Here is a 72,089-nt window from a genome sequence, read left to right on the forward strand (position 1 = left end):
AAGCATGACCCCTATCGATTTCAGCGTTCTCGGACTTTTCGTTCCGTAGTTATCTTCCCTTTGCAGAAAACCTGGCTACAAATTGGCTTATGAATGCGATAAAGGCTAAAGTTTTTGACAAATTGTTTTCAAATTTGGTGTGAATCATGGTGGTGAAGAGGTGACGAACCCTATCGATATTCAACGTTCTGCGACCTTTCGTACCAGAGTATTAATGCTCTATTTATAGGGGGATTGGATGACCGAATGGGCAGCGCATCTGCGTTGTATCATAAAGTCTGTCATTGAGTCAACTGGCGTGGTTTCGATTCCCCGGCTGTACGTGATAAGGAGTAGGGTCGCCTGTCCAATCTACTGTTTTTTTCCGGGTCCTCCGGTTTCCTCCCACTGCTAAAGACCTCTACGCGCTTGCGAATTATTGACATAAAATTAAACCATATGTTAGTCCCGAAATGACCTAGTTTGTGTCCAGTGGAAGTTAAAACCCATCTCTCTCTCCCTCTCTCTCTCTCTCTTTTAACAGACTTGGTTGGAAGCATTGGGCTCATTATGAATGTGTTTCCGTTCCGGAATAACCCCCCCCCCATCCCACCCTTTGTTTTAGAAAACATTGTGAACGCGATAAATTCTATAGTTTCTAATGGATCTTTTTCATGTTTGGCTTGAAGCATTGTGGCGACCGATCCCAGTCGGTAATCATAATCCGCGACCTTCCGTTCTTGAGTTATCCACCTTTACCAAAAACCGTGTGAACACAAAAAAGATGCTATATGTTTTAATAGATTTTTTCTTCAAAATTGGTAGAAAGCAATGAGGTCATAAAAGGATGAACCATAGAGATTAGATTTCTTCGTGGATTCATATCAAATTTGCTCAACATCCAAGATTTCCTCTCGGATAAGCTGTAGTGGAGACTTAAACATACATTATGACGTCACATTAATAATGACGTCATTGTATTAATCATATTAAACATACAATATGCCAGAGCTAAATCTGTCTATTGCATGTATTTCTTTAGGCCTGAAATGTTATCTAAATTATTAATTAGACATTTATTAACATATCCAGACCATAATCAACTCTAGATGGCATCGCTAACCTGCGATCTTTAGTGGATTATGAGCCGATTTACTGCATAACTTTCCTTCACGATTTAACGATTAAATGGATAATCGAGACTATGCTGTTTATCGTACTGACTTTAGTAATGAAATTTCAACCGCTTAGTTCTGGGTTCATAGTGGATCAATTTGAATGAAATTTTCAGCAAATTGCCTTTATATTATCTAGTTTTTAACTATTATAGTGAGAACTGTCAACTCGTTATCGAATCTCCCATAATGTATCTTTAAGCTGCTCAGCTGTATTGGCGTATTCCACACATTCAATAGAATAGACAACTATAGGACAGAGAGAGGTAGGAAACGTCACGAGACCTTGAGTCCGAGCAGAGTCCCAAAGTCACCGCACCTCTACAGTCTGAGTCGAGTCCCAAGTCATTGACGTTAGTACGGTGCCAAGATGAGTCTCAAGCCGCTAAACTTTGTACCCAGTTGACCTAAGTGCGGTAGTGAGTTCCAAGTCATCACATAGTCCAAATCTCACCTCTGCCATAAGACAATAATAATGGCCTATTATGTAAAGTTCTGGCAAGATTTCGGGAAAAGGGGGCACAACTCTGACGGTGATTATGAAAGATCGACATGAAGGAGACACATATCGTAACAATGGGTTCAGCTAATAGTGAAGTCACTGAAAATCAGAATGGCCCCTTCTGAATAAGATAAACTCATAAATATTTCAGAAAGACCTGATGATAATAAAAACCTTTAGTGATGTATTCACTGGTAATGTGATACCGTTGACTTATGAATCTAGGCCTCTTAGGAAGTAAAGACAATTTTTGTTATTAGCCCAACTGACATAAGTGATCATTATTCTAAACTAATGTTTAGTAATGTATAGAAAGAGCTTAGAAACTATACAGTAGTCATTAATTAGCAGGTGTGTAACTAGCTGTAAAAGATGTCTCATGCATTAGTCACAGTTTTAACACCTTAGTGACATAACACCTACTTTTATTATTATTATTATTATTATTACAGCATATTTATAGTGCACCCTTTCATATAACATGTTCAGGGGCACTTTAAAAAGTGACAATGCTTACTTAACGACTTCTGCCTGATTGCTAGCAATTTTAATGAACTTATAAACATTATGTATATAAACTGACGTCTTTGATCTGCTAGTGTCGTATTGATTCATTCATAAAAGTGTTATAGTACATATTTTGATATACATGTATTTACTTATCTTAATTGATTAATTGCTTTAAAGTGGATAAGTTAATCTTTACTCCGAACCCTGATCGTTCTAATCTGGACGCACTGTCTTATCTATTTACCTTTTCTACACAACAATCTTAAAATAATTTAATATTACTTAACATGCATCCTAGTCATTGATTTAGTATGTACCTATATTCGAGTTACGTCTCAGTAATGTAAATATGTTAATTTATATCACATTTGTATTATATGGTATTCTAGTGTAATTATTATTAAGATATTAAGTTGGCGATACCGACTGGGTATAAATATAAGAGACGAAATACGAACAATTATGTTCATTCGTTAATAAACCCAGATCGACGTCAAATAATTAGTACTTATGTTTCTTATAGGTGAGTTAGTTTATAATTGTGTCGCCTAATAATTCATTTAGTATATATGTTTATATTATTCATAATATTATAATGTGTAATAGTTTACTATACTTATTCACATAATATGATAATACTTTATATTTGCTATTGATAAATGTATGTTTCTTTTATGCATAATATGATAATGTGAAATAGCTTACAATTGCACTTGATCACATAATATATGCTTACTTTATATATTCAACTATTCATTACTAGATAATTTGTAAATGATGTTTTAATTATGATTTCATATATCTTTATTTGTGTTATTCATGTTCATTCGTTAATAAACCCAGATCGACGTCAAATAATTAGTACTTATGTTTCTTATAGATTAAAGCTTCTTGAATAACAATTATTGTGAGAGCGCTGTGTGCTTCGACGTATTAGAGCTAGGCACCCCCCAACATAAGAAATCTTAAAATACGTCAAGCTAACACAAAAGAAGCACGCTCGCAAAAGTTATTTGGTGCTTAATTTTTTCGATAATCTCCAGAGTTATGCCCCTTTATTGGGAAAACCTTTTTAGCACCTTAAAGCTACATTAAAGGAACTAAATCTCTATTCTTTGGCACATAGAAATGGACACACATGGGTCGCAACACATATGATAATGTAATACAAATGTTTATAAACTGATTTACATTCAATCGTTTCTGTTTTTACAGTAATTTCTAATCAGTTATGTTCGGCGAAATACGTGAAAGAGTGCTATTGAATGGCAGTCTTTGGTGTCTGGTTATTCCAGTCTACTGTGGTAGTCCTGCCTTGTAGGATAATATATGTTTAGCCCCCTTCATCCAGTCACTTCATTACAAATGGCGCCCCTATAAAGCATTCTGGCACCTTATTCGTGTGCCAAGTTTAAAATTTTCATTGTGTCTTAAATATTGGATAGCAAAAGCCCATCTTTTCACGATAAGATAACACCAATGTTGATTTAAATTGACCAATAAGTCGTGTTAGCAATGTCGAAGACTGTGGAGATACTGAGTTAAAGACTTTATCATTTCCGTTTACCTTGTGTTTCCGTGCTTGAAAACGACGAGAACCATTGTAGAAACGTAGCTCCGATTAAATGTAGGCGTAGATAAGTTTATTGGATTATGAAAGGTTCAGTAAAGGTTACACGAAAACCTACGACAGAACATTTCCTGAAAGATTTGCCAAATACAAATTTATTGAGAATATGAAATAATATGAAATAAAATGAAATGGGGTTTAACGTCTTACCGTTTTGCTTCATGTGGGCTAATGAAGACGGCCATACAGCATACAGTGTGCTATGAGGGAAATTTTTCACGGGCAGTGGCAGTATGACATACTCTTATATTGAATTCTAACTACCAAGGGATCTTTTATGTGCATGCCAATGTATACACGGGATCTCAAGTTTTTCGTACCATCCGAACGACTAGACAGCTGTCCCTGTCAGGCTCTCAGTCCTACACCACTGACAAGGGCTAACCACACCGGAAAATCCCTATGAACTTTCCCGGCCAACTGAGGGAGGTTGGATGGCCGAATGGTTAGCGCGTGCGGGTTGTATCATAAGGTCACCTGACCAACCTCATGGGTTTTCTCCGGGTCCGCCGACTGCTAAAGACCCCTATATATATGCGCATGCAAATTATTAAAATAAAATTTTACCATGTTAGTCCCAAAATGACCTAGTTTGTTTCGAGTGGACGCCCCCTCTCCCCCCCCCCCCTCTCTCTCTCTCTCTTCTGCATTGAAATTAATTAAAACCCTTGGTAAAATGTAGGCCTATCATAATTATAGGAGCATTTATTAACTGATCGTTAAGGCGCCTGCACCTTTTGAAATTTTTAGTCTGGATCATGAAGTACGAATAGAAAATTAAAGGGAAGTAACTCTCAAAATATGAAATTGAAGGGAAGTAACTCTAAGACCAGGAACTAAAGTAAAAGTAGACAGGTAGTGTTTTCATTTATAGAAAAGTCAAACGTGACAAAAAAATCCGAAATATTACATTGTGTATTATATTGTTACGTTTCGGTTTTTATTTGTTCCATCCTGTAGGTTGGTTTTTGTTAACGGGTAATCATGAGTGTGTAGAATGACGGGAAATGAAATTTTTAGTCATGATCATGCATCATCATGATCAGATTTGATCATTCCATTGTCATTGAATCATCGATGTCTTCATTAGCCCTGTCGGAGCAGAACAGTAGGACATTAAACCCCATTTTATTTCATTTTATGGCACTGTTCCCACATGATGCTTTTAATGCACTCTTCCAAACTATCTGCGGCGACCATGTTTGATCCAACTCCCTTTTCTATTTTCATCACATTTACACCAAAAAACTAAGGCGCCGAGGCCCGTAGTCCGTACTGTGTCTACATGGAACTTCCTACTTTCTATTAGGGTTAGGATTAGGTTCAGGTATTTAAGATTAAAACCTATAACACAAAAACTGGAGTCACATCAAACACGAATGCCCTCGTGCTAGTTACTTTAGTAACGTAAATTGTTTCGGCTCTGCTCTCTACTACGTTACTGTCAGCTCCTAATGACAACTAGTATGAAAATAAGGCTTTTCCCCATCTCGGTTCTAGGGCTATTTTGGAATCCCTACCGTCTATTTTCACTGTGATTCTTCTTTGGTCGCCAAAAGGAATCTTTTCTTGTCACATCCAACACAAATTTATAAAAATCCAACACTATTTTCATGTAGAATTACGCGATACAAAAACATAAACAACTTTCATTTGAATTGGGCTGCCATTTTCAAACTAACGCCCAGCCAATAATCCAAACTAAAGTTTTTTTTATTCAACATACATGAATAATTATTACATAAAATCTATAAAATAAACAACACATTATATTGACCTTTATAAAATATTTTAAATATTCTATGTGTTATTCTCAGTACAGTGAGAATTTTCGTTTACGGTAAAATTCCATTCCTAAATTTTGAATATTGGCTGAGCGTTAGTTTGAACATGGCGGCCCAATTGAAATGAAAGTTGTTTATGTTTTTGTATCGCGTAATTCTACATGAAAATAGTGTTGGATTTTTATAAATTTGTGTTGGATGTGACAAGAAATGATTCCTTTTGGCGACCAAAGAAGAATCACAGTGAAAATAGACGGTAGGGATTCCAAAATAGCCTTAGAACCGAGATGGGGGAAAAGCCTTATTTTCATACTAGTTGTCATTAGGAGCTGACAGTAACGTAGTAGAGAGCAGAGCTGATGCAATTTATGTTACTAAAGTAACTACACTCGTGCAAACTATCTGCTCATGAAGTTTATTTAAAGGAGCTAAATCGCTAACATTTGGGACCTAGAAATTCACAAAAGTGGGTCGCAACACATATAATACTGTAATATGAATGTATATAAACTGATTTACATTTAATGGTTTCCGTTTTTACTCCAATTTCGAATCAGTTATGTTCGGCGAAATAAGTCAGCGATCTCAATCGAGTGCAAATTTCTAGCGTCTAGTTATTCTAGTCTACATAACTCCATTTGATTTGGTGCAATGTGTCTAGCTTCGTTCCTCGAGTCTCTCAATACAACTGGGGCTGAAGCGCATTATGGTACACGATTCGTGTACCAATGTTAAAAAAATTATTTTATCTTAAATATCGGATATCAGAAGCTCATCTTTTCCCGGTAAGTTTACATCATCAATGTTGATTTAAATTGACCAATAATTCGTGTTTTCGATGTCGAAGATTTTGGAGGATTTTGAGTTACGGACTTAGGTCCTTTAATATGTCTATATTTTATGGTTTCACATTGTCGTTCAACTCATCCAGCTTTTCAACCTCTTCATTTGATTCTTAATGTGCTCTTCCTAACCATTTATACCCTTTCCAACCTCATGTTTTTCTATGGGTCCTCTCACAGCTAAAGACCATGAAAGCGAATTATTGTAATAAAAAAAATGAACTATATGTCAGTCCTGAGATTTACCTAGTTTGTGTCGAGTGGACATTAACCTGTTAAGCGTGACGTTTTTAAAACGTTAACTACCCCCTATTGTGTAATTAATTTGACGAAGTGACAAATAACTATGTACTATGTTCTAAGAATAGGTTGGTGAAAATACCTCAAAGGCGTTATATTACGCCCTACACACAGTAAGTGGCAGTTGTCCAGGACGTAATATAACGTCCTACACATGCTGCGATCGTGGGGGAATTCCCCCAAGTGACGAACTATGTTCTAAGAATAGGTTGGGGAAAATACCTCCAAGGCGTTATATTACGCCCCACACACAGTGAGTGGCAGTTGTCCAGGATGTTATATAACGACCTACGAACTTAATGGGTTAAAAACCATCTCTCTCTCTCCCAACGATCTATTGTCTACAGTGTTGTAATGGTGCTATTCATGAAGTCTAATGTGTCTATATTTTATGTTTTCAGATTATGTTTTTAAATGAAGCTGTTATGTTTTAATCGTGGGAGTATATTTGGTTGCCTAGCAACTGTACCGATATCTGTGTGTTTTGAGTAAGAATTAAAGATGGCTACAACTCCAAACTCATCATCTTCTGCATCAAGTCCTGGACGCCAAACCCGAGAGGAATCGGTTCTGGAATCATTCTTTATATTGATCAGCCAGTTCTCATTTGATAAGGCTAAAGATCTGATGGTGAATAATTTATTTAATTAGGGTGGGGGTGTGGAGTATTCCTTTTGATAAGAGAGGAGTTGGATGGTCGAATTGCTAGCAAGTGCACGTTGTATCATAAGGTCTGTCATTGAGTCAACTGGTATGGTTTCGATTCCCCGGTTGTACGTGAATTATTGAAATAAAATTGAATCATATGTTAGTCCCGAAATAACTTAATTTGTGTCGAGTGAATGTTAAACCCCATGAAACATACTGTCTAGTCGTTCGGATGGGATGGTAAACCGAGGTTCTGTGTAAACATTGATGTGGATGTAAAAGATCCCTTGTCAGTTGGAATTTTTTTTAAGAGTAGACCATAGTGCCTCACAGGTCTTTCTTTATGTCTGAAATGTTATATAGATTATTAAGTAGACATTTATTCACTTATCAAGACCATAATCAACTCTTGGTGCCATCGTTAGCCTGTGATAATTAGTGGATTGAAAAATAGTGTTGGACATGTCTGGAATATACGGGTGAAATCACATCTCTGATTGGATTATTTAACATACAAATGGATAATCGAAACTTTTTTTATAATACCAACGTTAGTAATATTGATCGAGGCTAGCCTAAAATTGAACCGCTAATATCTTGGCTTAGAGTGAAGCAATTTGACTGAAATTTTCAGCATATTCTGTTTTCATTATCTATTATAGCAAGAACTGTCAGCTCTGTGTCTAATCTTATGTAATGCCCAGCTCTTTATCTAATCTATAACCTAATTCCCCTTTAAATATTGGGGGGGTTGGATGGCTGAATGGTTAGCATGTGCACGCTGTATCATAAGGTCTGTCATTGCGTGGGTTTGATTCCCTGGTTGTATGTGACAAGGAGTAGAGTTGCCTATCCAGCCTCTTGGGTTTTCTCCGGGTCCTTCGGTTTCCTTTGACTGCTAAAGACCACTAAATGCAAGCGAATTATTGAAATAAAATTGAACCATATGTTAGTCCCAATATGACCTAGTTTGTGTTGAGTGGACATTAAAAACCTCTCTCCCCTTAAATTTATGGTGTTTTATTTCAGGACAAAGAAAAAGAGATGCATAAAATATCTGGAAGTACGTCATGGGGTACAGTATTACAATGTCTGTCACAGTTCACTATAGCTGAGAAAGTCTACATGTCACTTTCATCTCTCGGACAAAAGACATCCACCATACGATTTACTCCTATAGTTAGACCTAAAGAAGTAAGTTGCCTTTCCACTGTGTAACATAGTATAAAGGATCTAATGATAACGATGACTGTGATGTAGGACGGAGGGCATGATGGGGTGGGGTGGGGTGGAAAACAATGGTCCTGTGTACACTTTGGCGTGCACTTAAAAGATCCTGGGAGTTTGTGTCAGAGGTCATACAAGCGGCTTTTGACCCTACGACGTCAGCAGAGCAGGCCAAGAAATCGACGTAACAGACCGTTTCATTGGCTAATCTCTCACTTCAACCAGAGCGCCTCCAGATCCTAGTGTAATAAAGAAAAGTAAATTGAAATTTTGAACTATAAAAAACGGAACGAAATAGGATTTGTGTTTTAACCAGATTGGAAAGAAGTAGATTGTCAGCGAATAGTTGGATCTTATTACCCTTTCCATCGTACATCGTACATTGTCAATTGCATTAGGTTTTCTTTTTCTTCAGAATCTGCGAACATTGTATCATTTTTTGACCCAAGAGTTTCATCGCTTAGAGGAAGCTAGTCACCAGGATAGTACAAATATTGTAAACAGTATCCAGTCATCAGATATAGAGATATTACTGTCACATATATCTGGTCAACTCTGTCAGTATATAGCCGCAAGACAAAACATGGCCGATCTGTATCCTTTCTTGAAGTATCAATAATGCACCATTTGCATTTTCGGGGGTGGGGTGGGGGGGTTAGGTGGCCGAATGGTTGACGCTTGTGCTTTGGATTACAATTCCTGTCATTGAGTCAACTGGCGTACTTTCGAATCCCCGCTTGTATGTGACAAGGAGTAGGGTAGCCCGTCCAACCTCGTGGGTTTTGTCTGGGACCTCTGGTTTCCTCCCACTGCTAAAGAACCCTACGCACAAGCAAATTATTGAAATAGAATTTCTAGTCCTGAAATGACCTAGTTTGTGTCAAGTGGATGTTAAACCCCATTTCTTTTAAAGTACCAATGCATCGTCCTAGAGAGGTAAATGCAGCTAGAAAAAGAACGATGGTTGGTCCATCAATCTAGAATGACCTATGGCTTGGTCCAGCAGTGTAGAATGACCTATGGCTTGGTCCAGCAGTGTAGAATGACCTATGGCTTGGTTCAACACTGTAGAATGACCTATTACTTAGTCCAGCACTGTAGAAAGACCTATGACTTGGTCCAGCAGTGTAGAAAGACCTATGACTTGGCCCAGCAATGTAGAAAGACCCATGGCTTGGTTCAGCAGTGTAGAAAGACCTATGACTTGGTCCAGCTGTGTAGAATGACCTATGGTTTGGTCAAGCAGTGTAGAAAGACCTTTGACTTGGTCCAGCAGTGTAGAATGGCCTATGGTTTGGTCCAGCAGTGTAGAATGGAATAAATCAAAGGAAAAATTGTGAGGAGTAGAGAACTATGGAGAATGCTATGACATATTGATGAAATGTGCTTTCATAAAATTCAATATTAGAAAGTGATGCACATTTGTTTTTTTTATGTTTTTAAAAATAGTTAAAAAATCTTTAACTTAAGTTAGATATGAGAGTGTGAGTCGCCATGGTTATTTTGAAGATCTTGTTGCTAAGCTGTCTGATATTATCTTCTCTAACAATAAGACATTTCATCATCCATTACTTTCACCAATCAAATCAAGTTTTACGTAAGTTTAAACCCTGACCTTCACTTTAACCAATCAAATTACGTAAGTATAACCTCTGACCTTCACGTTAACAAATCAAATTAAGTTTTACGTAAGTTTAACCCCTGACCTTCACTTTAACCAATCAAATCAAGTTTTACGTTAGTATAACCCCCTGACCTTCACTTTCACCAATCAAATCAAGTTGTACGTAAGTTTAACCTCTGACCTTTACTTTCACCAATCCGATCAACTTTTACATAAGTATTTAACCCCTGACCTACGTTTTTACCCCGGACCTTCACTTTAACCCTTGACCTTCTCACTGAAATAAGGAAATGAAATGAAATAGGGTTTAACGTCCTACTGTTCTACTTCTATGCTGGGCTAATGAAGACGGGCATACGCCATACAGTGTGCTATAAGGGAAATTTTGCCCGGGCAGCGGCACTATCGCCAAATGATCTTTTACTTGTATTCCAATGTATAGACGGGACCTCAGTTTTCCCGTCTCATCCGAAGGACTAGACAGCTGTCCTTGTCAGGCCCTCTGTCCTGCATACGGAAATAAGGGGATCTGACATGTTGTTGTAAGATAAATTGTTTTAGTTAGTTTGGACAGAGAGAGAGCGAGAGAAATGGGGTTTAACGTCCGCTCGACACGAAGATTCATTTCGGGAATAACATATGGTTTTAATTTTTTTTCAATAATTCGCTTGCGCGTAGGGGTCTTTAGCAGTGAGAGGAAACCGGAGGACCCGGAGAAAACCCACGAGGTTGGACAGGCGACCCTACTCCTTGTCACGTACGACCGGGGAATCGAAACCACGCCAGTCGAGTGGACGTTAAACCCCATTTATCTCTCTATATCTAATCTTACTTAATGAATGACTTTGATATATTTTAGATTAGAATGTGAAATAATGCATCACCTGTTACAAGCTCAGTTATTATTATGTGATTGGCAGTTTCTAGCCTCTTTATTAGAACTACAACAAGCACATAGAGGTATTATAACGTGGTCTAGCATGACTAGTGTTCAACAACCAGAGAAGGTGAGTTAATACTATAACATTCAGGTATTATAACATGGTCTAGTATGACTAGTGTTCAACAACCAGAAAAGGTGAGTTAATACTATAAAATACAGGTATTATAACATGGTCTAGTATGACTAGTGTTCAACAACCAGAGAAGTTGAGTTAATACTATAAAATACAGGTATTATCACATGGTCTAGTATGACTAGTGTTCAACAACCAGAGAAGGTAAGTTAATACTATAACATAGAGGTATTATAACATGGTCTAGTATGACTAGTGTTCAACAACCAGAGAAGGTGAGTTAATACTATAAAATGCAGGTATTATAACATGGTCTAGTATGACTAGTGTTCAACAACCAGAGAAGGTGAGTTTATACTATAACATACAGGTATTATAGACACGGTTGGTTTATATAACTGTAACATGGTGTAATATGACAACTAGACAAGATTTGTTTAGACTAGGGGTGTCAAACTCATTTCGATTCAGGGGCCTCATGAACTAAAATTTTACATCAAAGAGATATACAAAAATATCAAGATAAAACCAATCGTTCTTGAACTTTACTGAATTCTGAAAACAAAGCCAAACTCATATTTTAGTTTGTGTGTGTGTTTGTGTACTTTCAGATTAATATCCTTTCAGAAGAAGTAGGATGCTACCAATATCCATCGTCTTAGCGACTGTGGCTGCTTTCACTTCTTAACTTAAGTCTGAGAATGTTTGGTGAAACTGGAGTCTGTTTGCTAGAGTTTTATTTTCTTTATCTTATTTATTTTTATAGAGCAAGAAAAGTAGTAAAGGTAGTGGTCATTCAATACCAGCATTATTTCAGTGGTTACAAAAATTTCACGGTCTTCTCGTATCCAAGGTAAATAGTGTAATTTATTGTTTTAAATACTCATTTTTTTATTGACATTATACTATATTTTTATATGCTCACATTGAAATGTGGTTGTATATTGTCGTTGCCTCCATCGGTCCGGTGTCCACAATTGCTTGTGGATGCTCTAGAGGCTAAAGTTAATATCCGATTGACTTTAAATTTATACACAGTGTTTAAGGTCATGAGACGAAGAAGCCTATTGATTTTCAGCGATTTCCGATAATTACTGCCAGAGTTATGGCCCTTGATCACTTCAAAAAATCTTGTGAACGTGCTAGAGGTCAAAGTTAATATCCGATTGACTTTAAATTTATACAGTGTTTAAGGTCATAAGACGAAGAAGCCTATTGATTTTCAGCGATTTCCAATAATTACTGCCAGAGTTATGGCCCTTGATTACTTGGAAAAGTCTTGTGGACACTCTAGAGGCTAAAGTTAATATCCCATTAACTTTAAATTTATACACAGTGTTTAAGGTCATGAGACGAAGAAGTCTATTCATTTTCAGCGATTTTCGATAATTACTGCCAGAGTTATGGCCCTTGATCACTTCAAAATATCTTGTAAATGCTCTATAGGCTAAAGATAATATCCGATTGACTTTAAATTGATACACAGTGTTTGAGGTCATGAGACGAAGAATCATTTTGATTTTCAACGATTTTCGATAATTACTGCCAAATTTATGGCCCTTGATCACTTCGAAAAATCTTGTGACCCTCTAGAACAGTGATTCTCAACCAGTGTACCGGGGCACTCAGGTGAGCCACGAGATCTTCCTAAGTGTGCCGCAAAATTTTGAACGGTACATTAAAAACCATGTGATCCCAATTGAATATTCACTGGTGTCTACTGGTAACTTCATATTTAGTTTGAGTCACTCTATGTGTCCATGACTAGTCCATGTCTATGGTTGTATGTCGTCTATGACTTCTCATGTTTTTATTTTGCAAAATTCAAATATTTTTCATATATATTTAGCCAGGTGTGCCACTATTTTTTCATATGTTCCAAGGTGTGCCATTGGCAAATAAAGGTTGAGAACCACTGCTCTAGAAGCTAAAGTTATCATCATCCGATTTACTTCAGATTGATACACAGAGTTTAAGGTTTTGAGACAAACAAGTATATTGATTTTCAATGAATTTTTATGACTTGAACAGCTAAATCCATGATGTTAAAAGTTTCGTATACTAAACGTTAGCATGGGGCAAAACTTTATAAAAACCAAACAAATTCTAATGGTTTTCTGTAATTACTTAATGAGTTGTTACTCTTAATCAGATTTTAATGTATTATAAGTGTTTCATTACCGAAAAAAGTAAAAATATGTGACAACTCTCAAGACTGCCCGGACAATTTAGCTGCTGTGGGCGTATGTTTCGTTGCCTGGCAACCTATCTTTAGAGGGGGTGGAGGGTCTGGTGATTTAACGCATGCGCTTTAGATCATAAGGTCGGTCATTGAGTCAAGTGGCGTGGTTTAGATTTTCTGGTTGTATGTCCACTCTTGTTTTTTTTATCTCTGGGTCCTCCGGTTTCCTGCCACTGCTAACGACCCCTATCCGCAAACGAATTATGAAAATAATATTGAACCATATGATAGTCCAGAAATGACCTAGTTTGTGTTGAGTGAAATCAAAACACTCTATCTCCCTTTTTGATTATTTTCTTTTCTGAATGGATGGGTGATCAAGTGGTTTTAACGTATGCACTTTGGAATGAAGGTCTGTCATTGAGTCAAATTCTTTAATCCATCAGATAAATAAATAGTGTTGCCTGTCGAAACTGGTGGCTTTTTTGCGGGTCCCGAGTTTCCTCCCACTGCTATAGACTGATAAAGGGTGCCATGGTGGCTAAGTGAGTAAGACAGAATATTTTAGTTAAAATAAGGCGAATAATTTTGATTAAATTCTTAACTTAAAGGAGATTAGTCTCTAACCCAATATTTTCCATAATATTTGAAATTTAAAACACGAATTAGAATTCAATATTGATCAATTTCAATCAATATTGATGTTTGTTATCTTGCGGTGAAACTAGAGGATCCTATTATCAAATATTTAAGACACAATTAACATTTTATGATCAGTACAAGAGTCGTGTACCATATGTTTTCGGGTGCCATTTTGTAATGAACAAATAAAATCAGTGTGGAAGTCATTAGTAAAAGCTGATTCACAAACGACAAAATAATGAATTTAAAAACTTGTAGAATGCACTAAGCAGGCGTAAATGACTGCCATTCAATTTGAACTGTTCACATATTTTACTGAACATAATTGAATATAAATCACTTTATATACATTCAGATTACATTAATACGTGCTTTTAGAACTATTTTTGTCTTATTTCAAAGTTCCAAAAAATAGAGCAATACACCCTTTTAGTCTGAGGATACCTTGTGAACTTTGGGCCTAGTTTGTATATATTTATTGTCCGGCATGGTTCCCCCTTGTCAGTGATGCAGGACGGAGGGCCTGACAAGGACAGCTGTCTAGTCGTTCGGTCCTGTGTACACATTGGTGTGCACGTAAAAGATCCCTTGACAGTTGGAATTCGATATAAGAGTAGGCCATAGTGCCGCTGTCTGGGCAAAATTTCCCTCATAGCACACTGTATGGCGTATGTCTTCATTAGCCCAGTATAGGAGCAGAACAGTAGGACGTTAAACCCCATTTCAGTTCATTTGTATATATTTTGTATTTCAGTTGTATTTCTATGACCTAATTTGTGTATATATTTTGTATTACAGTTGTATTTCTATGACCTAATTTATGTATATATTTTGTATTACAGTTGTATATCTATGACCTAGTTTATGCGTATATTTTGTATTACAGTTATAATTTTATGACCTAGTTTGTGTATATATTCTGTATTACAGTTCAGTTTGTATTTCTATGACCTAGTTTATGTATATATTTTGTTTTACAATATGACCTAGTTTATGTATATATTTTTTATTGCTGTTGTATTTCTATGACCTAGTTTATGTATATATTTTGTATTACAGTTCAGTTTGTATTTCTATGAAATGTTATCGAAACAGACACCAGGAGATATAAAAAACCTGACAGCAAAAACTACAGAAGATTTCGTGGGGAGGTTAGTTGTTAATTGTTTTAGCTTTTGTAGCACTACCCTGCTAGACATCTTTTGTATAGACATCTTTTGTAGCACTACCCTGCTAGACATCTTTTGTAGCACCCTGCTAGAGATCTTTTGTTGCACTACCCTGCTAGACATCTTTTGTATTGGCCTGATATTGAATAAATGTGAAAGAAATTAATGCTAAATATACAAGATTAAATGATACCCAGTTTACAGTGTTGGTCACCATTACACGAAGTGTAACAGCCATATGTTTTATCACCGACAATGGTGCAGAACGAAGGGCCTGACAAAAACAGCTTCTAGTCTTTCCGAGGGGATGAAAAACTGAGGACCCGTGTGTACATTGGCATGCACATACAAGACCATTTGGCAGTTCGAATTTGATAGAAGAGTAGGCGATAGTGCCGCTGCCCGGGCAAAATTTCCCTCATAGCACACTGTATGGCGTATGCCCGTCTACATTTGCCCAGTATAGGAGCAGAACAGTAGGGCGTTAAACCCCATTTCATTTCATTTTTGTGTGTATACTTTCAGACCCCTTTTTGTGTGTGTGTGCTTTCAGATTAATAGCGTTTCAGAAGAAGTATGATGCTACCAATATTTATCTGATTCTGGACACGAACGGACAGACGGATATATATAAAGGTCCGGGATATCATCATCCACTTAAATATGTGGAGAGACCGAAAGGGAAAGACACCTATCCGTTTATACTGTGTTTACCTAGTGTAAGTATAGCACACAGGACAAAGATACACTGTACATACATTTACTATTTACCTGGTGTAAGTATAACACACAGGACAAAGATACTTACCTTTACATTTTACCTGGTGTATGTATAAAGGTAAAGATACCCTTTTATACTGTATTTACCTAGTGTAAATATAGCACACAGGGCAAAGATACATACCCGTTTATACTTTGTCTGTCATTGAGTCAACTTGTGTGGTTTCAATCCCTGATTGTACCTGACAAGGAGTGGGTCGCCTGTCCAACCTTGTGGGTTTGAAAACCCGGTTTCTCCAGTTTCCTCCCACTGCTAAATACCTAGTTTATGTGAGTGGACTAAAACCCCACCCTCTCTCTGTGTTTCTCTCTCTCGCTCTCTCTCTCTCTCTCTCCCTGCTGTACAATATTACCTTCAATTTCATTTGATTCAACAACTTACTACAATGTATTGTAATTTTGTTGAGAATAATCAGTACAGGTATCAGTACAGGTAGTAGACTATCCTTTTAAATATTATGTAACATTCGTTCGTCAATTGACCCATTGGATTGAAATATGTTTTAGGAGAAACCAGCCGAGAATATACAGGCTTGCATATTAATGATGGTTAATGATCGTGATATGACAGAGGCAGCAAGTAATGGACAGGATAGAGTTAAAACATTTTATGATAAGGTGAGTTAATAGATAGATAGTCTCGTAGAGTTAAAATAGTCAATAAGGTGAGTTAATAGATAGATAGTCTCGTAGAGCTAAAATAGTCAATAAGGTGAGTTAAAAATTCTATGATAGAGTGAGGTTATAGTTACAGCTAGTAAAGGGCATAACAATGTGTAAAAGGGTGAGTTTATAGTTTACAGATATAGCTAGCAATGGACATGTTTATAGTTTACAGATATAGCTAGCAATGGACATGTTAATAGTTTACAGATATAGCTAGCAATGGACATGTTTATAGTTTACATATATAGCTAGCAATGGACATAACAATGTTTAAACGATGAGTTATAGTTTATAGATATAGCTAGCTAGCAATGGACATAATTGTCTGTGATAAGGTCATTGAAGTCTTATCCTTTGATTTATTTAATTTTTCACCTTGTATGTTATAACAAATGGGGTTTAACAACCTACTGCTCTGCATAAGACGGGCAGAAGCCATACAGTGTGCTATGAGGGAAAGATTGCCCGTGCAACGGCACTTCATCCAACTCTTATTTCTGAATTCCAACTGCCAAGGGTTCTTTAACGTGCACGGCAATGTGTACACAAAACCTCGGTTTATCATTCTATCAGATCAGAACCACACCAGAAAGTCTTGATAAACATTCTCGGCCAAGGCAGGGATCGAACAAAAGACGTCCAGGTTAACAAGCCAACATCTTACTCCCTGAGTCACTGCGACTTGTATGTGTGTATAAGTCTATTTAATTTCTATTTTTAGCCAAATCAAAGAACATTTTACATCAGTCGACTAGAACAGAGAATATCCATAGCCATTTTGTTTGATACGAAAAAATCAGTTCGTGATTCCAATGTCAACAACTTTATTGTAGACTTGAGCTCCCAGTTGAAGTGTCATAAAGTAATAGCCAGTTTAAAACTGGGTGTCAAAGCCTAAATGGTACAGTTTATATGTAGTGAAATGATACATCAAGGCCTTATTGAATAACCTTTTTATTGTCCCCCGCCTTTCGAAGAAAGCAGGGGACTATTAAAATGGGTTCGTCCGTCTGTCTGTCTGTCTGTCCGTCTGTCTGTCCGTCTGTCTGTCCGTCACACTTTTTGGGACACAATAACTCTCTTCCTAATTGAGCTAGAATGTTCAAACTTGGTGTATGTGTTTATTAGGTCAATGCCTTGATGGAGTTCGAAGATGAGCATTTTCCGCTTAGGGTAAGCAGAGATAAGCAATTTGATTGGTTGATGCTTTGGGACACGATAACTCTCTTCCTAATTGGGCTAGAATGTTCAAACTTGGTGTATGTGTTGATTAGGTCAATGCCTTGATGGAGTTCGAAGATGAGCATTTTCCGCTTAGGGTAAGCAGAGATAAGCAATTTGATTGGTTGATGCTTTGGGACACGATAACTTTTAATTGAGCTAGAATGTTCAAACTTGGTGTATGTGTTTATTAGGTCAATGCCTTGATGGAGTTCGAAGATGAGCATTTTCCGCTTAGGGTAAGCAGAGATAAGCAATTTGATTGGTTGATACTTTGGGGCACGATAACTCTCTTCCTAATTGAGCTATAATGTTCAAACTTGGTGTATGTGTTGATTAGGTCAATGCCTTGATGGAGTTCGAAGATGAGCATTTTCCGCTTAGGGTAAGCAGAGATAAGCAATTTGATTGGTTGATGCTTTGGGACACGATAACTTTAGTTCTAATTAAGTGAGATTGATGAAACTTGGTGTATAGATTTATTATATGAATACCTTAACTAAGTTCGATAATGAACATTTTTTGCTGAGGGTAAGCAGAGTGATAAGCAATTTGATTGGTAGAAACTTTGGAACACAATAACTCTCCTTCTTATTGAGGTAGAATGTTCAAACTTGGCATAGGTGTCTATTAGGTGAATGTTTAAACTTGATGTATATGTAGATGTTCATTAGGTGAATGTCTTGACTGAGTTCAATGATTAACATTTCGAGCTGAAGCTAAGCAGAGCTAATCGATTTCATTTGTCGATGGTTTGGGACAAGATAATCTTGATTCTATCTGATAGAGAGTGATGAAACTTAGTGAAAAAAATAAATGTGCGATTAATTAATATGTGTCATCTATTTATTTTGCAATTTCGGTGGGGGACATCAGCCTCACTGTTGGCTTGTTTGAAATGAAATGGGGTTTAACGTCCTAGTGTTCTGCTCTGACTGGGCTAATGAAGACGGGCATACACCATACAGTGTGCTATGAGGGAAATTTTGCCTAGACACCGGCAATATGACCTACTCTTATATTGAATTCCAATGACCTAGTAGGTTGTGTTGAGTGGAGTTAAACCCCATCTCTCTCTCTCTCTCTCTCTCTCTCTCTATCTGTATTTATATTGTTTTGTTGAAGATGGAGGGGTGATATAGGCCCAGCCTGTTCCCCAATCCTATTGTTATTGAATAAAATACAGTTTTAAATAAAAATGAGAATATAATGGCATTAATGAATTAAAAATTAGATAAATTAAATAAAGATGAATTGTTGTTACTGAATTTTCTAAGTGGGTAAGATACTGGCGCGCTAGCCTGGAGGTCGGGTGTTCACTCCCTGCATTGGCCGAGAATGTTCATCCAGATTTTACGGCATGGTACCCGCTTGTCAGTGGTGCAGGGCCTGACAAGGACAGCTGTCTAGTCGTTCGGATGGGACAAAAAAACGAGGTACTGTGTACACATTGGCGTGCACGTAAAAGATCCTTTGGCTGTTGGAATTTGATATAAGAGTAGGCCGTAGCACCGCTGCCCGGGCAAAACTTCCCTCATAGCACACTGTATGGCGTATGCCTGTCTTCATTAGCCCAGGTTAGGAGCAGAACAGTAGGACGTTAAACCCCATTTCATTTCATTTTGTCCGCAATCAATGGATCCACGTCTCAAAACAAAATGTACCCGAAATAGACATCGAAAAGCGGATACATACGATCGACTGCTTCTTTAAAGTAGCCAAGTCTCTAACTCAATATCATGCAAAATCTTCAACATTGAAAATACGAATTATTTGTCAAATTAAATCAATATTGATGTTGTGATCTTACTGGGAAAATTGGGATTCTTATATCCAATATTTAAGATAAAATAAACATTTTACCATTAATATGCGTTTCAAGGAACTCGAAGAACATTCCGCTGGTTCTAATCTTTATAAGCACAATTAGGACCATATTCGGCAATCCCCTCATCATACTTTCGTAGGGAGTTCATAGTTTAGATTTTTTGCTACGAGGATTTGATGTTGACTGCGATCAAAATCTCACTTCCGACATAATGATTTCTCTGTAGATAGACACTTTACACCCCCTATCCCTCAGCTGTAATATCATCAGTATTACCCAAAAGTTCTATGAAATTGCAAATTTGATCCCTTTTCTCCAATTCTAGACCAAAAAGTCAACCAAACAATAAACGAAAAGGGGAGAAAAATATTAAAGATACATTCCCGCGTATTGTAGCACCATAGGTCTTTCTGTCTGACGTGGAGAGCGGACACGTACTAAAAAACCGGTCGCCACATCTTACATACGACCCATGCATCTTTTCTTACTACATATTTCTGTAGCCTTGTGATCGTCTAGAATTTGTCTCTAGCTGTCTTTACTTCTGCTTCACGTGGTGTATTTACTTCTTACAGTTTCTTAAGACGTCTGTCTTACCAGGAATAACAATGCGACAGTTTGCTTCTACATATTTTATATATATATATATATAGCTGAATACAGGTATACAAGCATAATAGATAACAATACTAGCTAAAACCATTTCTCTACCCTAGCCAGCCTCGCGGCTGTCTAGGAACTCAGATGTAAGCTCCCTGGAACCTAATAGAAGCCTGACTTACAGGGTTCCCCGGTTTCTTTTAAAGGTATATGAATATCATGCACAATAAAGCGTGATCATGGCCCTGAACTTGTGTAATTAACAAAATGGTTGGTTACTTTAAATCAAATGATGCAATTAGAATAATTCCACTCACGTGTAATTCTGGTGGTAAATTATTGACACGTTTTGGTTAAAGAGCTCTTTTTTATAGTCAACTGTCAATTGCAGACTAAGTTGATTTAGTACAATTCTACATATGTGGGAACCTACCAACTTGCCAAAGATATTAACTAATGAAATATAAAGCCATCTTTATTTCTCTATTCCTTGTCTATAAATTTAAAAACAATGTCGCAACGACGATAGTGCTACAGTATAAACTGGGTGATTTAATGGTATATATGAACTAATTAGTTTGTCATAATTTTGCTTCAAATCCTTCTCAAACATTGTAATTGGGAAGTTCGATCAAACCAGGTCATATTTACTTTACGTAACTTACCTCTCTTGGAAGTCAGAGGAGAATTCATTGTATACATAAGACGATGTTGTCTTTAATCGCTTACTATTTATTACAAATATCGAATCCTAATTAAATTCTTGAATTATCCACTACCCGCGTCTTTTTCCGTCATTTTTATCTCAGAAAGTGTTGAACGTCCTAATTCTTCATAAAGTTTATCAACTTGTACATCAAGCGCTAAATGTTCGTGTGTGACCTATGTCACATCAATAAAGATAGCAGTAAACAGTGTAGTTTTCCTAGAAATCTATTTTAAGCCTCAGATTGATTTCTTATAGAGATACACGTAGTAATTGTCAGCGACATTTAGCATAATTGACAAGGTAGGTAGACTATATAATAATAATTAAATTGACATATACGTTAACCCAGCTTCTGTCATGCAGTTACGTGTGTATGGTCTACAATAAAAAGATAGTGAATAGGCCAGCTCTTGACTGTTCAGACATTTGCTCTGCCACGCCCCATCGCTGTATATAGAGATTTGTATTTAGGGATATCATGGGTGGCGAATGGCGATCGCACACCAGATTTCAGTGGATTGGATCAATAACTTCTCATTTTACATATCTTTTATTTTCGATGACAGTAAAGATTCACCCGACTACCCCATTTTACTTATTTACTACTTAGCCTCTAGTATCAAGACACTCTTCACACTGGGCTGTCTCGATTATGGTGGCTGATAGTGGCCATGTTAAATCTCGCCCTTTTCATAACGCGACAACACGACATCACGACAGTATTGACGCAATCATACGACACTTTATTCTGTCGTATCATCGTGTTATTTTTATCGTAACGTCGAGATGTCGACTTATTGTCCTAGTCTATTTCTACAAGTCACAAAAATACAGCTGTACTCATTACATCATATATAGGCCTAAGTAGTAGATTTGATAAATATAAAAGAGATAGTAGGAAAACGTTGATTAATTATTTGTTTTCTCAAAATAATGAAAAATTTTGTGTCCACAAGTGAATTATATTTGGTATTATATTTAAAAAATCTAGAATTACAATAGCAGGACCAAAGTGAGTTAGCTAAGTTAATTCCTTGAAGAAAAAGTGGTGTCGGGAGGTATCGAACAAGTAAGCATTCATTGCCATGTGTACGACACCCACCAATATTTATAGATGACTGGAGCGATAGGTTAAAAATGATTTCAGAAGACAGGGTGGGAAGGGGATTGTAAAAAAACCAAATCGGGTCACATTCTTTAAAATCACAGCATTATCATAGTGCAGCACGTCACCCCAATAGTTGCAGGAGTTTTTTTGAATGAGGTGGAGAAAACGATTCGCAGCCTGTCATTGAGTCAACTGGCGTAGTTTTGAATCCCCGGTTGTACGTGACAAGGTGTAGGGTCGCCTGTCAAACCTCGTGGGTTTTCTCCGGGTCCTCTGGTTTCCTCCTACTGCTAAAGACCCCTACGCGCAAACGATTTATTGAAATAAAATTAAACCATATGTTAGTCCCGAAATGACCTAATTTGTGTCGAGTGGACGTTAAACCCCCTCCCTCTCTCTCTCTCTCTCTCTCTCTCTCTCTCTCTCTCTCTCCCATTTGACATAACTAATGGGATTGAGGCCTAGATGAGTAAAAATAGGCCCAGTAATATCTTCAACTATGAACACACTCTAAAAGCCTCATACCCCCCCCCCCCCCCACGTCACCCAAATAGATGCAGGAGTTTTTTTATGAGGTGAAGAAAACGATTCGCAGCCGTTATTGACCTTATCGCATATAGGCTTGCATCCGTTTGACATCACTGATGGGATTGGGGCCTAGATGAGTAAAAATAGGCCCAGTAATATCTTCAACTACGAACACACTCTAAAAGCCTCATACCCCCCACCCCCACCCCCACGTCTCTTATTTAGTTTTACAAATAATTCCAGAATCAATAAAATGGTATCAATGATGTTTGATACAACTGGAAAATAATATGTTAAAAATTGATTAAACATGAGAAATATTATTACATATTGAATCCGTAAGTAGTAGAGAGGGTAGTCTGGAGCAATTTTGGAATTCCAGACATTCCAAAGGTCTGACGTCACACATTCCTAAGGTCTGACGTCAGAGCATTCCACAGGTGTTCTATTTATAGGTTGAATATGGTTATTGTTGACTGAACAATGAGGTTATGAATAATAAAAAAGGTATGCAGGTGTTATATTCTTTGATCGTGTTTGACTTTTGTAACGAGGGTATGGGGTCCACGAATTGTTTATTGGAGGGTAGGGGGGGGGGAAGATATTTCGCTTTATAGGCAGGTGTGTAGAGGTTACATTGAGTTCACGCCAAGTGTAGCTATACCTGTATTAAGGGACAATGACCTCCGCCATTAAGCTTGACAGGTGATTTTGTCGATTTTGTTCTAAGCCAATAGTTTTAATCTACATATTTGTGACAGGGTGTAGTTAAATTTTGGTTTTAAGTTTCGAAAATCTAGGTATAAAAGGGGGGTTGATTACACGTTCAAATGTAGAATTGTTTTATGAAGTTGAAAACAAGAGATTAACATCATGAGTATCGAGTTGTATCGAAAGGATATTGGAAATGATTATTTGGTTGTAAAATGTATTTGGCAAGAAGATGTGTGTTATCACATCAGACTGTATGGTTACGGTTTTAAGAGTGATAGATATCCAACACCCAATGGTATCATGTTTTTCGAGCGGCAATGGCAGGCATTGATGAACACTGCCTCAGAGATAGATGAGTATTTACAAAAAAACATTGTAAAGAAATCAGTGCCTATTGGTAATGACGTGTACGTAACGATCGACAACAAATACCCTGGAGTCAACATTCGTAAATTTTGGTGGTGTGAAGAGGAACGAATGCCAAAACCTACCCGAAAGGGTGTTCATTTAAACGTGAAACAATGGGAGGCATTGAAAGTTAGCTTCAAAGAGTTGTGTGAAAATAATTTTACGGGTGAGGAACCACCCCTAGGTGTAGTAGGCTTAGCAAAGGCGGAGACTTGTGTATAATTTCTGTCCAACGTATTTTTTATTGGGCGGTCTGTGCGAACCAATAATATAACGAGTTGTATATATATATATAAATAGATGCCTAACTATTGAGTTATCATACGAAACAACATGGCTTCACCCAAGATATCAGATGTTTCAGTCGGTTTGACATTGAGTTTAGGGGACAATGATAATACAACCCCTGAAATATTACTGAAGGCTGGTTATTTAGGGTTGAAGCGTAAAATGGTTTTTAAGATGACATTAAAAGAATGGAGTCGGGTTGTTGATCGTTTCAAAAGATATTTATCCTGTACAAAACCTACCAAATTTGCCATCAACAGTGAGTTAAGCTGTGAACTGGGAACCGCCCGCCAAATGGTTCTGGAGAGAAAAAATGGTAGACAATTGGTGATACCCGAAAAAACCTTTTCCGACCTAACAGGCGTGTCTCGAGTTACAAGATCGTTCAAGCGCGGCCGTTATCATGTGTATGGTTGTTCGCCTGCCAAGTCGGGTCTCGGGGTAAAGGATTGGAGTTTGTTAAAATCTGGACAGACGTGGCACAATACTCCAGAGGATTGTGTTTCTGCAGCAAACAATGAAGGATGGGACCAGCCTGATTGCTACAGCACGGAAGTACGCGTAGAAGGGGTCTACGCCGAAAATCAACTCATTTTCCACGAGGATCTTGTAGATGCGGAGGAACACGTTACACACCTAGTACCGTGCACCATGTGCTCAAAACCTATGCATGTCAATGACGATCATTACTGTCCTGCCGAAAATATACGTACGTTAGTTGTGCAAATATTGGGAGACATGATCAACACGGAGATTTCAAAAAGTGTAACCGGTTGCTGTGAAGGCTGTCTCAATGGTCGTGGAGGGCAGCTTGAACATACATGTCTAGGGATCGACTATTGGTTCGATGAAATCAACTTTGTGGACTTGTACTTCGAATCCTGTTTTCTAGAGTTGAACAAAGATCGTTTTTTACAGATAGCACGATTCGTCCCAGAGATTCGCGATCAGAGCGAAGAGTTGTTTCTACACGCAACGTTGTATTGGAAACCTCAAATCCTAGAATGTGTTCACACGTTGACTAAATAACTTTTTTTTTTTTTTTTTTTTTTTTTTTATGATTATAATTTTCATTTTCTATATGTATTACATTTGTACTTTGATATAATAAAAGATTAAACATTTTTAAATGGAATTAGTTATTTTTACCCCGGCTAACGAAATGGATGTAAGGCTAAAGACCCCATTTACATGTATGATATCAGGGCCCACACAATCGGGTAAGAGTCAATTGGTCAGGCGCTTGATTCTAGAACTACCACAAGTTGTCGATCAACCCATAGATCGTATCGTGTGGTGTTACGGTGTTTGGCAACCTTTGTACGAAGAATTAGCGGGTATCGTAGAATTTGTCGAAGGGTTATCCTCTAGTCTAAACCCCAGGGAAAGAACACTATTGATCATTGATGATTTGATGGACGAGACAACGGACAAAGTATCAAAACTCTTTACCCGTGGAAGTCACCACGAAAATACTTCCGTCATTTATATTGTTCAAAATCTGTTTCATAAAGGTAAACATCACAGGACGATCAGTCTCAATGTCCATTACATGATTATATTTAAGAACCCTCGAGACATGTCTGCTATAACGCAATTAGCCAAGCAGATGTACCCAGGGAAAACTAATTTTGTTCGTGAAAGTTACGAGGACGCTACAAGGAAACCCTATTCGTATTTATTTCTCGATTTGAAGAGTACAACCCCCGACCTTTTGAGACTTCGGAGTAGTATTTTCCCTAGGGATAACCCCACGGTGTACGTACCAAAGGTATAAAAGCAATTGATTTTCGACTGTACCTACACACAGTTGTCCGAAAATAGATAATGTATGGTCTAGATCGTCACGCCAAGCTATTACAAGCACTCAAGCGGGCCAAACCAAGACAGCGAATACATATTATTAAAAACGCAAGTAAACCAGTCATTGACGCATTGTGTGAGTGTTGTCTTAACATCTTGAAAGGGAGAGTTCGACTCTCGGCATACCACAAGAAACGATTGTCGAAACACAAACGTAGTCTAAGACATTTAGCGGACCGTAAAGTCGCCCTGAAACAGAAGAAAAAAATCCTGCAGAGGGGTGGATTTCTTGGTAGCTTGCTAGCACCTCTGGTAGGGATTCTAGGGAGTGTGGTACCTAAAATATTCGGGTTGTAATGGAATTTACTAAAAAGATGGCTCTAGTACCCGAGAGTTTGCTGGAAAATTTGCAAACACCTAAACCCCAGATATTACAGCCACCCTCTGTGAGAAAAGTTTCTGAATTAGACGTCGAAATACGACGCATCCTCGAGGACCCCGAAATGGATGAAAAATATTATCTAAAATACTTAATCATTCAATATTCCATTATTTTGAAAATAAAAACCACACAAAAAATGTTTAGGAAGCAAATTTCTGAGCGTTAATATCCCTGTGAATAATATTATCTAAAATACTAAATCATTCGAGTTACCGTATATCCCCAAAACCTGTAAGAAATAAATTAATTGTTAATTATCATCCTAGTTTATACATGCAATGTGTTCATTTTAGTGTATTTCATACTTGGTCATTTTTGAGAGTAAATAGCAGTTTTATCAATAATGTTCTCAAATTGCATCAATCACACACCAAACGTCAATTGGGATTAGCTTATCAAACGGGGGAAATTTGTTGCAATAAGAAATACCTATATTCGGACATTGATTTACTATAACATTAATACATCAGCAGTAACTATAAAAAACGTTAAAGGAGCTAAATCGCTAATATTTATGGGACCTAGAAATTGACAGAAATGGGTCGCAACGAATATAATAAGGTAATGTGAATGTATATAAACTGATTTACATTCAATCGTTTCTGTTTTTACCGTAATTTCTAATCAGTTATGTTCGGCGAAATGCGCCAAAGTCTCAATTGAATGACGATCTTTAGCGTCTGGTTATTCCAGTCTAAACCGATGGTATTTATTGCGCATGCTCTCCATATAAGAATATAGCATTGACATGACTTGTGGAATATGTCTAGCCTCGGTCTTCGAGTCCTTTGTGCCAAATGGCAAATGTACCAATGGTAAAATGTTTCTTTTGTCTTGAATATTGGATATCAGAAGCTCATCTATTCCTTGTAAGATCACAAGACCAATGCTGATTTGAATTGACAAATAATTCGTGTTTTCAATGTCGAAGATTTTGATGATATTGAGTTAGAGACTTAGCTACTTTAACAATAATTTTTGTAGATATGGAAAAAAAGATATTGATCACATAGAAATACCAAAATTTTTTTAAAGATATGGAAAAAGATGTTGATCATATAAAAATACCAAATTTATATTCCATAAATGGTAGATGTAGACATTAAACATACATTATGCAAGGGCTATATCTCCCTATTGCAGGACTTCCTTTAGGCCTGAAATGTTTTCTAAATTATTAATTAGACATTAATTAACTGATCCAAGGCCATAATTAACTGATCCAAGGCCATAATCAACTCTCGATTGCTTCGGATTTCTCAGATATTAAATAGATTAGAACGGTTCAGCCATATTTTAATGGCTGCAATTATTGCAACGTCTTGTCAAACCTTCAAAGGCTAATATCTTCTCTCGCAATAGAGTAATTGGAATGAAAATTTCAAATTATTCACTTTACATTATCTATTGTCGAACTATTATAGCAAGAATGGCTAGCTCTTTATCGAAATCTTACATACTGTATCTTTAAGTTAAAGATAAAAGTTACAAGTTTGTTTTTATATGAAATTTTACAATTTTATAATAATCTACCGGAAATATACATAACAGGGATAAAGCATAACGTTTCCACGATATAATAACCATGAATGTAAGTGAATAAACAACAAACAACACTTCAAAATTCATACGTTCATGGAAAAATCTTACCAATCGGTGCATAGATACGATAAGCATTCATTAAAAATCACAGAGAATATAAAATATGTGACTGGACAAAAATATTACTATATGATATATATGTCCAGACTGAAAAATCTCTGTTCAGACTGATATAATAAAATATCTGCAGTTTATAGGGAACTCTGTAAGATGCACATAAGTATATACCACTGTTTTATTTCGAACAAGTATAAAAACATTTCATTGGAGAGATTAAACATTATTGACATAGATTTATAATGATGTTTAGTTATTTTCGAAAGATATTTACTCGTGAAGTAAGGTTTGTTAAATAATCTCTTCAGTGTTTAATCAATTGTAACGGTGATTTTCCGAGTTGTTTGACTTGAACCGTGAATGTTAAATATGTTTTGTACTAGACAATGTAACGGCATATATATACATTTCGATAATTGCACTTTTATTAAAGTTCAAATGTTCGGGGTGCATATTCCATATGTCGTGAATGCGGCGAGGAAAATGATGCATGCCTATTTTTTAAGTCTTCATAATAAACCATGGAAGTAATTGTATAAGGTATTAGACAGGGAAAGATTTGTCAATGAATGTCAGTGAAGGGGAAATTTCCAAATAATGTTTAACCCGTTTCATATAAGTTGTGAATAAAAGGGGTAGCTTATTCCAAACCATATAGCTCATATTGTCTTGATCATCCCTATGTTCGTAAATAATCATCTAATAATGTGTTTAAGTAAATATAGCCTCATGCAACAGAATGACCATATGTTCAGATAGGGAAAAATGCCTCTTCAGACTAAAATATCTGCAGTTTTGCAGAACGACGAAGTCCAGTTAAGTTTATCCACGTAAAAGTAACTCCATCTCGACAAATAACGACACCCCAGTTTGAAAGGTATATTATTTGTGTGCTGGTGATATCAAATGGAAGTACTAAAATGGCTGAAGTATGTCGAATGTACAACCGTCTGTTATCAACACAATGACGACAGGGTATTCCCTTATAGTAGTAAACCAAGCATCCATTTTTTTAAATGCAGTTAAGCCCCCCCCCCTTTATTATATAATCTGTTACTCTAATGAACTTTTAAAAAAAACGAAAAAAAAACCGAAGAATTAATTTATAAAATTAAAAATGAAATTATAAAATTAAAAATGAATTTATAAAATTAAAAATGAATTTATAAAATTAAAAATGAAATTAAAAATGAATTTATAAAATTAAAAATGAATTTATAAAATTAAAAATGAATTTATAAAATTAAAAAAATGAATTTATAAAATTTATAAAATGAATTTATAAAATTTATAAACTTAAAAATGAATTTATAAACTTAAAAATGAATTTATAAAATTAAAAATGAATTTATAAAATTAAAAATGAATTTATCAACTTAAAAAATGAATTTATAAAATTAAAAATGAATTTATAAAATCAAAAATGAATTTATAAAGTTAAAAATGAATTTACAAAATTGAAAACAAATTTACAAAAATAAAAATTATTCTACAAATTTAATTTATTTCTTTTTTTTTTTAAATTGAGGATTATTTTCCAAAATTAAAAATTATTTTCCAAAATTTAAAATTATTTTCCAAAATTAAAAATTATTTTCCAAAATCAAAAATTATTTTCCAAAATTTCGATTTCCATACTCCCCTTGGCAATACAATCTTTTGTTCTTCAAGTGCTGACAGAATCTATGTTTCACTGTCAGAGCATCTAAAATATGGAATAATCTTCTAGATACATACTTAGTCTTCGTTGTGTCATTAGTAACAATATACAAATTGGAGGGGGGGGGGGGGGGTGAACAAGAAAACTAACAAAATTCATACTTTCAAATGAATTCTTTATTATACACATTACGGTATCAGAAATTTAAAATCGAAAAGATTATGACGAATACATATATATTTATATATATATATTTATATATATATATAAACAACATATTAACCATGCCAGTATGACAAAATGTGTATTGTTTTCAATACGTTTTAGGTATGCCACTCTAGAATTTCGTTGGATTTCGTAATGGGGTTTTATTATCTTTCGAGACTTGTTGTCGCAGAATCTCCATTTTAAGTTTATGTTCATTCACGATAGCATTGATCTTAGCATTTAACAATGCCAGTCTTAAATCATGCGCAGATGTCCTATTATTTACACTGAATGGTTCGGAAATGATGTCGAGTGGTTGCTGACTGATTACATTCGGATCTACATTACCACCGTGGCGACCGCCACAGTATTCAGTATTATCTGAAAAAAGAAAATATCCAAATAGTTTAGTCTAACAAGGACATATCAATATTTTAATTATGTGAATAATTTATGTTGTTGCAATGTATCTAAATCTTTCAAGCAAAAAACAACGTATCCACCGATGCATCTAATGTGTCGTTTTAACATAGTATAGTGTTTTAAGTGGCTTTTAATTACTTACCAAAAGAAGCCCCATTTTTTACGCTTTCACCCGGCCTTTTCTTTGACGTTCTTGTTAGCTTCATTTCGTTTCTTTTAAGATGACGCCAGTAATTCTTTAATTGAGTCGAACTTCTAACAGGGAAATTTGGCTGTGCACAGAAACGTTTTTCAATTTCTTTCCAAGCCTGTTTTTTGAGAGAAACCGATTCTACATCCCTTCGCTTATTATCAATTATATTTAGGAATTCTTTTACCACTGTCAATAGGAATTGTTTCTCGAAATCTGTCATTGAAGGTGAGCGACTTTTTGGGGTATCCATCACGTACAAATTATGTCTGTTGTACTGAGAAAACTTATCACAACTCTACTTTATAAATAATCACAATAATACAATAATAGAAGCATTGCAAAAGAAATTGGCCAGATTATAGTACAAACGGTAGTTGTGTACAATATACACAAGATCTGCTACGTCAGACAACGTCTTTCAATGCGACTTTTCCGACAACGATACCATATCGTCCACGCCGTCAGTTATTTCGCTAGGACAAATTTTGTGGTAATTGTATCTTCAGATGTTTGGCCCCCAATATACACCATACACACACCCATCAGGTATTTCGATAGGACATATTTTGTGGTAATTGTACCTTCAGATGTTTGGACCCCGATATACACCATACACACAGCCACACACACCACACACCACACACACCACACCAAGCATCATTACTAGACGGTCATGTCTGAGTACATTGAGTATAATAATCGTCTAGCCACGTTTGACAACCAATGGACTCATGTTCATCCATCACCTTACAAGTTAAGTGAATCCGGATTTGTTTATTTCGGGGATAATGGTCGTGTGCAGTGTTTCAGTTGTAAATTGATATTGAAGGATTGGAAGCCATTCGACGATCCATTCCACGAACATGCTAAATATAAACCAAACTGCCCCTATATGAGAATGATTAAAGGGTCTTTGGGTGGTGGTTACCGATGGGAATACAAAGGAATACTAGATGGAAAAGTCATCCAGTTGGCACATTCCCGTGTGTTGTACAAGTGTAAAGCCGAATGTATTGACGCTGCTAAGAAAGCCGACTTTAGCTATATTGATAGTATGGGTAGATCTTATTTATTCCTGACAGAGTGGAATTGCAAAGAAGATAAAGTCAAACAGTGGGATATAGACAACATGTCAGCCAAAACACTTGATTTCGAAGCTTATTTGTTTAAACAGTGAATTACCACAAAATTTGTCCTAGCGAAATAACTGACGGCGTGGACGATATGGTATCGTTGTCGGAAAAGTCGCATTGAAAGACGTTGTGTGACGTAGCAGATCTTGTGTATATTGTACACAACTACCGTTTGTACTATAATCTGGCCAATTTCTTTTGCAATGCTTCTATTATTGTATTATTGTGATTATTTATAAAGTAGAGTTGTGATAAGTTTTCTCAGTACAACAGACATAATTTGTACGTGATGGATACCCCAAAAAGTCGCTCACCTTCAATGACAGATTTCGAGAAACAATTCCTATTGACAGTGGTAAAAGAATTCCTAAATATAATTGATAATAAGCGAAGGGATGTAGAATCGGTTTCTCTCAAAGAACAGGCTTGGAAAGAAATTGAAAAACGTTTCTGTGCACAGCCAAATTTCCCTGTTAGAAGTTCGACTCAATTAAAGAATTACTGGCGTCATCTTAAAAGAAACGAAATGAAGCTAACAAGAACGTCAAAGAAAAGGCCGGGTGAAAGCGTAAAAAATGGGGCTTCTTTTGGTAAGTAATTAAAAGCCACTTAAAACACTATACTATGTTAAAACGACACATTAGATGCATCGGTGGATACGTTGTTTTTTGCTTGAAAGATTTAGATACATTGCAACAACATAAATTATTCACATAATTAAAATATTGATATGTCCTTGTTAGACTAAACTATTTGGATATTTTCTTTTTTCAGATAATACTGAATACTGTGGCGGTCGCCACGGTGGTAATGTAGATCCGAATGTAATCAGTCAGCAACCACTCGACATCATTTCCGAACCATTCAGTGTAAATAATAGGACATCTGCGCATGATTTAAGACTGGCATTGTTAAATGCTAAGATCAATGCTATCGTGAATGAACATAAACTTAAAATGGAGATTCTGCGACAACAAGTCTCGAAAGATAATAAAACCCCATTACGAAATCCAACGAAATTCTAGAGTGGCATACCTAAAACGTATTGAAAACAATACACATTTTGTCATACTGGCATGGTTAATATGTTGTTTATATATATATATAAATATATATATATAAATATATATGTATTCGTCATAATCTTTTCGATTTTAAATTTCTGATACCGTAATGTGTATAATAGAGATTTCATTTGAAAGTATGAATTTTGTTAGTTTTCTTGTTCACCCCCCCCCCCCCTCCAATTTGTTTATTGTTACTAATGACACAACGAAGACTAAGTATGTATCTAGAAGATTATTCCATATTTTAGATGCTCTGACAGTGAAAAATAGATTCTGTCAGCACTTGAAGAACAAAAGATTGTATTGCCAAGGGGAGTATGGAAATCGAAATTTTGGAAAATAATTTTTGATTTTGGAAAATAATTTTTAATTTTGGAAAATAATTTTAAATTTTGGAAAATAATTTTTAATTTTGGAAAATAATCCTCAATTTAAAAAAAAAAAGAAATAAATTAAATTTGTAGAATAATTTTTATTTTTGTAAATTTGTTTTCAATTTTGTAAATTCATTTTTAACTTTATAAATTCATTTTTGATTTTATAAATTCATTTTTAATTTTATAAATTCATTTTTAAGTTTATAAATTCATTTTTAATTTTATAAATTCATTTTTAATTTTATAAATTCATTTTTAAGTTTATAAATTTTATAAATTCATTTTATAAATTTTATAAATTCATTTTTTTAATTTTATAAATTCATTTTTAATTTTATAAATTCATTTTTAATTTTATAAATTCATTTTTAATTTCATTTTTAATTTTATAAATTCATTTTTAATTTTATAAATTCATTTTTAATTTTATAATTTCATTTTTAATTTTATAAATTAATTCTTCGTTTTTTTTTTCGTTTTTTTTAAAAGTTCATTAGCGTAACAGATTATATAATAAAGGGGGGGGGGGGGGCTTAACTGCATTTAAAAAAATGGATGCTTGGTTTACTACTATAAGGGAATACCCTGTCGTCATTGTGTTGATAACAGACGGTTGTACATTCGACATACTTCAGCCATTTTAGTACTTCCATTTGATATCACCAGCACACAAATAATATACCTTTCAAACTGGGGTGTCGTTATTTGTCGAGATGGAGTTACTTTTACGTGGATAAACTTAACTGGACTTCGTCGTTCTGCAAAACTGCAGATATTTTAGTCTGAAGAGGCATTTTTCCCTATCTGAACATATGGTCATTCTGTTGCATGAGGCTATATTTACTTAAACACATTATTAGATGATTATTTACGAACATAGGGATGATCAAGACAATATGAGCTATATGGTTTGGAATAAGCTACCCCTTTTATTCACAACTTATATGAAACGGGTTAAACATTATTTGGAAATTTCCCCTTCACTGACATTCATTGACAAATCTTTCCCTGTCTAATACCTTATACAATTACTTCCATTCCCCATAACGCGATACAGCTGATTTCCGGCTTTAAATTGAGGTTTCTAGATGGTTTATTATGAAGACTTAAAAAATAGGCATGCATCATTTTCCTCGCCGCATTCACGACATATGGAATATGCACCCCGAACATTTGAACTTTAATAAAAGTGCAATTATCGAAATGTATATATATGCCGTTACATTGTCTAGTACAAAACATATTTAACATTCACGGTTCAAGTCAAACAACTCGGAAAATCACCGTTACAATTGATTAAACACTGAAGAGATTATTTAACAAACCTTACTTCACGAGTAAATATCTTTCGAAAATAACTAAACATCATTATAAATCTATGTCAATAATGTTTAATCTCTCCAATGAAATGTTTTTATACTTGTTCGAAATAAAACAGTGGTATATACTTATGTGCATCTTACAGAGTTCCCTATAAACTGCAGATATTTTATTATATCAGTCTGAACAGAGATTTTTCAGTCTGGACATATATATCATATAGTAATATTTTTGTCCAGTCACATATTTTATATTCTCTGTGATTTTTAATGAATGCTTATCGTATCTATGCACCGATTGGTAAGATTTTTCCATGAACGTATGAATTTTGAAGTGTTGTTTGTTGTTTATTCACTTACATTCATGGTTATTATATCGTGGAAACGTTATGCTTTATCCCTGTTATGTATATTTCCGGTAGATTATTATAAAATTGTAAAATTTCATATAAAAACAAACTTGTAACTTTTATCTTTAACTTAAAGATACAGTATGTAAGATTTCGATAAAGAGCTAGCCATTCTTGCTATAATAGTTCGACAATAGATAATGTAAAGTGAATAATTTGAAATTTTCATTCCAATTACTCTATTGCGAGAGAAGATATTAGCCTTTGAAGGTTTGACAAGACGTTGCAATAATTGCAGCCATTAAAATATGGCTGAACCGTTCTAATCTATTTAATATCTGAGAAATCCGAAGCAATCGAGAGTTGATTATGGCCTTGGATCAGTTAATTATGGCCTTGGATCAGTTAATTAATGTCTAATTAATAATTTAGAAAACATTTCAGGCCTAAAGGAAGTCCTGCAATAGGGAGATATAGCCCTTGCATAATGTATGTTTAATGTCTACATCTACCATTTATGGAATATAAATTTGGTATTTTTATATGATCAACATCTTTTTCCATATCTTTAAAAAAATTTTGGTATTTCTATGTGATCAATATCTTTTTTTCCATATCTACAAAAATTATTGTTAAAGTAGCTAAGTCTCTAACTCAATATCATCAAAATCTTCGACATTGAAAACACGAATTATTTGTCAATTCAAATCAGCATTGGTCTTGTGATCTTACAAGGAATAGATGAGCTTCTGATATCCAATATTCAAGACAAAAGAAACATTTTACCATTGGTACATTTGCCATTTGGCACAAGGGACTCGAAGACCGAGGCTAGACATATTCCACAAGTCATGTCAATGCTATATTCTTATATGGAGAGCATGCGCAATAAATACCATCGGTTTAGACTGGAATAACCAGACGCTAAAGATCGTCATTCAATTGAGACTTTGGCGCATTTCGCCGAACATAACTGATTAGAAATTACGGTAAAAACAGAAACGATTGAATGTAAATCAGTTTATATACATTCACATTACCTTATTATATTCGTTGCGACCCATTTCTGTCAATTTCTAGGTCCCATAAATATTAGCGATTTAGCTCCTTTAACGTTTTTTATAGTTACTGCTGATGTATTAATGTTATAGTAAATCAATGTCCGAATATAGGTATTTCTTATTGCAACAAATTTCCCCCGTTTGATAAGCTAATCCCAATTGACGTTTGGTGTGTGATTGATGCAATTTGAGAACATTATTGATAAAACTGCTATTTACTCTCAAAAATGACCAAGTATGAAATACACTAAAATGAACACATTGCATGTATAAACTAGGATGATAATTAACAATTAATTTATTTCTTACAGGTTTTGGGGATATACGGTAACTCGAATGATTTAGTATTTTAGATAATATTATTCACAGGGATATTAACGCTCAGAAATTTGCTTCCTAAACATTTTTTGTGTGGTTTTTATTTTCAAAATAATGGAATATTGAATGATTAAGTATTTTAGATAATATTTTTCATCCATTTCGGGGTCCTCGAGGATGCGTCGTATTTCGACGTCTAATTCAGAAACTTTTCTCACAGAGGGTGGCTGTAATATCTGGGGTTTAGGTGTTTGCAAATTTTCCAGCAAACTCTCGGGTACTAGAGCCATCTTTTTAGTAAATTCCATTACAACCCGAATATTTTAGGTACCACACTCCCTAGAATCCCTACCAGAGGTGCTAGCAAGCTACCAAGAAATCCACCCCTCTGCAGGATTTTTTTCTTCTGTTTCAGGGCGACTTTACGGTCCGCTAAATGTCTTAGACTACGTTTGTGTTTCGACAATCGTTTCTTGTGGTATGCCGAGAGTCGAACTCTCCCTTTCAAGATGTTAAGACAACACTCACACAATGCGTCAATGACTGGTTTACTTGCGTTTTTAATAATATGTATTCGCTGTCTTGGTTTGGCCCGCTTGAGTGCTTGTAATAGCTTGGCGTGACGATCTAGACCATACATTATCTATTTTCGGACAACTGTGTGTAGGTACAGTCGAAAATCAATTGCTTTTATACCTTTGGTACGTACACCGTGGGGTTATCCCTAGGGAAAATACTACTCCGAAGTCTCAAAAGGTCGGGGGTTGTACTCTTCAAATCGAGAAATAAATACGAATAGGGTTTCCTTGTAGCGTCCTCGTAACTTTCACGAACAAAATTAGTTTTCCCTGGGTACATCTGCTTGGCTAATTGCGTTATAGCAGACATGTCTCGAGGGTTCTTAAATATAATCATGTAATGGACATTGAGACTGATCGTCCTGTGATGTTTACCTTTATGAAACAGATTTTGAACAATATAAATGACGGAAGTATTTTCGTGGTGACTTCCACGGGTAAAGAGTTTTGATACTTTGTCCGTTGTCTCGTCCATCAAATCATCAATGATCAATAGTGTTCTTTCCTTGGGGTTTAGACTAGAGGATAACCCTTCGACAAATTCTACGATACCCGCTAATTCTTCGTACAAAGGTTGCCAAACACCGTAACACCACACGATACGATCTATGGGTTGATCGACAACTTGTGGTAGTTCTAGAATCAAGCGCCTGACCAATTGACTCTTACCCGATTGTGTGGGCCCTGATATCATACATGTAAATGGGGTCTTTAGCCTTACATCCATTTCGTTAGCCGGGGTAAAAATAACTAATTCCATTTAAAAATGTTTAATCTTTTATTATATCAAAGTACAAATGTAATACATATAGAAAATGAAAATTATAATCATAAAAAAAAAAAAAAAAAAAAAAAAAAAGTTATTTAGTCAACGTGTGAACACATTCTAGGATTTGAGGTTTCCAATACAACGTTGCGTGTAGAAACAACTCTTCGCTCTGATCGCGAATCTCTGGGACGAATCGTGCTATCTGTAAAAAACGATCTTTGTTCAACTCTAGAAAACAGGATTCGAAGTACAAGTCCACAAAGTTGATTTCATCGAACCAATAGTCGATCCCTAGACATGTATGTTCAAGCTGCCCTCCACGACCATTGAGACAGCCTTCACAGCAACCGGTTACACTTTTTGAAATCTCCGTGTTGATCATGTCTCCCAATATTTGCACAACTAACGTACGTATATTTTCGGCAGGACAGTAATGATCGTCATTGACATGCATAGGTTTTGAGCACATGGTGCACGGTACTAGGTGTGTAACGTGTTCCTCCGCATCTACAAGATCCTCGTGGAAAATGAGTTGATTTTCGGCGTAGACCCCTTCTACGCGTACTTCCGTGCTGTAGCAATCAGGCTGGTCCCATCCTTCATTGTTTGCTGCAGAAACACAATCCTCTGGAGTATTGTGCCACGTCTGTCCAGATTTTAACAAACTCCAATCCTTTACCCCGAGACCCGACTTGGCAGGCGAACAACCATACACATGATAACGGCCGCGCTTGAACGATCTTGTAACTCGAGACACGCCTGTTAGGTCGGAAAAGGTTTTTTCGGGTATCACCAATTGTCTACCATTTTTTCTCTCCAGAACCATTTGGCGGGCGGTTCCCAGTTCACAGCTTAACTCACTGTTGATGGCAAATTTGGTAGGTTTTGTACAGGATAAATATCTTTTGAAACGATCAACAACCCGACTCCATTCTTTTAATGTCATCTTAAAAACCATTTTACGCTTCAACCCTAAATAACCAGCCTTCAGTAATATTTCAGGGGTTGTATTATCATTGTCCCCTAAACTCAATGTCAAACCGACTGAAACATCTGATATCTTGGGTGAAGCCATGTTGTTTCGTATGATAACTCAATAGTTAGGCATCTATTTATATATATATATACAACTCGTTATATTATTGGTTCGCACAGACCGCCCAATAAAAAATACGTTGGACAGAAATTATACACAAGTCTCCGCCTTTGCTAAGCCTACTACACCTAGGGGTGGTTCCTCACCCGTAAAATTATTTTCACACAACTCTTTGAAGCTAACTTTCAATGCCTCCCATTGTTTCACGTTTAAATGAACACCCTTTCGGGTAGGTTTTGGCATTCGTTCCTTCACACCACCAAAATTTACGAATGTTGACTCCAGGGTATTTGTTGTCGATCGTTACGTACACGTCATTACCAATAGGCACTGATTTCTTTACAATGTTTTTTTGTAAATACTCATCTATCTCTGAGGCAGTGTTCATCAATGCCTGCCATTGCCGCTCGAAAAACATGATACCATTGGGTGTTGGATATCTATCACTCTTAAAACCGTAACCATACAGTCTGATGTGATAACACACATCTTCTTGCCAAATACATTTTACAACCAAATAATCATTTCCAATATCCTTTCGATACAACTCGATACTCATGATGTTAATCTCTTGTTTTCAACTTCATAAAACAATTCTACATTTGAACGTGTAATCAACCCCCTTTTATACCTAGATTTTCGAAACTTAAAACCAAAATTTAACTACACCCTGTCACAAATATGTAGATTAAAACTATTGGCTTAGAACAAAATCGACAAAATCACCTGTCAAGCTTAATGGCGGAGGTCATTGTCCCTTAATACAGGTATAGCTACACTTGGCGTGAACTCAATGTAACCTCTACACACCTGCCTATAAAGCGAAATATCTTCCCCCCCCCCTACCCTCCAATAAACAATTCGTGGACCCCATACCCTCGTTACAAAAGTCAAACACGATCAAAGAATATAACACCTGCATACCTTTTTTATTATTCATAACCTCATTGTTCAGTCAACAATAACCATATTCAACCTATAAATAGAACACCTGTGGAATGCTCTGACGTCAGACCTTAGGAATGTGTGACGTCAGACCTTTGGAATGTCTGGAATTCCAAAATTGCTCCAGACTACCCTCTCTACTACTTCCGTATCAGTGATAACGTACATTTACTCAATATGTTCCTTCCAATGGATCATCATTTAACATGAAACAAGGAAAGCAGCGATCGAAGAAAAAGATTTAAAAACACACACATTTCAATATGACAGTAGTGATTCGGTCATGCATTTACATTCGAGAGTGTCATGCTTTCTTTGAAAGTAATGATTGTGCCAAATTTGAACAAAGTCAGTTTATATTCGCGGCCTATAGGTAGAGTGTTGACAGATCAAACGTAAAAAAAAACAAAGAAAAAACCAGACCTATAAAAATATATTTCTAAAACTCTTTTAATTTTGAAATAATATTGTTTTCGCGTGTGCTAAGTGTTTCAGCAAATACATGTAGTTACAGAAAGGGTCTTGTAGATTAAGACTATAGCGCATGTGCAGTTTTAAACTTCCGAGACGACAATTTCGACAAGTCGATGATGCGCCATAGTCTTAATCTACAAGACCCTTTCTACAACTATTCGCTAAAACACTTATCACACGTGAAAACAATATAATTTCAAAATTAAAAAAGGTTTAGAAAATATATTTTCATAGATCTGGTTTTTTTAAGGTGTTATCTGTCAACCCTCTGGTATAACTACAGACTGCGGAACTAGATGTTCAAATTTGGCATAATCATTACTTTCAAAGACAAGATGGCATGAAATGAAATGAAATGGGGTTTAACGTCCTACTGTTCTCTCCTAAGCTGGGCTAAAGACGACGGGCATACGCCATACAGTGTGCTATGAGGGAATTTTGCCCGGGAAGCGGCGCTACGGCCCGCTCTTATATCGAAATCCAACTGCCAAGGGATCTTTTACGTGCACGCCAATGCGTACACGGGACCTCGGTGTTTCGTCCCATCCGAACGACTAGACAGCTGTCATTGTCAGGCCCTCCGTCCTGCATCACTGACAAGGGGGAACCACGCCGGTAAATCTTGATGAATTTTGTCGGCCAATGCAGGGATCGAACCAATCTGTGAAAAAAGTCGTCTAATATCTCTGTAAAAGATGACTGTTTGCAACACATGCAATCACGTCACGCGGTGTCAATCATTGGACCAATGGCGCGTGCATTGTTTATATAAGACGTAACTGCTTCGGGTAGAATGATGCCTTTTACTCATTTTAATACCCATTTACGCTACATAGGAAATATTTTTGACCTACAAATACTTCAAATGTCTTTATTTATTTTTCTAATACATAAAAAAAAATGTTTTAGAATTAAATTTGTCGGAGGAATAATGTTAATATTGGGGACTCATTAAGTCGCATCGATGTCATCCTTATCAGAGGCCTAGCGAATATTCACTTCTGATCAGTGTGGGATCGAACACCCGACCTCCGGGCTAGCTAGCCAGCGTCTTGCCCACGTAGCCACGCGATCCTCTGAAAGGATGATACTCTCGGGTGTATATACATGACCGAACCACTACTGTCATATTGAAGACGGGCATACGCCATACTATGAGCGAAACTTTGCCAGGACAGCGCACTATGGCCTACCATTATATTGAATTCCAACTACCAAGGGATATTTTACGTGCCAGGCCCTCTGTCCAGCATCGAACACCCAGCTTTCGGGTTACCGAACCAACGTCTTACCTGCCTAGACACTGCGACTCCCCCGCAAAATATCAAGCACCAAAAACAATGGATCGAGGCCTAGATGATTACACACTATGAAAGCCTCATACGCCCCCCCCCTCCCCCACGTCTCTTATTTTGTTTTACAAATAATTTCAGAATCAATAAAATGATATCAATGATATTTGATACGACTGAAAAATAACATGTATAACATTGATTAAACAACATAGGTAGTAATGAGAAATATTACATATATATAACATTGATTAAACAACATAGGTAGTAATGAGAAATATTACATATTGAATCCGTATTAGTGATAGCGTAGATTTACTCAATACGTTCTTTCCAATAGATCATCATTTAACTTGAAACAAGGGAAACAGTCGATCGAAGAAAACAGATTTAAAAAAAAAAAAAAACAGGTTTCAATGTGACAGTAGTGCTTCGGTCATGCATTTACCTCCGAGAGTGCCACCCTTTCTTTGAAAGTAATGATTGTGCCAAATTTGAACAAATTCCATCTAGATTCGCGGCCTGTAGGTAGAGTGTTGACAGATCAAATGTAAAAAAAACCCAAAAAAAACCCCCAAAACCCCAGACCTATAAAAATATATTTTCTTAAACTCTTTTAATTTTGAAATTATATTGTTTTCACATGTGCTAAGTGTTTTAGCGAATATTTATAGAAGGTAATATAATCCTTTAGTGGCATTTAGCAATTGGAAACATAACAAAACTGACACAGTTATATGGGACAACAGTCACTGTTTTATTATACACAAGCACAACGTTTCGATAAATATACTCTTATCGTTATCAAGCACAATGATAACGATAAGAGAATACTCATTGAAACGCTGTGCTTGTGTATAATAAAACAGTGATTGTTGTCCCATATAACTGTGTCAGTTTTGTTTTTTTATTTATAGAAGGGTCTTGTAGATAAAGACTATAGCTCATGTGCAGTTTTAAACTTCCGAGACGACAAGTCAACAAGTCGATGATACGACAGCACGACAAAATAAGGTCGATGATACGACAAAATCAGACGATTTTATCGTAAGATCGTGTGATTTTGTCGTGCCGTCGTATCATCGACTTATCGCCACTGTAAGTCGATGATACGACGACACGACAAAATCACACGATCTTACGACAAAATCACGCGATCTTACGACAGAACAAACTGTCGTAAGATCGCGTGATTTTGTCGTGTCATCGACCCAATTTTGTCGTGCCGTCGTATCATCGACTTATCGCCACAACAAGTCGATGATACGACGGCACGACAAAAAGCGAAACTGTCGTATCATCGACTTGTCGTATCGGAAGTTTAAAACTGCACATTGCACATGCGCTATATAGTCTTAATCGACAAGACCCTTTTTATAACTATTCGCTAAAACACTTGGCAAATGTGAAAATAATATAATTTCAAAATTAAAATAGTTTTAGAAAATATATTTTTATAGGTCTGTTTTTTTTACGTTTTATCTGTCAACACTGTACCTACAGGCTGCGAATCTAGATGGACTTTGTTCAAATTTGGCACAATCATTACTTTCAAAGAAAGGATGACACCCACGGATGTAAATGCATGACCGAACCATGACTGTTATATTGAAACTTGTTTTTTAAAATCTTTTTTTCTTCGATCGGCTGCTTCCCTTGTTTTCAAGTTAAATGGTGATCCATTAGAAGGAACATTTTGAGTAAATGTATCATTGATACGGATTCGAAATGTAATATTTACTACCCTATGTTGTTTAATCAATTTTAGACACATTAATTTCCAGTCGTATCAAACATCATTGATAGGGACCTGCCATTTTATTGATTCCGAAATTATTTGTTAAACAAAATAAGAGGGGGGGGGGTGCCTAGGGGACTTTCGGAGTGTGTTCATAGCTGAAGGCAATACTGGGCCTATTTTTAATCATCTAGGCCCCGATCCCATTAGTGATGCCAAACGGATGAATACGCGATAAGGTCAATAACAGCTGCAAATCGCTTTCTTCACCTCATAAAAAAACCTCCCCTACACCAATGCAGTGATTTTCTGTGATCTGATTTGAGGTTTTATATAATCCCCTTCCCACTCTAATAAAATAAATTGGAAATCTTCTGAAATCGCTTCTAAACTATCGCTTCAGTAATCTATAAGTATTGGTGGGTGTCGTACACGAGGCAATGCATGCTTGTTCGATACCTACCGACACCACTTCTTATTCAAGGAATTAACATAGCTGACTCACTTTTGTCCTGCTATTATAATTCTAGATTTTTTGAATTTAATACCAATAATTCAATTTTGGGCGCAAAATGTTTCATTATTTTGAGAAAACGAATAATTAATCAACACTTTCCTATTATCTCTTTTGACGAGTCTTAAATTATTGTATCTAATCTGATGTAATGAGTGTAATGAGTACAGCTGTATTTTTGTGACTTGTAGAAAGAGACTATGCCAATAAGTCGACATCTCGACGTTAGGATAAAAATAACACGATGATACGACAGAGTTAAGTGTCGTATGATTGCGCCAATACTGTCGTGATGTCGTGTTATGAAAAGGGCGAGATTTAACATGGCCACTATCAGCCACCATACTCGATATTACTCTGTCTCTTGTCATAGAACTACGAGCCAGGGGGGGGGGGGGGAAGGGGCAGCTGCACCCTAACTTTCGGAGAATCTGATTTTTCGGGCAGACGGGTAAAGTGAAAAAAAAAAAAAATTTCATCTAGTTAGCAAAGTAAAGTGCCCGAAATCTAATAAAACACTAGTTTTACTCTTTTTTTTATCCCTTGTGCGTATACAAGGGGTATTTCGGGCCCCAACGACCGTATCCTTAACGTTTGTGAGGAACTGGTTCATAATTGTCTGGCGAGAATTTTATACATTGTCAGCTACTTAATGTCGAGTATTATGCTGTAAATAGAATGGAAGAGAGGCAGTGGCAACATTCATCATTTGACAAGAAACTACGAGTATTACATTACCGTACACAAGGGGCCTTGTGGACCCCTCTCCCCTTTCCTTTCAATTTTTTTCTGGTTAAAAGTGTCTAATCTATTCTGTGCTCAGTGCTAGCTTTGTATTTTGAATCTTTCTTACTGATGATATTGTTTTGGTCATTCTAATAATCTAGATTTGAAAGCAAACCTAGGTACTCTACCAAACCCATCAAAAGACGGATTCTACATGGAAATGGCAATTAAGTTATGTGTAGATTTGTATGGTTTCAAAAATACCTTTAAATTCATATCGTAACTGTTAATACCTCAAATATTTTTTCGCTCTAGATTGATTATTATTCAGACTTGATATTAAGCTGTAAATTGATCGTATTTGAATAAAATTATGCATTCTAAAACCTATTTTTTTCTGGGGTCTTAGATTACCCCTTTTTATCTACAACGTATTTCGTGCAACGTGACCGCACAAGGGTTAATTAAATACATGTACCACGAATTTGTACTGAATTGATTAAAACATTTTGTCTGGAGCCACATTACTTTCTGCTACATGTTTCGGGCATCGATTATTATTTGTGAATGCAGATGCAACAGTCTGATTGAATGGATGGAATTCATGTTGGCATAAATGGAATTTCGGTTACAAAACCACTGGAAGGTTAAAATAGCAGCAAAACGCATTTGCGGCGGTTAAATGTTCAAAATTGAATGGATGGAATTCATGTTGGCATAAATGGAATTTCGGTTACAAAACCACTGGAAGGTTAAAATAGCAGCAAAACGCATTTGCGGCGGTTAAATGTTCAAAATTTTCTCCGGGCGGGCGAAGACCCCATACCCCGCAACGATTGATTGGTTGTTTGGGATCCAGGTCAGCTATATTGAACCACATTGAAGTTGCTTTCATCACGGACTGGAATAGCAGGAAAACGCGTTTTTGTAGCACTATCGTCGTTGCGACATTGTTTTTAAATTTATAGACAAGGAATAGAGAAATAAGATCGGTTAAACAACATTATTTATCTTTACAAATTATTCTCTATTGTCAGTATGAGTTTATTTAAAACGCAAATTAACTGTTTATGAAATAGCGTGAGAATAACAGGAAAGAGGGTCTGAGTTCAAGGATAGATTGTGTCGAGAAACATGTGACGGAAAATTACGATTGCATCATTTAGCTTGTTTGACCAATCTCTATACTTATTTACATGATATTTGACCAATTAGATAATTGAACGTCCAAAACCCACAGCTACAAAACTATAATATAAGAATTCGTTAGACTTCTATTAGGTTCCAGAGGGCTTACATCTGAGTTCCTAGACAGCCGCGAGGCTGGCTAGGGTAGAGAAGTGGTTTTAGCTATATAGTATTGTAATTTGTGCTATGCTTGTATACCTGTATTCAGTTATATGCTATATAAAATGTAGAAGCGAACTATGCATTATTATTCCTGGTAAGACAAACGTCTTAAGAAACTGGAAGAAGTAAATACACAACGTGAAGCAGAAGTAAAGACAGCTAGAGACAAATTCTAGACGATCACAAGGCTACAGAAATATGTAGTAAGAAAAGATGCATGGGTCGTATGTAGGATGTGGCGACCGGTTTTCTCGCCCGCTCTCCACGTCAGACAGAAAGACCCATGGTGCTACATTTTGCAGCAGTTAAATTTTCAATATTTTCTCCCGACCTTCCCGTCTCGTTGGACTGTAAACTATTGATCTTTTGATTGGATTTCTAGTCAGCCATCTTTATTAGGCTATAGTAGACCACTCTGAAGTTGCTGTATTCATGGGCTGAAATAGCAGGAAAAACCTATGCGCCGTCAAATTTTCCACAATTTTCGTGCAGGGTCATTTCACGGTAAGCTAAGTGCCTCCTCTCTCGCAGAAGAACGCCGCCGCCGTCTGAAACCCGACATTTTTTCGGACAATTTGGGTTCTGCCCCCCCCCCCTAACTGTCATCGAGCCCGTACGCCTATGTCTCTAGATCTTAAAAATAATATTTGGTCGGGATTTCCGGTCGGTGCTACTACTCCCGTCATTTATTCCGTCATGGCCTGATATTCGCTTTATTCGATAGTCGTAGTTAGATAGGTTGCGCGGCCAGTAAACCTCACAATCGGTCATTCCGATCATCCTGTATATTAGTACGACAGTTCCAGAATCAAACGGGGGGTTGGATGGCCGAAAGTATCATAAGGCCTGTCATTGAGTCAACTGGCGTGGTTTCGATTCGCCGGTTGTACGTGACAAGGGGTAGGGTCGCCTGTCCAACCTCGTGGGTCTTCTCTGGGTCCTCCGGTTTCCTCCCATTGCTAAAGACCCATATGCGCAAGCGAATTATTGAAATAAAATTAAACCATATGTTAGTCCCGAAATGACCTAGTCGGTGTCGAGTGGACGTTAAACCCCATTCTCTCCCTCTCTCTATAATCAAACGTACCCTCTTTTCTTGAGACAAGACAGTAGGCGGCACCTGCATCTGGCAACCCGTTATTCCGAATGTCCGTTGGTGTGACAGTCCTTTATTCCTAGTGTCCGTTGGTGTGACAGTCCGTTATTCCTAGTGTCCGTTGGTGTCACAGTCCGTTATTCCTAGTGTCCGTTGGTGTGACAGTCCGTTATTCCTACTGACCGTTGGTGTGACAGTCCGTTATTCCGATGTCTTGTTAGATCACGTTTGGTCCCAGTCCAAAATGTTTCCAGGTTGTCATACATGAATTGAATAGCAGATCAGCTTAGTATGCGGAAGCCGTCTTAGTGTTTTGATAATCGAGTATACGAATACAATAAGCAAGATGGCGTGATCTAGGACAACGTATGTACAGACTAGTCAACATAAAATGTCTGTAAGATAAAAAAAAAGTTGTTGATCAAATTGACTGAAATTTGGTGTGCAGCCACCCTAAAACCCACACCTGGAAAATAGTCAAGTCATCCGTACGACCACAATATGTGGACCAGGTGCAAAGATTATATTATTTGTCATACTGAAATATTTTCATTATATTCTTTTTATATTCAATCAACCTCGGCGTTGGGTGGCTAAATGGTAAGCGTGTGCGCGCTGTATCATAAAAGTCTGTCATTGAGTCGACTGGGGTGGTTTCGATTTCCCGGTTGTACGTGACAAGGAGTAGGATCGCCTGTCCAACCTCGTGGGTTTTCTCCGGGTCCTCCAGTTTCCTCCCACTGCTAAAGACCCCTACGCGCAAGTGAATTATTGAGATAAAAAATTAAACCATATGTTAGTCCCAAAATGACGTAGTTTGTGTCGAGTGGACGTTAAACCCCATTTCTCTCTCTCTCAATCAATCTGATATTTGTTTTATATTTAACTGACACATGGGGTGGCTAGGACATTAATAGAATACGAGGTGGCTACGAAACTTTTCAGGGTATTATTTTATTAGGCTGAAATATAAGGTGGCTAAGAATCTTTCCTGGTTTTATTTTATTAGGCTGAAATACGAGGTGGCTACGAAACTTTTCAGGTTTTTTTAATATATTAAGCTGGTTTAGTGACTTTGCAAGGTTTTAATTTTCGTATTTTCATTATTTCATTTTCATTATTATCATTATATACGTGTATATTTACTGACACATAGAGAGGCGAGGGAACTGTCCACATTGTTATTCTGCATATGTAACTGACACGGGGATTGGTAGGAAACTTTACGTGGTGTCATTTCAATATTTAACTGAAATATGGAATAGATAATACTATCCAATACAATCGAATACTACCACATAATACATCCCTACCTACTATCTAATACCACCGGATACTACCCATACTACCGAATACTACCCAATACCACCGAATATTACCACATAATACATTCCTACCTATTATCCATCACCACCGGATACTACCGAATACTATCAATACCACCGGATACTACCGAATACTATCAATACTACCCAATACCACCGAATACTACCACATACTACATCCCTACCTACTATCTAATACCACCGGATACTACCCATACTACCCAATACCACCGAATACTACCACATAATACATTCCTACCTATTATCCATCACCACCGGATACTACCGAATACTATCAATACCACCGGATACTACCGAATACTATCAATACTACCCAATACCACCGAATACTACCACATACTACATCCCTACCTACTATCTAATACCACCGGATAATACCCATACTACCGAATACTACCCAATACTTTCGAATATTACCACATAATACATTCCTACCTATTATCCATCACCACCGGATACTACCGAATACTATCAATACCACCGGATACTACCGAATACTATCAATACTACCCAATACCACCGAATACTACCACATACTACATCCCTGCCTACTATATAATACCACCGGATAGTACCGAATACCACCGACTACTACCGGATACTACCGAATACCACCGAATACTACCAAATACCACCGAACAATACCGAATACTACATTATCATTGTGAAAAATGACAAGAATACTTCCATCATATAAAACAAAATAATTCCGACTTTATCTGTTTATCAATATAAAATTATTTTATAAAGTATGTAAAAGCCCTACCACTGAAGTACATCCAGATTACATCATCGTCGCTAGAGGTCATGTTGTGAAAAACTATACTAACGTGGTCGGCGGTAAACGGAGCCCCAGTGCTATCTGTAAATACACCATCATCGTTACAGGAGTACATACGTTGGTCGTCAAGTAGCACTGTTACCCTGTTACATGAATCGCCGCTCAAGGAGATGTACCTGATGTACATGGTGACATCACTGAAACTATTACGACAAAATGGATGGTCAATGCCTCTTGTCGTTTCGATTGTCTCCCTTAATCAAACACTACTTAATGGGGCAATAGGTAAGATTAGATAAAGAGCTGACAGTTCTCGCTCTAACAGTTACAAAATAGGTAATAAAAACAGAATATGCTGAACATTTCAGTCAAATTGCTTCACTCTAAACCTCGATATTAGCGATACAATTTTAGCCAAGTCTCGATTATCCATTTTTACGTTAAATTTTTCATCACAAAATGTATTCAAATCCACTATATATCATAGGCTAACGATGAAATCGAGAGTTGATTATGGTCTGGACTGGTTAATTAATGTTTTCATGTGGACGTATATTGTCGTCGCCCCTGTCCGTCCGGACGTCCACAATTGTTTGTGGACACTCTACAGGTCACAATTTTGACGAAACTTGAAATATAGGTTTATCTCCAAAAGATCTCAGTTGCGTTCGATAATGGCGTGTATCGGACCGTAACTTCATGGATTATGGGCCCTGATTGTACGGAAAATCGTGTTTTGAGCTTGTGGACCCTATAGAGGTCACTATTTTTATCCGATTTTGTTGAAACGTGAAATTTAAGTTTATAACCCAAAGATCTCGGTTCCTTTTGATATTCACGCATATTGGGCCGTAATTTCCTGAATTATGGCCCCTGATTGTATGGAAAATCGCGTTTTTAGCTTGTGAACCCAGAAGAGGTCATAATTTTTATCCGATTTAAAAGAATATTTTAATATATCACCGTTACACCCTAAGGATGATTGAGTTTGAATTTCGTAAAAATCGGGCCCAAAATGACAGACGAAATGGCCGCCCCTCGTACTCAAATTTCTATCCGATTTTGATGAAACTAAAAACATATCTTTATATCCCACAGATCTCAGCCCCTTTTGATATTTGCGCATTTCAGACCATAACTTTCTGGATTATTGCCCCTGATTGTACAAAAAATCCAGTTTGTTTGTAGCTTGTTCTCTATCCATCTCATGCAAAATGTGGGCGTATCCTGCCTGGCAGCCGCTGGTTATTTATTTTTATATAGTTTATCTCCTATTTTTCACCATATGTTTGGCGCTATGGATGGATATATGCGCTTTATAAATATACATTATTATTATTATTATTATTATTAGTGTTATTATTATTATTATTATTATTATTATTAGTGTTGGCGTGTCATTAAAGCTCATTTTATTCTATTCATTTTGAAAACTCGAGGTGTCAATCGTGAATTGTGGCGCATATCTGGACCCAAATACATCATTGAATTTTATCAGCTATATCATTCCAACAACGAACAAGCATGACCCCTGTTTGTTTCCGAATATTGCGAAAAATCGCTTGTATGACCACTGGCGCCGCCCTCTCCCCACTACAACTAGTCAGTCCTTAAGACCCCTGACGTCCCTCCTCCCACTACAACCTACAACTAGTTAGTCCTTATGACCGACGTCCACCCTCCCACTACAACTAGTCAGTCCTTATGACCCCTGACGTCCCCCCTCCCACTACAACTAGTCAGTCCTTATGACCGACGCCCCCCCCCCCCCGCTACAAACATTTATCTCTTATGACCCCTGGCACCCCCTCCCACTACAACCAGTCAGATCTTATGATCTCTGACGCCGCCCTCCTCCCACTAAAACCAGGCATATCTTATGACGCCTGTTACATAGGATCAAAGGATCTAATGATAAGGAAGATTGTGGATTTGAATTCTTTATTTCAACAATGCAGGAACAAACATTAAGAGTATTATATCTATAATTGTAACAACCAATACATCACACAGGAACATAACATATCATAACAGATTGTAGTCATTACCGCCATCGTCCCAATTCACGTCTGCTTCCATTTTCACATGCCCTTGTTCTGTCTTGAAAAGCAGTCTCCGATCTACGATCTCGATAAACTTGCCTCTAGGGAAGCTTGTCTTTTAGTAAGCCTGTCTGACTTATGTTTCTACCTGAGATCATTTATAACGGTCAAGGTGTTATCAACAACCTTATTAGCGTTTAATAGCCATTCACAAGTTATAATAAATATACAATAGTAGCCTTCATTTAACTGACAGGCATATAATATGCTCTTATAATAGTAGGAGATAGTGTCTAATATTATAACTTAAAGCGATAATTTCGTATTTATAAGTTATATTTTTAAAATGTATTAAAAGAAAGCCTTAAAATAGATAGTATCTATAAACAGTCCTAATCCTATAATTCACTATTACCAGTTGAGAAATTGGCAAAATATCATTTTCAACTTCAAATACAAACGTTTGAAGATAGCTATTCCATGGGGGGGGGGGGGGGGTAGAAGAAGAAGGGAGGTAATTGTGTTATTATTTCCTGGTTGAATGATTTTTAAGTGTAAGAATAATACCTATGATCGTATAATAGTGAGTTGACAACCTATTGATCGAGAAAAAGACATAGAAATAATTATGTTTTGACTTTCTTAGAAATGTTATAGTGTGTATTTCTATATATTTTATTACTATTTAATTTTAGTCAAAATAGCAATTGACCAATGTCCGAATTGATATCTCACTAATCTTTCAAGTCTTTTAACTGTTTCGGTTTATATTTAATATAACGATATATATTACGTAATTATAGTTAACACTCGTTCTTGGTATGTCCATATCTTCTTCTGTATTTAAACATCTGTTCCCTATTTACAATTTAACATCTCTGATCAAATATTATTATATAATTATTTTAATCCTAAGCTTGTATATATGTTCTATATTCTACTGTAACTTTAGTCTGGTGACCGGCTCGCCCTAGCGATACCTATCTCGTTATTGTGACCGTTAGCCAGTTTGGACACTCGTTTATTAAAAGTGCAATTTTAACTATTTATCTGAGTTTTCGTCGTTAGTGTTGGAATAAGCTACAACCCCCAGAAAACAGCACTTCGGCAGAAAATATGAAATTCTCGCTTTAATAATTAGATGTGTGATACACTGCACGAATCGAAGGAGAGATTTGTATTTTATTCAGGTCGTCGAAACACTTATTAATTTGGTATACATTTCTATATTTAGATGAGTAGCTACCTGCGAGGTTATGCACGAGGAGAAAGTTTGGAGAAGTTTATAGATAGAGAGATCCGGCCTCCAAAAGATTTTAAAGATCGTGTTAATCATACGGTCGATCAATTAGTTCGATATTTACACAAGATGCCTGGTTATAATATTCAGGAAGTGGTCAAGGTAAAAATAATTAAAATAAGACAAGTATTGTTATGTAGTGTTAACTGTTCATCCACCCGATCACAAGTCTAGCTAATTAATGACGTTGCTTTTGGTGAATCAGCATCTGAATCGGCCTCCATGGATCAGCGTCATATGGAGTGCCCCTAGGACCAGCGCTCCGCCATATCCCATTCTGCCTGTAAACCAACCCGATTAGTAAGCTAAGCGTCTGTAAACTATACCAATGATATGCTCATGACACGCATCTTTTTTGACACCCCCTCCCCCCGTTCGCCATTCCAAAATTCACGCGCAGTGAATAATTGAATTAATGTTACACCATACGTTAGCCTCTAAAAGACTTGTTTGTACCTAATCAATCGTTGTTTTGATAAAAAAAAATATTGTTAATTTTGCTTACTGGCCCCGATCTGATTCGCGTTCAGCTTTGCTACGTGGAACTATATAGGACCATCTCTTATCTCGAAACACGGCGGGTTGAGAGATGAGGTTTGTTATCTACTTTCTAGATAGATCATGTTAAAGTTGTGGTTATATGGAGTCGAGGCTCTTTTAAGAGGTAAAACATCTAGGTAGACAAATACACACTCATTGTTGTCAGTACGTGAACTAATTGTTGTCAGTACGTGAACTAATTGTTGTCAGTACGTGAACTAATTGTTGTCAGTACGTGAACTAATTGTTGTCAGTACGTGAACTAATTGTTGTAAAATAAACTAATGATGTATTTTAATGACAGTAGTAATTTAATCTGAATGCTAGTGCACTGATAATCTCCCTGATTCAGATATATTCAATAAATTTTATTTTGAGAAATCGGCTATAATTTTCTATATTTGCTTGTAGAGTGGTTCGTTGGGAAAGGGAACATCTGTTCTGAGTGATGCTGATGCTGATATGGTAGTTTTCTTCAATGGTTATACGGATATTGAGAGTTTGATTGCAGATAAACTACAAATTATACGGGATGTTAGGCAATATATGTGTAATCCCAACCCAGGATGGTTTAGTTGGTTATTTTCGTCAAAACCCGAATGGGTGGACTCCATACGTGTATTAAGATGTAACAATTATTTCATCAAATTTGTGGTATACGTTCAGTACAAGGGTAGAAGTGAGCCTGTTGAAGTCGACGTTCTACCTGCAATGGATGTAGTCGCCAGACACGGTAAGACACAGAGCTTAATTACTCGTAATTCCTAATGCCATAAATTGGGTTAGGTGTTATAATATGCCAGTCGCTAGTGTTACATTATTAGGGTGAGAGACCTTAGACAATAGGCTGACCGATTCCTGACCGATGTGTAGCCAACATCAATATGATATTGGTGAAATAATCTATCAATGACAGCTGATTCATTGCGTAGTTCTTCATTTTAATATATTAATAATAATATCAATAATATATGTATACGCATACTTTAATTAATTTATACCAAATCTAAGTTTAGTATAAATTGGCTGAGGTTGTTGAGACAAATCAGTGGAGCTTGGGGGCTCGCCCGAGAAGGTTCTCTCGGTTTCGAGAAGACGGAGAACGCGCAGACAGGCGTATGGACTCACCCGAGTTCAACCGCTGCCTTGGCAGAGAGGCGGAATGGTAGAGTTAACATATTTATGTACCGTCTTGATGAGTTCCTGTATATATTCCTAAGTACCTGTATTGCTGTTGTAGTTATGTAGATGTGTTGTATTCTGTTTCGATGTAAATAAACCATATATTTATTAAACTAACCTCTGTTATCACTAAGAAAGTGTTACACTAGATTGTTTTATGTGATACCACAATTCTATTTCTGTGATAACATTACAGAAAGGTAGCTAGCCAACGAAACATACGTCCACAGTAGCTATAAAGTCGTCATATATTTGGACAGTTAATATCATTGTTAAAATTCATTGGTATTAGAATGTTCACAAGATTCTATAAAGTGAAACAAGGACCATAACTCCAGTAATTATCAAACGTTGTTGAAATTAATAGGCTTATTTGGTTTACTAATCAGCAAATATGGCATATCAATTTCAAACAGATCGCAATGTCACACACGGTTCATAACTCTAGAAGTAGTCAGCGTTATAATTCCAGTAACTTAAATAATGCTTAACAATCCCACATAAATTGGATGATAACAATTGTTGTTCGAGTTTTTACAAAATGTTTCAATGTGAAACACGGATCATAATTAACGAGAATTATTGAAATTTAATAGATTTTATCGTTTTACTTTAAATAATACATTCCATACCTATCAGATGATAACTATTGTCGTCAGGGCGTTCACAAGCTCCTGCAAAATGAAACAAGGGCCATAACTCTAGAAGTAATAACGAATTCTTTCACTTATTTCACTAATGCATATCAATTTCATACGGATCAGATAATAAACATTTGTCGTTAGAGTCCTCATAAGGTTTGTACAGTAAAACAATCCACAGGATTTGTTATAGACCGGAGACGACTGGAGTCCAGCCATGAAACTATTCATTTGTTTTTTCGGACAACTAGTATCATTATGTATAGCAATCGTTGTGAAACTAAATCGCAGGAATTTTTATTTTGACAGATTTTACATATTTTTGAAACAGGTTTCGAAGTGTTTTGGTTCTCTTATGCAAAATCTTTTTCGACGTTCCAAAGTAAAAGTTCGGTGCTAAGACCACCTAAAGATAAATTTTAAATGTTCCTATTATTAATTAGAACAGGTTTAGCTTTAGTTGTTTATATTTTTACGCTGACATTTATCGCTTTAAATCTTCCTAGTGCAAAAACGGAAAATTTGACCTTTTGATCTCCGGGGTCATAAAGAACAAAGGTGAATTTAGCAAGTTTACATTTTTATTGAAAGGGTGATTACTTTCGATCTTTTTCAGCATGTTTCCATGATACAAGAATGGCTGCGCATTCACTGTCAGTGCAAATGACCTCATTTGATATTTGACCCCGAATATCTCGAAAACGCCCCAATGGCGGATTGATTACCACTCGGCATCGTATTCTACGCAAAATATTCCACTAGAAACGTTGGGTCTGGTTTTGTGCCAACCCATTTGATGGACACAACCCGCACTGAGCCACCAGACTATTAAAATTCAATAGTCTTAATTTTATGCAGATCGACGGACCAATTATGCGTTAATTATGATTCAGCGTTCTTAGTCTAACTTAGTTCTTAGTAGGATACTATCGTCCAGTCATTAGTCCAATAAAATGGGGATTATGAAAGTGTAAATAATCTTATCATAACAATCTATAACACCATTGTTGCGTATTTAATCCATTTTGACCCCTTTAAGCTGGATTCCCACGAATTCGTTGAAAACGACCTCCTTTAATCCGTTACGGTCAATGATTGCGCCTTCGTGGGAATACCCCCCCCCCCTTTAAAAAAACAACCTGTATTGTAAATAACATATCTATGCAAATCTGATGATAATTGTGTTTTGTGGATTCTTCATAAGAAATTGTGGACGACGGACGGACGAATGTAACGCCAATATACGACAAAAGTTCCATGTGGGCATATCTAAAGAAGATATGCGTGAACGATGCATTATGCAAGAACTCAATTCACATATTGTTGGCTTCAAACTTTATAAATTAAACCTGTATTAACATGATAACACCTATAATCAAAACTCTAGACATTTATTAACGTAATAAGCATATTATCAACTAGCTAGGTCACCGGATGTTCGCGATTAAAATGAATTATCAAGTACCGTTGCTACGATAATGAACTATCTACGCTATATCTTCAAACATATCTAGTAGATTAACTGAGTATCGCTCAACTTTATTCTATACAATATTTTATATTACAACACATGGGAATAGAGGACATCGTTATTATATACATCATTTATATTACAACAGTGGGGGATATAAGTCAATTTATGAGAAAAGAGGACACCGTTATCATATACATCGTTTACATTACAACAGGTGGGGATATGCCGTTAGTTTATCGAGAAATGAAAAATAAATCAAGTGATGTCAGGAGCCACTACTCCGTTTGTTTCTGTAAACAACAACTGGAAATGATTCGACCAAAACCAGCTAAAGTTAAAGACTTAATTCGTTTACTTAAATACTGGTAAAAGGTAATGCAAATACTTTATATTTCCCTATATATATTACTTTTTATATATAACTTTATATATTACTTTTTATATATTACTTTATATATTACTTTTTATATAACTTTATATATTACTTTATATACTACTTTATATAATACCTGATATATTACTTGATATATTATAGTATAAAATATAAAAATAACACCGATTTGCTTCTACTTGTTATATTATACTATAATATATGATACTGTACAGTAGAACAACCAGTTACTACTGCTAATACTTGAAATATTACTTTATATACTACTTTATATATTACTTGATATATCCCTTGATATATTACTTTATATATTATATATATAATTACTTGATTTATTACTTGATATACTACTTTATATAATACTTGATATTACATAATACTGTTCTTAATAAATAAACATTTTTTATATATATTACACATACTGTGCATAACAATTACTCTATATGATACACATACTGTGCATAACAATTACTTTACTGTGCATTATAAATACTTTAAAATATCATAAATAATTTATACAATACATTTACTATCTATAATAAATACTTTACTGTGGAAGTAATAATGACTTCCGCAGGAAGCTAGAGTTTATATAAGGAGTTTATATAAGTAACAATTGCTGCTGTCATTCGGTATAGTTTATGGAAGGAACAATGACTTCCACAACACGCTATATAAGTGGCAATAGCTGCAAGAACTGACCTGAGTTCATAAAGTAACAATGACTCCCACACCTCGCACGAGTTTATATACGTAACAATGACTTCCATTCCCCGCCCGCGGCTTTATGTAAGCAACAATGACTCCCACAACTCGCTAGTGTTTTTCATAAGTAACATGTATTCTTCTAAAGGTCTAGATATCAGTTCAGGAGTTCACACAAACCAATAGTTATATGAAATTTTTGACAATTATTTCAGACTAATGGGCTAAACATGGCGTCGTATTGTTGTGAGGTAATGGGGCTGTATATTTATGACAAACATCTGAACAGAAAAACTAACTTTGATATGAAAACTGGTTTTTCTAAAGCTATGGAGTTGTTTAGTTCCTATGGACAGCTACAGATCACAATACCGGGAATCTATGACATAAATAATTGGTAAGCTGAATTATAATCAACTTGTTGTGAGTGAAATCGTGGTTTTAATAACGGAGTAATCGAGGCCAGTCGTAGCAATCGTGTTGATCGCATGGAAACGTATCCGAACGTATCTACACGTACCAGATCGTGGACAAATATATTTTATCACCCAATAATACATTCTACAGTAGATATCGCTTGTGTGATATATTTCATAATCTACTGCGATATCTCCTTAGGAGATATCGCTTTACATGAATTTAATTGGTCAGTTGAAAAGGAACTACTTTTTTTATTTTCAAAGAACAGTTCATTTCTTATTTAAAGTAACTTTTTTTAAATTAAAAATGAACTATTGTTATTCAATTGACCTTGATGGAAACACTGGGTCAATATAAAGGACTTTGCAATGGTTGAATTGCTGTCAAAAAATGATGTATCACTACGCCATAATGTTCAGTAAAAGTTAAATCTACAGCAAAGAATTATATTTATCTATTGGTGCATGTAAGAAGGAATTGGGTGATAAATAAAATCTCCTACTCGTCTTTTTTTATATCAAAAATATCAAACTGTGTTGATATTTTTTGATATCAAAAGAGACTGGTAGGAGATTCTCTATGTATGTAACGCATCGCACGACAGTGGGAACCCAGCATAAACTTAGACGCTTTATCAGCTTATATTCTTCAGTGAACCACGCTGGCTAAGTGTGTAAGACGCTGCCTCGCTAGCCTGGATATCGCGATTTCAATCCTGGCGGTTTCCCCTTGTCAGTGGTGCTGAACGAGTCGCCTGACAAGGATAGCTGCCTTGTCGTTCGGATGGTACGGGAAATCGAGGTCCCGTGTACACATTAAAAATCTCTTTGCAGTTGGAATTCAATATAAGAGTAGGCCATAACGCCGCTGTCTGATCACAATGTCCTTCCTAGCACATTCCCCTTTTATTAATATCATCATTTAAACAGTTCCCCCGTTCGTTCGTTCGTTTCTGGGGTTTTACGTCCACTTCCACCTAAGGTGATATCGTAGACAAGGATGTTTCCTAGGAAACTTACTGGAGGAAGCCGTATGGATTAAGCTTTGGTCCAGTTTAATTTGAGACATAGTGTCTTAGCAGGGAATGCCCAAGTTAAAAATCTCATCGAAAGGAGCGGAGAAAGTTTTGGGGTATACAGTTCCCCCTTCCCAATATCACTTAAATATTAGCATTAACAGCCCCCCCCCCCCCATCCCTCTTAAATATCATTATTAAGAGCTTTGTTTAGGTCTAATTTCGCCTCTAAAACTCTACAGAACGGGTATCGTTTAATTGGGGGTTTTTACCGCTAGAAAGAATTATATTTGTTTCCTTGCATTTGTTCACTTCATTTCCTAAAACAACGCATGTTCTTCACGTTAATCCTTTCACCAAAAAATCGGGTATAGTATAATTGTTTTTTTTTATGGCTAGAAAGAATTAAATGTGTTACTTTTTATCTGTTCAGGTCCGGTTTCTTCCCTTAAACAATGTATGTTCTAAACCACGTTAATCCTTTCACTATTTCACTACAGAACGGGTATCGTTTAATAGGGGCTTTTTGCCACTAGAAAGAATTACATGCGTTTCTTTGCACCTGTTTAGGTCAAGTTACGTCACTAAAACAACGTATGTTCTTGATCCCGTTAATCCCTTCTCTGACACATCTTCACATGACGTCTACAATATAGAAAGATATGCTCGGGCCACACTGAATTGGTTAGATAATGTCCCAATGGAATCCGAGGTATTTATATATTTTGTTTTATTAAAAATGCTTACTATAAACAAGATTTAGATAAATAGCTGGCTGTTCTTGCTATGATAGATACAAACCCATTGGAAATTGCGACCACCCGATATTCTAGAGAGCTTGTCATGTGATTAAATGTCTAATTAATAATTTATAAAACATGTGAAGGCAGATTTAGTTTTTATAAAATGCACAATATTTAAGCCTAGAGCCACGGTGGCTAAATGGGTTAGACGCTGGTCGCGTGTTCGATCCCTGCATTGACCGAAAAGATTCATCGGGATTTTCCGATGTGGTGTCACCTTGTCAATGGTGAAGAACGGAGACCCAGTCGGAGCAGAACGGTAGGACTTTAAACCCAATTTCATATTCATACTAAAGGAAATCTGTTTTTTTTTGCGTTTAGCCAAAAGTTTCCCATCATCTATAGATAACAGATAAAGCTAGCATCCATTGTCTCAGCAAGACTGGCCATTCTCTATATTTATTATAACTTGTGTTTTACAGGGTTATGGTTTGTTATCTAAAATCGGAGCTGTAGCTGCTGCCACTGCTTTTACTTTACTACTTGGATCCAGCACAGCTAACCAAAACTAATTTTTTAAAAATACACCAGTATTGACGTTAAAGATGTATAATGTAAGATTCAGATAAAGAGCTGACAGTTTTCCTATATAGTGGGGTGGATATGTAACATTTTTTGTTCGAGTTGTGCACTTCCGGAAAGAAGCATGAAAATTTGGCCATGGGGGTTTTGGGGTATTCTGATTTCAACAATGGCGGGAACCACGACGCCACTCCAGCCGTTCCCGCCAAAAATAGAGAAATTCAAAATGGCCGCCATAAAACACATTCTCATCCATAAAATTTCTATAATTGCACCGATTTCGATGATCTTGATGTCTATACCTATGATTTTGAGGTCAACGAATCCATCAAAACAGATACGAAAACTCATAATGTTCTCCTTCATAGTGTTTTCTAAAAATGATCATAATTCTAATCGAACGGGTGTATTATTTGCACCTTCTTCTTTGCTAAACGGATGTCAAGAATTCATTATGTTCCATTTCATTGGAAATTAACTATTACTTATCAAAGACAAACTGTCTATATTTCACTTAACGTGATACACAGCATCAATTGCGATCATGTCTTCTGCTGATAATTTCGCCAGCACCTTTGTGTCCTCGAGTTCTGTAGCGAATTTTCTGACACAAGTATCAAAGGACATTGTATCTGCTTTGTGAAAATCTTCCGTGGTTCCATCACAGAAAAGACAAGCTGGTTGACGTGGCTCGTCTGTATCCATGAGACATGCTGAACTGGTTGAACTACGAAGGTGTTTTTTATGCGGTGATTGGGTCGTGTTCATACAAGCCTTTTCTTACAGCTTCCTGGCTCTCTCCACTTTGCTGCATAACACAGGACGTAACAATTTTAATGCCATCTAGCTTTATGCCTTGCCATCGTTTTTTTTTCATGCTATCACCATCATCTAGTCGGGATATGTAAGGGCACTTTGTTCAATTCCTTAAAGACAGATAAATTAGTGGCCAGAGACGAGTAAACTGTTGCTGATGGATTTATGGGTGTTCCACCATGTTCTTGACGCTGAGCACAAATTTCCCAGTTGGTCGGTTTAACAGATGTAACTGTAGCACATGGCCGAGGAGCGGTTTAAGTCTTTTGGACATGGTAGGTGACTGACTAGATGGCCATCACTTGTTTCTGAAAAATAGAATGATACTGATACCTTGTTAAATGTATTTTCACTGAATATATCTGATTTATGAAGGAAGTTCAGACGTTTACTAAATATGTTTACAACACTATCAAGTGCATATATAACACAGTGATTGACATGAAATGTGGACTGTTTGTGTTTGATGAAAAATTGCTAATTTCCACTGAAATGAATTCTTGATATCCGTTTAGCAAAATTATGACCATTTTTAGAAAACATAGGTATAGACATCAAGATCATTGAAATCGGTGCACTTACAGAAATTTTATGGACGAGAACGTGTTTTATGGCGGCCATTTTGAATTTCTCAATTTTTGGCGGGAACGGTTGGAGTGACGTCGTGGTTCTTTCCATTTTTGAAATCAGCATACCCAAAAACCCACATGGCCAAATTTCATGCTTCTTTCCGGAAGTGCACGCCCATTTCACATATCCACCCCACTAATACTTTTGAAAAGACAACATAAAATAAATAATGGAAAGGAAAAAATTTTGAAAATTTCTGTCCAATTACTTCAACGTGAGCGGAATTATGGCCATTTAAGGAACTGTGTAGTCTCATTTTCTGATTAAATTACGAGCTGAAAATCGTGTTTAAATGTTGGGGTTCAGTAAACATAGCCGAGGTTGGTTGGGTCCATGTCTATTATTGGAAACCCTCGTGTAGTGGCTTTTTTTCGTAGATGGTCTCTAATCGCAACAGCCTGCATAGTGCTTGACAACCCAGAGTAGTATATCTGGTTTCAACGGCTACGAATACAGCCAAGAAAGGAGTTTGTAAAGGTTTTAACAGGAATATCTTACTTGGTTTCTGATAGACCTGGATATCAATTATGAACTGTACAATTATTCTGCTAATAATTCTTCTTTATTGACAAATGAAATGAAATATGATTTAATGGCACGTCAGCACCGACAGGGCTATATCGCGCCAAACATAATGGCGATTCTTTCTAGACAGGCTAAATCATATCACAAAATTTTATATGCATAAATAAAAACAATATCACAGTATATCAAATTTAAAAAAATAAAAACAATCTTTTATGCATACAAACAATAAATAGACAATATTACATATATATATATATATATTATATACAAATTAAAATTTATAATAAAACACTGTCTCTTTTAAAAAGTTTAGTATTTCGCAATATAGCCCAGGCTGAGCAAACAAGTAATGCAGGACTTGCAATGGTAATATCGTGATCTTGTATGCTTGAGATGGCTGCTCTCAATCAAAATATGCTTAACTGTGAAAGGAACATGACGGTGTTCACATTCTGGTTGACTCAATGACAGGCCGTATGATACAGCGCGCACGTGCTAACCATTCGCCCCCCCCCCCTCTCGCTTCAAGATGAAAATATGAGTTAAAAAAGAATGACCAATGCGAGAGCGACACATGGACTGTAGTATCAAGTATGCAATTGGTTCAAAATCGTTGACTAAGGGTTTCAGTTTTTAAGTTGGCGTCGCGTGAATTGGTTAACAAATTTGGCGAGTCTAGTTCTGGAGTTTTTACATCATGTCCATGTGAGTCTCCAGAAGGTCTGTCGATTGTTAGTTAGGCTTGCGTTGCTTGCTTTAAGGGCAAGGTAAAGTGACGCCATTTTGTCACAACACCTGAAATGGTGAACAAATTATTTCAAAAACCAGAACAATGGCCCTTGGATACAAAACCATAAAATAAAAAAAAACATTACTCACAGACCATTTTTTTTTACTACCATTGGCCCTTTAAACTCATCTTGTACTCACTGAGGCATAAATTTATGGTGAAAATATAGCAAAATGTCCAACAAACGCGGTTACACCTACAAGAATTATTTGAACTTTCTGACGTTACTTATCACACTCAACGATTGTCCCATGGTGTGTACAACAACCGTCAAGACTCGCTTTTTCAATTTACCTCTCTCTATTAATGTAATACGTATTTCATTACGTTAGGTACATACTCGCATGTGCTTAGCCATTTTGTTCTTTCGTCTCCGCCTTCTTCTTTAGTAACCGTCTGTTGACATATCACGGAAGCACGAAAAATCGCCAGGTTGGAATACAAATCGAGGGAAATCAGTAATTTACATACCTATATAATTTAAAAAACCCTAACCGTTGCATTTTCTTTCTGACCACCCATTAAATACAATCCATACATCCGATGACCAGGCAAATAACCTTCAATCTTTACAGGCATTACTCCGCGTTCAAAGAGTTTTTGACTCAAGTTTATAAATTGCTTTAAAATGTATCATATTATGTGGCATACTGTTGGACACATATACGTGTGCTGCACGTATTACAATTTGTTTGTGAAGTTTAACTTATGGAATTTAAATTGGCTGTGCCGGACTATTGCCATTCGCTGCAGAACTTACAGAAGGTGTCATTCGGCCTCAAAATGTCAACAATTAAGAAATTTGGCAAAAAATTTATTTTGTGAATATTTTGGGAGAAATGATTTGTAAGACGAAATTTGAAAGGTACTGTGGCAAAATGTAGCATCGATATCGTGTGTGATCGGATAGCCGATCCATGGAGATGTGGGTCTTTTAAGAAAGATGGGATGAACTGTCAAAAAAGTTGGTACATGTGGTTTCGACATCAAGTGATTTTAAATTCGTTGAATAAATTTTATTTTTGTATGTTTAAGCTGAGTGACTGTTTTTTTTAAAAAACAAATATCAGGTGTAAGGTTATTCTTAAGCAAGAGTTACCAGCCATGTATGTTCCTGTAGATGACGCATTTCTCTAACAGATTTATCACAAACATCACATTTAAAAGTTTTTTTTCACCTGTACGAATATTTGTGTGTGATTCTAGAGAATCACTCTTAGAAAATAATTTACTACAAAGAGTTTTTGTCTTTAACATGTATTTCACAGTGTTTTTCTAAATCAGTTTCTAAATTAAATTCTTCATCACACAAATTACACTGATAAACTGTTTCAATATCTTCAGTTTTCTCTTTTTTCACATGATAATATTCATTTACATCATCAGTTTTCTCTAATTTAACATGACAATATTCACCTACTTCATCAGTCTTCTCTTCTTTAACATGACAATATTCATCTACATCATCAGTTTTCTCTTCTTTAACATGACAATATTCAACTACATTATCAGTCTTCTTTTCTTTAACATGGTCTTTGCTGTGGTTTTCAAAGTCACTATAACGTTGAAATATCTTGTCACATATTAAACACTGATGGAACCATTTAACATCATCATTAGCATCCTGTAATATACTATTCAAAAAAAGTAGGGGATATTTGATTTTTAAGTGTTATTAAAGTCACCTAATGAAACTGACGAAGAAACAAATGACAAAATGAAATGAAGTTCACATTCATCGATTTATTCCAAATGATCGTTAGACTAAGTAAGGCACAGACTGACCATTATAAGGGTAAAATGATACCCGGGGTCAAACAGCAAAGTTACCACAGCATCACAACCAAGTCAGTAACGGGTAAATCCTCCTCTGTTTGCCAAACAAGCATTGATCCGACGTGGCATACTCCTAATGAGACGTCTAAGGTCATTTTGGTCCAGATTGTCCCATTCCTGTTGCAACGCAGCAGCAAGTTCTTGGACATTGGCAGGACGTTGTTGACGTTGACGTAACCTCTGTCCAAGCATGTCCCAGACATGCTCGATGGGGGAGAGGTCGGGACTCAGTGCTGGCCAAGGTAATGTGGTGATGTTCTGTTGTTGGAGGTAACCTGTAACGATCCTGGCCCTGTGACATCTTGCGTTGTCATCCTGGAAGATGAAACGGCGGCCATGACGTCGTGCGAACGGCACAACATGGACTGCCAAGATGTTGTCCCGGTAGTACTGGCCTGTAACACGCCCTGCAACAACATGTAAAGCCGTTATTCCAGCAACAGTGATGCCTCCCCACACCATAACAGAACCACCCCCAAATCGATCATGTCTGATGACGTTAACGTCTTGGAAGCGCTCGTTTCGACGACGCCACACCCTCCTACGTCTGTCCAAAAAATCAACAGTGAACCTTGACTCATCTGAAAATATCACATTGCTCCAGCGTCGATTATCCCAGTGTTGACGATCCCTACACCAACGACGTCTAGCCTGAATGTGATGATCTCTCAAACAAGGGATCACGCGAGGACGTCGGGCGCGAAGGCGACCCCTATGCAGTCGATTCCGAATCATCTGGCCACTCACTCTCCCACCAGTTTCTGTTTGAAGACGAGCGCTGATCTGATTTGCTGTGATGACACGATTTCTCATGGCCAAGGTACGGATAAATCGATCCTGGGCTTGAGTTGTCGCCCTGAGCGTGGTCTGTCCTGTACAGATTGTGTATCACGGTATCTGGACCATAGCCTGCTTATGACAGACTGAGAAACATTCATCGTCCGCGCCACAACCGCCTGTGTTGTGCCGATCTGTAGCATGCCAAGGGCACGTAACCTTTCATTTTGGGTAAGCCGACGCATATCAAAATTTGTTTTCTGGTCACTAAAACAATTAAACTGATGTTTCCACCCTGGAACTCAATGCCACAATGACTGTAACATTCAAAGTCAGAGTCGTGCAAATCTTGGGTTGGACCCTCATGATGATCCCAAGCATCACCTGCATTCCATGCGGTAGCTATTGGTGCGTTTGGGCGTCACATGTAACTGGAAATGTTTCTTCTGTTAGGTTCTATAGTGACCTTTTTCGTAGTCATTTGCATATTTTAGTATTATGCCCCCAAAATCAAATATCCGCTACTTTTTTTGAATAGTATATATAAAAGTTATAATATCATTAGTTTGCTATAATGGGGTGTTATTGGTGATCAGCCTGAGTGCGAAGAAGAAAGGCTTATGACAGTGTGAAAAACCTTATGATCTGTCAGATTTAAAGACCGTCAAGTTAGGGCTGGACGATATTTTCGGTAATTCGATAAATCGCGATATTAAAGGACCCAAGTCCGTAACTCAAAATCCTCCAAAATCTTCGACATCGAAAACACGAATTATTGGTCAATTTAAATCAACATTGATGATGTAAACTTACCGGGAAAAGATGAGCTTCTGATATCCGATATTTAAGATAAAATAATTTTTTTAACATTGGTACACGAATCGTGTACCATAATGCGCTTCGGCCCCAGTTGTATTGAGAGACTCGAGGGACGAGGCTAGACACATTGCACCAAATCAAATGGAGTTATGTAGACTAGAATAACTAGACGCTAGAAATTTGCACTCGATTGAGATTGCTGACTTATTTCGCGGAACACAACTGATTTGAAATTGGAGTAAAAACGGAAACCATTAAATGTAAATCAGTTTATAAACATTCATATTACAGTATTATATGCGTTGCGACCCACTTTTGTGAATTTCTAGGTCCCAAATGTTAGCGATTTAGCTCCTTTAAAATTTGAATTCCGATATTTTATAAACCACCTAAAAAATCGCGGTATAATGATATATCGTATTGTGTGTTTTTCTATTAATATACCGGTATTTTACACGATATATCACGATATTATGTGCTGCATTTGGGATGGGATTGACATCGAACAATTTACGACATTACGTCACGATCGATGACTCGGATGACTTGTCACTTGTTCATTGACAAGGCCTACGAAATACATGAATAGTCTAGTGGTTTTCTCGATTATTAAACTTGAAAAATAAATTCATAATTGAAAAATTATTATTTAATTTATCGAGACATTCCCCTCTTGCCGTTGGAATTTGTCATTATAATGTCAAACCCGTCGCTAATGCTGTGTAACACTCGAATAACTAGCCAAGTAAGTCATGGCGTAATATCTTTTCTTCGTCGTCTTCGGTTGATTTATCATTGGCACCGTTGGGAAATAGTTATTACCATTTAATGTATGATGCCGTTTGTTAGTTAACTATCATTTTGTGTGTGTGTTTGGATGTTTTTTTTTGGGGGGGGGGGGGGTTGCCAATTTTTAAACTGAAGCCGATTTAAATAAAAGTAAAATGTTATTTGTAAATAAAACTAAATTGCGTCTAGATATTCGAGATTTAGACAAACTCCAGAGTTATGTGCTTTTGTAGTGTACCGAATCACTCGGCAAACCTCGGCAGATTCCGGAACCCTACATCTAGCCTCGGCTGTATGACAGTAAGTGATATGCACCTACGCCTATACATTTGCGATGCGGCACCAGTTTACTTATAAGGGAAATTAACTTGCTTCTCAAAATTGCGTCGTTCGAAGAGTGTGTAGAATTTTCAGTGCAAATTTGTCCTTTATAACGGCTGGGGACCTTGGTACTTGGGATATAGCACGGGACAGTGTCGCTCTAGCACACTGGATAAGATCTTCTGTTCTTTTTCTTGCTCCCCGGGTCGGCCGTGTTGTCTATAGCGGTTTTTCTAGTACTGAACTCATCACCACGTGTTGAATAAATCAAACAACAACCAATGTAAACGATTAAAATATATTAAACTCGACAGAGTTAAACATAATGATTATAACAAATTGAATAGGGAAGTCGGTAGTTGTTGGGTGGCATTAATAAGTAATGATGAGTACGTAAAACTTTGTGGCAGACTCCATAATTCTTGGGAGTGTATACTTTTATATATCTTGCGCGCTATTCTTCCATCTTGTTGTATAGATACGGATTGACTACAGAAACTACAACGGGTAACCAAAGGAGATAACTCCCAATTTCTAACAAGGGAGATAATAAAATACGGATTAGCTTTGGAATGTGAACCACAATCCTTTAAGACTGAAAGAAAATAACATTGAGATCACTTTGAATCACTGTGTATGATTTATCACTATGAAAATGTTCGATATTTCTGAAATAAACTTATTTAAAATAACAGTCTTAATTCACTTTCATTTACACCAATGGTTCTATCAAGGCTCCTCGATGGGGATTCCCTTGGTCTTCAGTTTCATCAGCAGACAGCAGTAATACCAATTTATGAACTGGGGCCGTATTTATAAAAATTCTTAGAGTTTTCATAACTTTTACTCTAAGACTTCCTAAAACAACATTTAGTTAAAAGTTACTCTTTAGAAATATTTATAAAGGGTTAGAGTTACTTTTAACTAAATGTAAGACTTGGGTTCTAACCAAACTCTTAGCGATGTAACCATGGGAAATCCGGGGATTCCCTGAAGTTATTTATAGCTCAGTGTTGATGTCATGCAATCACACTACTCACTGTAGTAGGTTGACTGACGCCGAAATCGTCACCACTACACAGTTGCATTTTACCAGTAGCTAGGAAACGAAGCGTAATGGCGATCTTCATCTCAGCGTCGATTGAGAAATTTCTTTTAGTAGGACTCGTAAGTAGATGCCGAACTAAATCTGTCACAAAAAGAATCCCATCCATGTCCATTTGATATCTCCTTATCAACTCGTCATTGTTGTACTCCACTAAGAAATCTCTTCTTGTTTTAAACTCTCTTAGGCGGCGTACACGGACGGCCATGTTAACCAAGATAAGAGTACTTTTTAACAAGTTAGGAGTGCTACAGGAGGACTCCTAAATATGTGTCTAGTTAGGAGTAATTCTTAAAGTAAAATGTTTTATAAATAGGGCTTAGGAAAATCTACAAAGTTAGGAGTAATTTTTGACAGTTAAGAGTTGGTTCCAACTCTTAGAATTTTTATAAATACCGCCCCAGGTCTTTCGAGATACTGGACTGGCTTAACTCTTTTACCATAACAATCTAATGATGAATCAGCCATCTGTAACTTAACTTTACGTACTAAGCCATCATCTTCAGGATACACTTCATCGACTATAGCCAAGCGCCAGTGATTTCTTGGTTCATTATCAGACTTGATAATTACGATATCGTTGACTTGTAGATTCTTATGACTTCTTGACCATTTCTGGCGTTCTTGGAGATTCTGGAGGTAACTCTTTCTCCACGAGTTCCAAAACTCATTGGCAATATATTGAACTTTCCGCCATCTCTTTCGAAGGTAGACATCGTTGGAAAACACCTGGAGGGGGTAAGAGAATCTTGGTCTTTGAAGTAAGAATGTGATTTGGCGTGATAGGTTGATCTGGATCAGTTGATATCGTTGTGAGAGGGCGATTATTGACGATAGATTCAGCTTCAACCATGAAGGTTCTAAGGCACTCGTCGTCTAATTGAGAGCTGTGTTGGTCCATGAGAGCTGATAAGATACTTCGGACCGTTCGAATCTGACGCTCCCACACTCCTCGGCATGTGACTTGAATAGGGAACATTCATCTTGATTTCATACCAATCACAGCCATCCTTTAATAATTCTTGTCTGATTTTTTCTTGGTTCATCTCTTGTAATGCAATCTTGAGTTCAGTTCTTGCACCAACCAAATTACTTCCTTGGTCGCTTCGGAGTTGTCTAATTGGACCCCGTCGACCTACAAATCTTCTGTAAGCGTTTATAAAGGAATCTGCTGACATATCATTGGCTATCTCAAGGTGTATAGCTCTGGAGACATTGCAAGTAAATAACACACCATATCTTTTGAGTGCGGATCTTCGGTCTTTTACCACGAATGGTCCAAAAAAGTCAACGGAGCAGTAGGTGAAGGGAGGTGATGGTTCTAGCCGGTCCTCCGGAAGGTCTGCCATCTTCTGACTTTGAGTGATACCTCGTAACTTTCTGCACTTGACGCACTTGGAGATGTGGTAACTAACGCAGGAACTGCCATCAATTATCCAATAGCCAGCCGACCTTATTTCGTGATGAGTAATACCTCTGCCTTGGTGTTGTATTCTATTATGATGATGACAAATGATCAAATTAGTTACGTGGCCTTTTTTGGGTATGATGATAGGATGCTTGGCAACATCAGGAACTTTGGCGTGCTTGATTCTCCCACCGACTCTAAGTATACCCTTTCCATCAAGGAATGGGTCTAATCTATAGAGTGATGACTTGTTTAATTTGCTGTCTTTTGTTTCTTGTTCCTCGTTGGATTTTAAAGTCTTAATTTCATTGTCAAAATACTGTTTCTGGAGCATCATAATTATCTTGGTTTCAGCATTCTCGATTTCTTTTGCATTCACAGGTATATACAAATAGAGTTTGCCTCGAGTTCCTTTGTTCTTTGGTATGTTTTTTTGTTTCTTGTTCTTGGTTCTTTGTGTATCTTGGTTTTCTTGTTGTTCTTTGGTTCTTTGGGTTTCTTGTTTATCTTGAGTTCATTTAGTTTCTTCATTGTCTTTATCATCTGTTTTTCGCATTTCTTGTATTTGAGTTTCTTGGATAAGTTCTTGGGTGTCTTGTTTGGATTCTTGGTGTTTGTTAAGCAATCGTAAGCAGACTGCTATGGCTCTTGCTGCCTTGTACCAACTGGAAAAGTAGGTTAGTCGTTCTAAGATTGATGGGTACAGATTGACTTGGGTCTTCATCGTTGATACAGACTTAACTTCAGGATCTTCTTGGGAGATATCGAATTGTTGATTTGATTCTTGTGTTGATTCTTGACGATTCCAAAGAAATTCTGGGCCATTCCACCACCTGGTATTGTTGATTAGTTCTGCTGCCCAAAGGCCTGTGAAGCATCGTCTGCTGGATTATTTTAGATTCAACGTAACTCCACTGATCTGGTGATGTATGGTCTCTAATCCTTTGTACACGATTGGCAACAAAAGTGTGAAACCTACGGGCTTCATTTCTTATGTAGCCTAATACAACTTGACTATCGGTGTGGAAGTATTCTGCTACTGGTCTTGTATACTGAAGTTCTTTAGATACAATCTGGCTAATCTTCACTGAAACTACAGCCGCAGTTAATTCCAATCTCGGAATGGTAACAGGCTTGAGGGGGGATACTCTTGACTTGGACAATATCAGAGAACAATGGACTTCATTCTCCTTGTTGATAAGACGAAGGTACGAACATTGGCCATATCCATTAGTAGAGGCATCAGAAAAATGGTGAACGTCTATAACTTCCGGTTCACCAAAGTCTGGGGGCTTGTAACATCTTGGTAGTTAATGTTCGGATAGGAGTAATATTTCTGTTCTCCATTTCTGCCACGTAGGACGAATAGAATCTGGTATTCTTTGATCCCAGTCTTGACCTTCTTGACAAAGTTGTTGCAGGATACGTTTACCAATCAATACGAATGGCGATACCAGGCCGAGGGGATCAAATATTGAACTAACAGTCGACAACAATCCTCTTCTGGTTAGGGGTTGGTCTTTAAGTTGAATCCGGAACTGTAAGGTATCTGATTCAATGCACCAGTTGACTCCAAGTGCTCTCTCAATAGGTATTTCATCTTGGGTGAGATCCAAATCTTTGCTGCTTTGAATTTTATCGTCAGGTGAGATTTCTTGCAGGACATTACTTGAGTTAGATACAATCTTGTGTAGAGTGAAACCACCTTTACTACATAATTCTTGGGTGCTTTTGATAAGCCTAACTGCTTCTTCTGGGGTCTTGACTGACTTCAGTCCATCGTCTACGTAGACGTCGTTTCGGACAAAGTTAGGTGCTGGTGATCCGCATTCTTCTTCGTGGTCATCTGCAGCTCTTCTGAGGGCAAAGTTGGAGCAAGAGGGTGATGATGATGCACCGAATAAGTGCACGGTCATGCGGTATTCGATCGGCTCTTTATCAAAATCGTTGTTTTCCCACCATAGGAATTTAAGGAGGTTTCTATACTTCTCTTCGACTGATACTTGGTAAAACATGGCCTGGATATCACATGTAAATGCTATAGGTTCCTTTCTAAATCGACAGAGTACTCCCAGGAGGTTGTTGGTCAAATCAGGTCCCTGTAATAGCAGATGATTTAGGGACGTAGCTTGGTATATCGCGCTACAATCAAACACAACCCGGATTTTCTTTTTCTTGGGATGATAAACTCCGTGGTTAGGGATGATCCATGACGGGTCATTTCCTGTTGTATCTTGTGGGACCTTTTCAGCATAATTCTTTTGGATAATATCTTCCATAAAGGTACAGTAGTCTTCTTTATACTTCTTATCTGTCTTCAATCTTTTCTTCAGTTTCATTAATCTGGTAAGCGCTAATTCCTTGTTTTCGGGGAGCTCAATATTCTCTTTCTTTAGTGGTAGGGGTAACTGATAGTGATTATTATCTAAATGAACAAT

General features: G+C 36.7%; 1 protein-coding gene across 8 annotated transcripts; it reads left to right on the forward strand.

The window, feature by feature from the left end:
- Positions 1-4,585: 4,585 nt before the first annotated feature.
- LOC126810375 (KICSTOR subunit 2) lies at positions 4,586-60,007 on the forward strand. Of its 8 annotated transcripts, none has more exons than XM_050535415.1 (16): positions 4,586-4,651; positions 7,124-7,352; positions 8,400-8,564; positions 9,013-9,191; positions 10,072-10,194; positions 11,081-11,228; positions 12,004-12,090; positions 15,121-15,212; positions 15,784-15,949; positions 16,518-16,628; positions 52,074-52,241; positions 53,091-53,412; positions 56,191-56,348; positions 57,288-57,469; positions 59,078-59,219; positions 59,733-60,005. In XM_050535415.1, the coding sequence occupies exons 2-13, from the start codon at positions 7,224-7,226 to the stop codon at positions 56,343-56,345; spliced, it is 1,845 nt and encodes a 614-aa protein (XP_050391372.1). In that variant the 5' UTR covers positions 4,586-4,651; positions 7,124-7,223; the 3' UTR covers positions 56,346-56,348; positions 57,288-57,469; positions 59,078-59,219; positions 59,733-60,005. The 8 variants fall into 8 exon arrangements, with proteins under 8 accessions (XP_050391372.1, XP_050391378.1, XP_050391363.1 ...); XM_050535421.2 differs by lacking the exon at positions 4,586-4,651 and adding an exon at positions 4,847-4,904; XM_050535406.2 differs by lacking the exon at positions 4,586-4,651 and adding an exon at positions 6,009-6,365.
- The last annotated feature ends 12,082 nt before the right edge of the window (positions 60,008-72,089 follow it).

The sequence above is a fragment of the Patella vulgata genome, chromosome 1 (assembly GCF_932274485.2).
Source record: "Patella vulgata chromosome 1, xgPatVulg1.2, whole genome shotgun sequence".
NCBI lineage: Eukaryota > Metazoa > Mollusca > Gastropoda > Patellidae > Patella > Patella vulgata.

Excerpts from the sequence above, each read along its gene's own strand:
- LOC126810375 (XM_050535415.1), top strand. The coding sequence starts at position 7,224 with ATGGCTACAACTCCAAACTCATCATCTTCTGCATCAAGTCCTGGACGC. Across the intron at positions 10,195-11,080 it reads CCAATCAAATCAAGTTTTAC|ATTAGAATGTGAAATAATGC; the intron begins GTAAGTTTAAAC and ends GATATATTTTAG. Across the intron at positions 15,213-15,783 it reads ACAGAAGATTTCGTGGGGAG|ATTAATAGCGTTTCAGAAGA; the intron begins GTTAGTTGTTAA and ends GTGTGCTTTCAG.